General features: G+C 35.7%; 9 protein-coding genes and 1 long non-coding RNA gene across 11 annotated transcripts in view; 5 read left to right on the top strand and 5 right to left on the bottom strand.

The window, feature by feature from the left end:
- Positions 1-798: 798 nt before the first annotated feature.
- LOC114245079 (uncharacterized) lies at positions 799-2,268 on the bottom strand. The gene is made up of 2 exons (XR_003624752.2): positions 2,171-2,268; positions 799-1,086 (listed from the first exon to the last, which is right to left on the bottom strand). It is a non-coding gene; the product is annotated as an uncharacterized LOC114245079 (long non-coding RNA).
- On the top strand, positions 2,008-6,021 carry Ing3 (Inhibitor of growth family, member 3). The gene is made up of 11 exons (XM_028177082.2): positions 2,008-2,202; positions 2,448-2,519; positions 2,607-2,804; positions 3,025-3,166; positions 3,506-3,608; positions 3,762-3,851; positions 4,254-4,356; positions 4,866-4,974; positions 5,174-5,260; positions 5,330-5,465; positions 5,807-6,021. Exons 1-11 carry the CDS (start codon positions 2,175-2,177, stop codon positions 5,924-5,926), a joined length of 1,188 nt encoding a protein of 395 aa, XP_028032883.1. The 5' UTR covers positions 2,008-2,174; the 3' UTR covers positions 5,927-6,021.
- Positions 6,022-7,120: 1,099 nt separating this feature from the next.
- Positions 7,121-9,995, top strand: LOC114252124 (calcyclin-binding protein). The gene is made up of 5 exons (XM_028186631.2): positions 7,121-7,321; positions 7,414-7,630; positions 8,891-9,097; positions 9,269-9,431; positions 9,829-9,995. The coding sequence occupies exons 1-5, from the start codon at positions 7,298-7,300 to the stop codon at positions 9,920-9,922; spliced, it is 705 nt and encodes a 234-aa protein (XP_028042432.1). The 5' UTR covers positions 7,121-7,297; the 3' UTR covers positions 9,923-9,995.
- A 2,436-nt stretch (positions 9,996-12,431) lies between these two features.
- Positions 12,432-14,353, bottom strand: LOC149503276 (uncharacterized). Its single transcript, XM_089739905.1, has 2 exons — positions 12,756-14,353; positions 12,432-12,671 (listed from the first exon to the last, which is right to left on the bottom strand). The coding sequence occupies exons 1-2, from the start codon at positions 14,270-14,272 to the stop codon at positions 12,617-12,619; spliced, it is 1,572 nt and encodes a 523-aa protein (XP_089596031.1). The 5' UTR covers positions 14,273-14,353; the 3' UTR covers positions 12,432-12,616.
- A 747-nt stretch (positions 14,354-15,100) lies between these two features.
- Positions 15,101-15,619, bottom strand: LOC149503275 (uncharacterized). Its single transcript, XM_089738714.1, has one exon. It carries the CDS (start codon positions 15,617-15,619, stop codon positions 15,101-15,103), a length of 519 nt encoding a protein of 172 aa, XP_089594840.1.
- A 5,110-nt stretch (positions 15,620-20,729) lies between these two features.
- RpL13A (ribosomal protein L13A) lies at positions 20,730-23,555 on the bottom strand. Its single transcript, XM_028186632.2, has 6 exons — positions 23,406-23,555; positions 22,951-23,081; positions 22,615-22,724; positions 21,897-22,042; positions 21,283-21,405; positions 20,730-20,855 (listed from the first exon to the last, which is right to left on the bottom strand). The coding sequence occupies exons 1-6, from the start codon at positions 23,424-23,426 to the stop codon at positions 20,772-20,774; spliced, it is 615 nt and encodes a 204-aa protein (XP_028042433.2). The 5' UTR covers positions 23,427-23,555; the 3' UTR covers positions 20,730-20,771.
- A 5,285-nt stretch (positions 23,556-28,840) lies between these two features.
- GXIVsPLA2 (phospholipase A2 group XII) lies at positions 28,841-32,419 on the top strand. The gene is made up of 3 exons (XM_028186629.2): positions 28,841-29,140; positions 29,206-29,451; positions 29,526-32,419. The coding sequence occupies exons 1-3, from the start codon at positions 28,867-28,869 to the stop codon at positions 29,666-29,668; spliced, it is 663 nt and encodes a 220-aa protein (XP_028042430.1). The 5' UTR covers positions 28,841-28,866; the 3' UTR covers positions 29,669-32,419.
- LOC114252123 (myotrophin) lies at positions 30,845-33,172 on the bottom strand. The gene is made up of 4 exons (XM_028186630.2): positions 33,004-33,172; positions 32,627-32,737; positions 32,454-32,537; positions 30,845-31,033 (listed from the first exon to the last, which is right to left on the bottom strand). The coding sequence occupies exons 1-4, from the start codon at positions 33,070-33,072 to the stop codon at positions 30,947-30,949; spliced, it is 351 nt and encodes a 116-aa protein (XP_028042431.1). The 5' UTR covers positions 33,073-33,172; the 3' UTR covers positions 30,845-30,946.
- An 11,066-nt stretch (positions 33,173-44,238) lies between these two features.
- LOC114252121 (serendipity locus protein alpha) lies at positions 44,239-51,785 on the top strand. Its single transcript, XM_089739886.1, has 9 exons — positions 44,239-44,451; positions 44,530-44,721; positions 45,763-46,011; positions 46,478-46,597; positions 47,149-47,542; positions 47,827-48,008; positions 48,654-48,846; positions 50,112-50,783; positions 51,074-51,785. The coding sequence occupies exons 1-9, from the start codon at positions 44,338-44,340 to the stop codon at positions 51,391-51,393; spliced, it is 2,436 nt and encodes an 811-aa protein (XP_089596012.1). The 5' UTR covers positions 44,239-44,337; the 3' UTR covers positions 51,394-51,785.
- Positions 51,786-58,916: 7,131 nt separating this feature from the next.
- Positions 58,917-61,400, top strand: part of NPLP1 (neuropeptide-like precursor 1) — an 8,335-nt gene continuing 5,851 nt past the window's right edge. For both annotated transcript variants that reach the window (XM_089739878.1, XM_028169892.2), the window contains exon 1: positions 58,917-59,008. In XM_089739878.1, the coding sequence (XP_089596004.1) occupies positions 58,994-59,008 (15 nt within the window). In that variant the 5' untranslated portion in view covers positions 58,917-58,993. The remainder of the gene's footprint in view (positions 59,009-61,400) is intronic.

Below are 61,400 nucleotides of genomic sequence, written 5' to 3'. Positions count from 1 at the left end.
ATGATTTTCTAGAAGATTGCACAAAGTGGGAATGAGTTGCTCGCTCCGGGCATTTCAATATTATAATAATTGTTACGTTATAATACTCATTGTAAAAATTAATATTTAAAAAAAAAATAAAAAAAAAACTAATATTAAAAAAAAATTAATAATTAAAAAAAAAAGACATGCCCGCTGAGTTTCTTGCCAATTCTTCTCAGGACGGAGGCTAGTTCTTGTGAATTGGCGGTAGTTCTTTTGACGTTCAATAAATACTTATTGAACGTCAAAAGAACTACCGCCAATCAACATTACAACCAATACAAAAGCTACAAAATCATTTTATTTATACTTTCATTTATGTTGAATAAAAATTTTTTGATTTGATTTGATTTGAGTGAGGGTTACTTTCATATTAATAGTATTAATTACTGAACATCATAAATAATTTTTTAAATAAATTACAAAAATCGATAAATGGTGATAGTTTTTTGTGCCATTTTTTTGAAATCCTAATTCTCAAGCCTTAATTCTGCTCCAAATTAATTATTTACCTGTGAATATTACATGAAAATCCGTTCTTTAGTTCCGGACATGTGCGCGAACAAGCAGACAGACAGATAAAAACAATTCTAAAATCAGATCTAATCGCTGATTTCTGTTCTATTGCTCTTTTTAGGTACCTCCTTTCTATTCTAATTACTTTTCTTCAATGAACATACACGCCAGATTCTGTTAAAACTATAAAAATTGATTTAATTAATTACATGTGACACTTGAAAAACTTAATAAATAAATTATGAAATTGAATTAAAGTCGTTTCATTTGACACAAATTCACATTTATTACTACTTAATTATGAGTCAAGTACATATTTAAACAGTGCTAGGACCACTTGGCTTCTTTTTTGGAGCATAACCGATTCTATTGTGAATATCTTCACTAGTTTTTGTTCCCGCTCCTAGAGATTTTGGTGTGTCTTCTTGCATTTCCGCACCTGTAGACGAAGTATTACTCTTTTCCCTTCGATAAGCTTCATATTCTTGTAAATCATCTAGTTTAAGTGTAATTTCCGTCAGTGGTCTCCTTATCATTTTTGCAGACTACCTAAATGAAAAAGACGTGATTGTGAAAATAAGTTCACATACTTCGATAATTGTGAATCATTATTTTATGGTAACATTAGTAGGAACGTAATATTGCATTACAGCAACATTTTGTAGAAATATTTATGGGAACACAAAAAATTAAACAGAACAATACAGTTTAAGTACTTTATTTGTCTTGATCGTTAACATTCAAAGTGTTAATTATACTATGTAGTATATTAAATTAGTTGACTATTGGGGGCCGACGAAATATTAAAGAGGGTACACTGGATAAATTTTGATGGAGCTTAATGTAGAAATAGGCAATAGGCAAATAGTACCTAGCTGTGCAGACGGCCATACAATGCGGACTACCATCAGTAATTATACACACTTATAAATTTTGCGAATAAGACTTTTTTATACATTTTTTAGGTCCTACCTCTTTTTATACTGTAACTAACACCAATGTGCAAACAATGAGCGCAAATATTGTGTACCTACCTATTGATGTTGTGAAATCGCGTATTTTAATCGCGACTATTATAAGTCGATTGTCGAAATCGTCAAATACACGAAGTGTGTCTTTTAAATGAAATTGTGTCAAATTGATATTTCTTTTTATTTGTCTAAATATGCGATCTATGGAAATGTTTTTTCAAAATACACGATACAAATACACGAACTAGTACTTATACTTTGTATAGTATTATTAGTACTATGCCTATGGTATTAATTAGAATCAAAGGTTAGTAATTAACTTACCTTGGACTACTTGGACTATACACTTACAATATATATACAAACAGCTATTTACCACATAATTTTAAAGTTTAAGTTCAATCTAAGAAATACAATGAATCAAAAGCAATATTTCTTAGTTAGCTGGTATTTTAATCGATTTTGTGACCGACGTTAACAGTCTTTTTGTCACAGCACTACTTACCCACCATTTTGTAAAATCAATCAAGCTTTCCAGCTTTATGAAGTGTGACGTTTAAGTATACATCAACGTAGTATCTATTTAATAATTTATTTGAGTTTTAGTTTCAAAGTTAGCATTTCAACAGTAATTTAACAAACTTGAAGCACAAAACACTCACCAAAATGCTGTATCTTGAAGATTATTTGGAAAGTAAGTTATTTGTTAGACCAGTGACGTAACTAAAAATCCATTAAGACAGTTGGTAGCACTGTAGCGTCCTCAATAAATAAAGCGCAAAATTTAAAAATACCACAATTTGAATTGTTAAACAACATCGTTGACGCAGAATTTTGAATTAGTAAATTAAGTAATACAAATAATAATAACAGCTTGATTTAATTTTAAAGTTTATGTGAAAGCATAAAAGTGAATAAAATTTGAGATATTAATTGCAGTGATAGAACATCTACCGCAAGAACTGCGAGACAGATTTACTGAAATGAGAGAAATGGATTTGTCTGTCCAAAGTAAGCTATCTTGCCATAAAATTACATTCATACATACAATACAATTACACTATTATACCAGACTTACTATATTTTGGTCATTAATAGATAACATGGACACCCTTGAGAAAAGAGTCCGTACTCTTTTTGGTGGATGTCGTCGTGGTGAAATAAATACCGATCAAGCCAATACTGAGTTTTCGGATATTAAGCGGGGCTATGCCAAAACTTTAGAAGAGGCTGACGAAAAGACCACACTTGCCAACCAAATGTATGATTTGGTTGATAGGTATCTTCGACGATTAGGTACGTATCACTAAAAAATCCTGTTCACAAAATAATGTATGAAATATATTGCAACTTTTAAGTAAATTCAGTTAAATGAGTGATTCCATAATTAAAATTAATTAACACTCCGGTTTGCATACATAATTGTGTGCCACTATGAAAACATGGTATGATGTATAATTAAACAATTTATATATTCGAAATATTCAAATAATAAGTTAAACATGCTTAAAAACAGATACAGAGCTGCATAAATTCAAGTGTGAGCTTGAAGCAGACAACAAAGGGATAACAGAATTGCTTGAGAAGAGGTCACTTGAATTGGATGTTAATACTAATCACACTAGCACATCAAACAGCAGTCATTACAAGGAAAATAGGTAACTCAGCACAAATGTCAAATTAAAATTGTCTAATGAAAAATATCCTCAATCATGTTTTGACTAAATAGTTGGATATATACTATCTTTATACAATAATTTGCTCTCAAGAGTTAGTATTAAACTACAATTCATTGTAGCTTGAATCGCATCTTCTTTCCTACTGGAACAGTGAGTAACCAGTAGCTTGACTATGCCTGGCATTGCTGATGTCTGAGTCACAGTGACTATATACCATCAGGTAGGCTCTATATGCTGCTGCATGCCCACCTTTGATCTGTTTTGGAAAACAAAAAATGAAACATTAATAAAATAGGATAGTTCTTGGAAATTGTTCAGGTATCGCATAAGGCCAGAAAAGCGGCGAGATAGTTGGGGAAATCGTGATTCCCAACGTGGACATTCCTCAAGCAATATGTCGCGCACTGACTCCGCCATACAGGTTTGTTAGGAGATTTTAGGCAAACTCAAAAAAATATTGAAATAAAAACAATTAGTAAGAAACAATTTTCAGAATTTAAAATTTAACTTGCAAATAAGTTGTTTATTTCAAAGCACAGTGTAAAACTTATAATTTCTGTTCAAATACTTTCAGGCTGCACTTGGTCGTGAATCTTACTCTTTGGGACATGCTGGCAGTACCATAGCTGCAGCAGCAAGCCAAGCTATTGCTGCTACACAACAAGTAAATTAAGCATTAATATACATGATTAATAAAAAACATGTTTTTGGTTGTATAAAAATAACAGGTTCAGCCTAACTGATATCACTTTTTCTTGACCTCAAAACGGGATAACACATTATACACAGTCTTAAATCTACACTTTTTGGTCAATAAAATAAATTAACTACTATTCCAGCTAATTACTTATAGACTGACAAATACTCTGAATAATAATTAAAATGAAAAGTATTTATACGAATTAATAGAGTTTTCATGTGAAGGCAGTAGTTTATGCTCATTTCAGCTTCAGAATCTTGCTGCATTTAACAAATAGATATAATGTATCATTTAATATAATATTTTTTTGATAAAACCATCACTTTATTTCCGAATTATGTTAACATTAATTCTCTTAATGTACAGATGCAGCATGGTCGTCGTACAGCATCATTGAAAGCATCCTATGAAGCAGTTGCTGGTGGAGAGCTGGCTCATCATGCTTTACAAACTCATCATCACGATCATGGTAAAAAAAATATTTAAAATAAATTAATTGATCATTCTCAGTTGCTCTACAAAAGCTAGTTATAAGCTTTTTTCAGAATTTCCCTGGGTGAAAAGTTTGTCTACAATTGGTTATCTGTCCACTATACCAATTATAATAGAGCAGAAAATCTAGGCAAGCGCGAATTGATAATTTTTCAATATGAATTATGTTTGGGGAGCAGTAAATCTCTCTATCAAATTCACTTCAAAATAAAAATAAATAACAGATAATTGGTAAATAATGACAAAGTGTCATCTAGTCCCAAACTAGGACTTCCTGAATTATGGGAAACAAAGACTGATACACATGCATACTTAATATGTTTAAACATGTCTGGCTATTAAAGACAGGCAAACTAGTTTGTCGTACCAATATTTTCCACAAATTCGACTTGGGAATCGAACCTACATATCTCGGCTCTGCTAACAGGGGCGTTGTTTATTCTGCCACTGAGTCAATCAATAAATACCAAAAATCTTCCCACATAGGTCAAGGTGTATCTTCTGGGTCGAGTCAAATAAACAGTGTCCACGGGCACCATACAACATCACATGGACACAGCAGTTCCTCTTCCTCTACCAAGCGCAACAAACAAAAGTAATTATAAAATATTACCAATAAACTTTTCTAAAATGTTTATCATAGAAAATTATATTCATTGGAATCAGAAAAAGTCAGTTTCAAACAAATTCTAGAAATAACAAATGTCAGAAAATCTGTGCCCATGCAATGTATATTATAAGTGTTTTATTGTAGAGAATGATATTATTTATTTACATTTAATTGTTCTACCCAGGAAAGCCAGCTATAGTTCGTCAACTGTGTCATCTCACACACAACAAGTCACAGCAGCTGCCAGTCGCTCGTCCTCCCCCACAGTAACGTGAGTACAATTAAATCAAATTTACACAAATAAAAAAAATGTTTTAAAAAAAATTACGTTTGTCTTCAGGATTAATAATGTGGTGAACAATGTGCCCATAGAGGAACCAATGGAAGAAGAATGGACCTACGATCCTAACGAGCCTCGCTATTGTATTTGTAACCAAGTATCTTATGGTGACATGGTGGCTTGTGACAACCAAGATGTAAATATCATGTTTTTGTGTATTCATACATAATTTTAGGATTTCCAAAATAATGTTTTTAATGTAAACTAAGTTAAATGACTTGATTCAATTTCTTCATAGAATGCGTTAAAAACGTCATTGACTAAATTTTTTTAATTTTTTATGTTGTATGTCTGTAGATGTCTGTTAAATAGAAAAAATGTTTTGCAATAGAGTTTTCAATACTTTGTTTTTAGCGTTTCTAACTGTAGTAGCACTTGTATTTAAGAGATATAATCTTTTTAATCTGACTAATAAGTTATTTTGCATACATAACAGAGTCAGCAAAATTGTTATTAATAAAAATCGCCCTTTTTCAGTGTCCGTATGAATGGTTCCATTATCCGTGTGTCGGGATTACTGCTCCACCGAAAGGTAAATGGTACTGCCCGCAATGCCAGACCAACATGCGCCGTAACCGTGCCCACCGAAAGAATTAATTATAATCACACTGAAATCTCATATCATATTATTATAATTATTGTATTGTCATATTTCGCATTATCATAGTAAAGCATTGTGTTCAAAGATAAAAGGTTTTTTTTTTTCTCCATTTTGTCTAAGTCCAATCTGTAGTTAAATGATCTGTATTATCTGTAGTCCTGTGGTCACGAACCTACCGATTTTTCAGTATTTATACTGATATGTGGCGTCTGGGGGCCCTGGGATCTTATTCTATAGAGAGCGCCTACAAAATGAGATTATTAAGTTCAAATATCGTCTGACGAGGTGCCAACAAGCACAAGTGCGAGTGTAAGAAGAGAAAAATTTGTACAATATTAAAGGAAAGAATGAGAAGAAGAATTTCCAGGCTGGATACTAAATACTCGGTTTCCTTTGTTGTCTAATTTCATTTTTAATATTTTATCACTTCTCCATTCATCCGCTAACGTTGAACGCATATTTTCACATATTAATCTTTTGAAAACAAAACAGCAAAATAGGCTGCCTACTGAATCAATCACTGGTCTATTTAGTGCAAAACGACTTTGTTACAGCCAATTGTTATGATTTTGAAATTAAGTCGAAGAAGACCGTGCCTATGGCCGAAAAATATTGGTATAAAAAATAATTATACATAGTATGATTGTTATAAATTAGTCTAAGTTTTTTTTCAATAAATCAACGAATTTTATTGAATATTGTATTTTTTTAATAAATACCGATTTTGGGTACAAATATACCGATTTAGCTGGCAACTATACCGATTTCGCTCTATGAGGGACTTTTTGGCGGAAACGCGAGGAGTGAAGTTGTATGATTTGTTTTATTTTGTCTATTCAGTGTTTCTTCAGGTTTAAATGTGTAATATTGGTGGTTTATTAACTGTTTAATATCTGTGAAAGTGCACAAATGTGGAAGAATGAAAAGCCGCTGGTCGTAGCTTCTCGGGATCCCCCAAAAACTCCACTAAAAATCTCAGTAAATGACCACCATTTTACTAAAATTATATTTCATCCCATCTCATTTCATTTTATCCCAGTTGATTAATGTCTCAAATTAATCATTTTCATTTCATTTCGCTCCTCATTTTTTGATAAAATATATAAGAAAATAACTAAAAATAAGACATGACTTAAAGGTCTTCATTACCAGGTCATAAAATCCTTTAAAAAAATCGTTCTATGACGTTCGAGAGTAATCGAGAGCTCGAGATCACTGGCTTACTCTTCGCTAGAAGTAATAGTGTTCTGTGGGCTTACTGCTCTAGTATAATCAATGTTACTGGACTTCAAAATAGCTGATTAACGTGCTTATTTGTGATTTCAAAAGATTTGCACAGCATACAAACAAACTGTTCATTTATCAAAATGTCAGAAGCAAAAATACAAGAGGTAATAATCAACCATCACTACATTCAGTAAATCATTTGGCATTAAAGACAATGAATGGAAATTCAATGTAACCTTCATTGCAATTTTTTCAGATAAGAAGCGATATCGAAGAGTTCAATGATCTGTTAAAGCAAGCTAAACGTAAGAAAGTACAGGATTTACTCTCCTTGGAGATCAGAAAACTTGAGACAGAACTAATAACATTAAAAGAAAAGGAAACTTTGACGCCAATGGAAGTATCACCAATACCCACAACAAGTACATCAGCTCCAGTGCAAAAGAAGTATCAAGTCAAATTGAATGTATATGGTCAGTAATTTAGAATCATATTAATATATCTAGAAGTCTCTTTATATGAGACTTGTTATTTACAGCTCCTATAGCCAACCTTGTGCGAAAAGAGATAAGTTCCCTAAATCCTTAAATAAGTGAGTCTATAGTGTGTGTTTATCAGAATGTTCTGCATAAATGGTCTAACCTATTAATTCTTATAGCTTAAAAATATATATGTATATATTATATGTAAAACTAAGTAAGTATATGTTGCAAACTGATAACTTTGTCTGTACCTGAAAAAGGTCTCAAATATCTTACATAGAGAGACTATAAATAGACTCAATACAAGCTCAATAGTTTTATTCTATGAGAAGTAATAAAAAACCCAAATCGCCACTAGCTTGAATTACTTTGTAGAGCAACCTTTCCCAAAGTGGGCGATAACACCCCCTTGTGGGCACTACAGGCTTAAAGGGGGGCGGTAAGAGACCCAGAAAAAAATGGGGCATTGTGTAGGGGCTTGGGAGGCGATTTGTAATTTCATCTAGGAAGACTATTAAACACCAGCTGAGTTATAGGTTATAGTGGTTTTTAAGTAGGTGAAAAAATGGGAGCACTAAAAAATAATTTATTCTCAAACTGGGCAGTAGACAAAATGGGTTTGGGAACCCCTGTTATATCAGTGTAGAATAACACTACCCCATCCAGTTTTGTAAATGTTGTAAAAGGCAATTAAGAGCTGCGAATGAGCAAATGCTAGTAAGGTACATTATAAAACTTCTTATAAAAGTTTTTTTTATAGCTTACATTAATGAATGAGTTCATGCTTCATTGGTGTTATGTGGCTACCGGAGCCCATAAATATCAACAATATAAATGCAATTGAGACCTTGAATACCTACCTTGAGACATACTAATTTTTAGTGTTTATTGTACAATAGCTACCCAAGCTTTCAAACCAAAACGCATTACTTCTTCAAAGCAGAAATAGATAGGGTGGTGGTACTTACCTTACTATGCAAAGTACCAACATCTGGTCTATTTCTGTAGCAGACCAGTAATTCTTCCTGGCTTGAAGAGTGAGATAGTTTACAATACAGTTGAGAATTTGACCTCATGTTTCAAGATATATGCAGCATTCAAATTGCTGCCTCTGAACAGCAGCTACTGTTTCACCATCAGGTGGGACAAAAGATCATTCACTTCATATAATTAATTTATTTTTTCTCAAATTTACCTATTGAACTGTGGGTGTTACAATGAAATCGTAATGATTAAATTTTGTGTTTGTAGGTTGGGACCAGTCGGATAAATTTGTTAAGGTATTCGTTGAACTAAAGAATGTTCATACACTACCAAAGGAACAGGTATATTGTAAATTGACAGATAAATCAATGGAGCTGCATGTGGACAATCTGGAAAATAAAGATTACTTGCTTGTTATTAACAAGTTATTGGAACCTATAAATGTGGCAGACAGTCATTGGAAACAAAAAACAGGTAATAAATATAATTAATTAGTAAAAAATATACATATACTCTGGTTTTTCATTCACATTGTTGATGATTACCTTTTCAAACATGCTTCATTTGTTATTTAAAATGGCTCAAATAACAAAAGAATATCTATGCTAATAAGGCATTTGACAATAATAACATTTCTTTTCGCAGATAAGGTAGTCATATTCCTTGCAAAATCTAATCCAAACACAACATGGTCTCATATGACTGAAATTGAAAAAAAATTTGAAGACCAACGTAATAACCGCTTGAAACCTGCCGAAACTGACAAGAAAGATCCACAAGATTCCATCATGAGTCTCATGAAGAATATGTGAGTACTATTTATTTAACTAGAAATGAATGGATACTTAATTAATACTACATTAAGGGTATGTATGTATCTTTAACATCAATACTCTAAGAGGTTACTCAAAACTTTCTTGGTTCCTTTCCAATGAAGAATACTTTATGCTAACAGATGCCTGAGAATACCTCAAATCAGTATTTTAAGTATATGTTTTTGTTGTTTGAGATTGAAAAACATTTAACAATGTTTATATGACGACCAATATGGTTTTTATGTATTTCTCATTTAATTTTCAGGCTTAATGGGGACCATTTGTGTTGTTAATGTCATTCACATCTTAAACAAAAAAAATTTAGAACAACTATACTCTAACATCATTACTCTTATGTTCTAATACATGGGTAATTTATTTAATTTCCAGGTATGAAACTGGTGATGATGAAATGAAGAGAATGATCTCCAAGGCTTGGTATGAAGGACAGCAGCGTAAGAAAACTGATATAATGGATTTATAAACTAAACTCAGCATAAATTCTGAATTGTATTCTGTTAAGCAGTAAAGAAATCGTGTATTATTAAAAAGATTCAGTGTTTGTTTTATTTCTGCCCTCTTTGCAAACATTTTATCGCCCAACCTTCTCTAACTGCGACGCTTGATGGCTTCTATCTCTTTAACACTGCAGTACAGTGAAACAGTACCTCTTGATAAACATATCGACAACTAAAACAACTTTAAATTTTTCATTCAGTGTTCAAGAATATGTTTAAAGGTATGTGAAAAGGCTTAAAGGTCTATCCAATAGATCTCTGAATGTGTTTTTTCCCTACCTATTCGGTGGTAGCCTAAAGGGCAACTACGCTACTTATTCCAACTACGCTGTGACTGGTAGGTGAGCTCAAAGGGCTCGACCTGAATTTATGTTAATAGTGGACCTAACAAGAGTAATGCTTCCCACAATCTACTACAGGATCGGAATCGAGACCTGAATTTTCCGACATTTTCCTCGATAAAGTATGTCTGGAAGAGATCATTTTAGTGATAAGACCACCGTTGACTTACTTTCAATGTTAATTATGTGTTGATGTGCAATAAAGTATACTCTCTCTATTCACGAATTTCTTCCAAATAGATTCATGGAAAATTGGAAGAAATTTCCAATCGCTCTCTATGGAGCAGAAACATGAACCATAAAAGCAGCTGACCGAAACAGAGTTGATGCTTTTGAAATGTGGTGTTGGCGCCGCCTATTAAGGATTCCACGGACAGCCGGCCGCACGAACATCTCGGTCCTACAACAGCTTCAAATGGAGAACGCTCAACGCCTGTCTACCACCTGTCTGCAACGCATAATGCGCCACTTTGGCCACGTTGCCCGCAGATATGTAGACTACTTGGAACGTCTGATGGTCACTGGAAAAATAGAAGGAAAGCGTCCTAGAGGCCGGAGCCCCCAACGTTGGTCCGACCAGATCTCCGAGCAAACCAGTGGACCACTTAGCGCTGCACTGCACCAGGCAACTGACCGGAACCGATGGAGACTGGCAGTCGACAAGCTGAAACGGAGTCACGATCCTCAGCAATGAGGGAGCGATGGAGAAGAAGAAAGAAGAAAATTGTGAAACTTAATGCTTAACTATCACAATCGCTGATTATTTCTGTCGCAAAGCCATCATGCCATTTAGCTTGAAGAGTAATTAAAAAAGCTTACCTACTAATAATCAAATACTATTAAGATTTCGAACTCTCTGTCTCAACTAATGTCTGCAATCCGTACATTGTCTCGAGTTTCAAATTGTATAATACCCGAAAAACTTCTTGAGCAAATTACCTTGACTGCGCAGAAACGAATTTTAAATAACTTTGGTGGTGAGGGCCGGGCGCGACGGCAGAGGATATTGTATCGAGCGCGCTATTGGTAGATCAGTGGAACCTTGCGCCCCGCACCGCGCCCTCGTTCCGCTTGCTCCCAAAAGTACACTTCCGTACAGTGAAAAGTCTATCGTTATTAATCGTTGAAATTATTTGTTATAATTACTTGTTGACTTTGTTGTCATTGCTATTCGTTGAGTGTTTGTTGATTATTTGTAAAAAATAGACTATGCCGCAACAAACTGGTGTAGTATTAAAAAGACAAGCTAGAAAAATAGTATACGACGTATATTGCTTCATTATAAAACAGGGAAATAATTATATGGAAACAGTAAAACAGACTTTGGAAGCAACAAAAACAGTACTGTTAGGTGCATTATTAACGAAGCTAAGGGCTCTGGCTTGCTCGTCGTGTTTTGGATTCCGGATAAGAAAAGATCAGAGAAGAAGAAAATTACCGAAATGTATAGTTTTGATCAATCTGTAATTAAAAGATGTATTCATAATAGCCACATAACAAGCAGCGAAACTCCGTACCGTAGAAAGGCTTCGAAAAATTTAAAGAAGATATAAATTTTACTGGCTTGGAACGAAGTTTACGACGAATTATGAAAGAACTAGGCTTCAGTTGGAAAAAAATAGAAAATAATCGGAAACTGGTAATTGAAGAAAATAAGATTCGATTACTACGAATATAGACAAGAAAGAAGACCGATAGTTTACACCGATGAGTCCTATGTCGACTTATCACGACGATACCGACTCGGGTGATGAAAACAGTGATGATGATGATGGTCAAGATTATGATAACGAAGAAACAATGACAAGTACCAGCTCCACTTCTGCTGAACCAAGACCTAGCACCAGCTCTAGTTTTGACCTAATAGAAAGTAGGTACTTATATCTATTTTACCCCAAGATTAATTTATTACAATTATACAACCTATATTTTTTGTTGACGTTCTAATCAATATATAAATAAATACATCTGTTGTTTTTAATACCTTAATAGCATTATGACACCGAGTAAATAATGTTTTTACACGTGAACTTGTACCATTGCGCAAACTTTCACCCATCACGTCAACTAATGCTCAAGAAGTTTTCCGGCTATAAAACCTTAGGTTTCTTTTGTTTTTAAATTAAAAACGGAATAATTTAACTCGTTACATATATTTACTAGTATATATAATTATAAATATTTAACAGGAAAAGTCTACTTTGAATAAAGCAAATAGTTAAATAGAGACTATACAATAATTGAAATATCTAATGAAGAATACGTGACATTAAGCATAATATTTCAAATACTTTCATTTTATAACAAGTTACTAATAAGTTACTCCAATTTAATCAGTTTCGGCATAGAAGTAGAGGACCACCAACGCGTCTTCCTGTAATATGAAGAAAACAGAAATTTATTTATGTGTATTCAAAATTTAAAATAAATAAATTATTTAAAAACTTAATACACTTACATAATTTTTTTATTTTCCTGTCCATTATCGTTGAACATCTGCATGAAAATTCCGCACAAGTAAATTCCTTGCAAGGTGTATAATATAGTTTGCCAATTTATATAGGCGTTGGTTTCTATCAGAATTTCTTTTTGGATTGTTGACCTTTCCCGGGAATGAGTTTCGGAATCTCCACCGCTGAAGAAATAATTCCGACCGTTTCTGACCGCCATTCGATTACGTGATACGTCCCCGACACGGATACCTTCAGTAAGCTTATTTCTAATATCACGTCTCGAACTGCGATTATCAAAGAGAATTTCAGAATCGCTCCTACGATCGGCATAGTCTAAATGCCTAAATTCAATTCGACGGACCTTCATTTGTTGTCTTTCTTCACGGCTCAGTATTCGTGAAGGAATAAATTTCGAAATTGTTTCGTCGCTGTTAATTTCACGCCCCACCGAGAGAATTCGTGATCGTCGGCTTCCATCAGAATCTCTACGGACTAGTTTTTCTCGTATAAGTTCATTTCCTTTTCGCGTGGATTCAGTCCTACGTGTTACAGTGGTTTTGAAATCTCTGGTAAAAGCTCTTTCGCTATGTCTGTCTTGGCGTGCCATCCGTTTCTCTTCTAAAATTCTACGTGCTGATTGTGGTTCATTAGCAGGACGAGTTCTTCGAATGTCGGTCATTCTTCTTTCTAGTAAAGTCGAACGCCTGTTATCATCTCTATTAACTGTGGTAAATCTGAAAAACTCGAAGCGTTCCGAGATCATACCATCTAGAAGTCTGTTTTGTGATTCAGAAAGTTTTCTGCTTTCAGTATTTTTACGTTCAGTTGATTTTCGAACGCTTCGAAAATCTGATTGATCACGGGCTAAGTTGTCTCTATCTCTTTTATGGACGTCACGTCTTTCTTTGGCCAATGCCTGAGTTCGAATTTCCATTGAGTACCTTCGAGTGGAAATTGTTCTCTCATTAGGGATATAACGCCGGGACGTACGTGATGCAGCCACATTATCTGTTTCATATTGTTGTAAAGATTTAGAAACGGTTTCCCTGCGAACTTCAAGATTTTTGTTATTACGTTCAATACTTCTGTAAAATCTTACATCTCGTTCTGTGACTTCCCTTAATACGCGTCGATCATTAATTCCATTCGACCTTTGTCGATGTCTTTCAACCCTTAGCTCAGCCCTCACAAGAGAATCGACAGAAAACTGGCGAGTATTTTGTTTGCTTCTATTGTTTCTGAAGTCTTCAACAAGCTGTCGATTCAGTTGGTTTCTATTCTGTACGGTATAACGACGGATGTCACGTATGTGAGTTGTCGCTCGATCCTTTAATGAACGATTTTCCGATATTTCTGGAATGTTAGCGTGGGTACCATCTAAAGACCGCTTGCTTTGTTGAAGTAAAGCTGGTGGTTGCCGACCACAACACTCTTGTCGTCCATTAACAAGACTTCGTTCTGTGAACGACAAAATAGGCTGAAGTATCGCGACAAACGCCAGTAATAAACGCCAGTTATGCATAGTAACTGTATGCTCTGTGTTTTGGGGTTTTCCTTTGCGATGTGGTACTGGTGAAGGCTTCTTCTGAAGTGATGTATCATGCTGAGAGCTCGTATTTTTATACTCTTTCGAAGCTTCAGCGATCGAACCTTATTAAACGCTAGAACGCATTCAATTTCCAACAGCCCACACGACGATACTATTCGAGCTTTCTATAAATATCTAGATCCTTGAATTTTATAATTTAGTTTAATACATAGGTAATCTTAAACATAAATCTTAAGCATTGATTTGGTTAATACGTAATTTGAGTACCAATTACGATAAAATCACGATGCACAAAATTTACTTCTATAATACTAGAAGCTCTCAACAGAATCAAGTGATGGGTAGTTAAATTCTGTTCAAAGAATGCTTTAATAAACGCGGATTTATCCTTGATCCATTCTTTGATCTTTGTTCCCAGATCCATCATATTTACGCCATTATCCCAAACGCCAATTAGATTGCGTATATTTCATTTACTTCAGACTTTGCATCCATATTACATTCATTAACATTTCATTTATACCAGAATTAAATAAAAATAATAACTACAATCTTGGAATAAAACAAATGCAATAATAATAATAAAAAACAAAAAATCAAATAACAATAATAAAACAAAACTCAAAATTAACATCAAAACTACCTTAACCTAATATATAGGCTGGTTTGGATCCAGAGTGCTCAACATGCACACGTGTCCTGTGTTGCATTATTGGGCAGTCTAGATCCATCCGCGAGGGGAACAGCCGTAGGTATCTGTTGCGACTGACCCGCACGCGGCGAATCAGGAAAGCAATTCGTTTACGAATGATTGCTGCGAAGCTCTATTCGCGCATCCGCAAACATCCCCGACGCACCGCAATGACGCGGCAGCCACATCAGCGCCCTGAAAGCGTTATTATACTGGACACGCAGTGTGTTGTAGGATTTCTTGGTATACTTAATCCTTAAGCTGCTCGTGTAAAAAGACTGGCAGTATGCTCTGAAAAGAGTAGCTTTCACCTCTACAGTACACCGCGCGGACCTGCGGGCCAGCATATTACTCCTTATTGACAACGCCCTGCGCTCCCTGTCCATGTCTACATCGTCTGCAAGCGTCTCAGTGACCCAGTGACCCAGATACTTGAATTGCGATACTTGCTTAAAGACACTGCCGTTGAGTGTGACTGATGGAACAGTTTCGTAGGTTTTTCTGCCTGATTTAAATACCATCAGTTCGCTTTTAATGGCATTATATGTGAGCCCATGTTCCTCCGCATAACGCTCGCATATCCTAATTAGCTTTCTGAGAGCCCTGATCGATGGGCTCAGCAACACCATATCGTCTGCATAACTGATATTATTAACAAATACACCATCAATGGAAGAGCCGACATTTGAATTGCTGAGCCCACGAATCAGGCGGTCAATGTATAAGTTAAAAAGGCTTAGCGATGACAAGCCACCCTGTCTTACCCCACAATCCAGCCTATACATATCCGACTGCGACCCCGACCACTTCACAAAGTTGCTCTGATTACCATACCAGTATTTCAAGAAAGAAATAAACTCATGAGGCAAGTCTGTATCATTCGACAACTTATGCCACAACCTGTCATACGCCACCAAATCAAACGCTTTAAATAAGTCTAAAAAACAGACGTAGACAGGAGTGCCTCTGTCTGTGTAGTACTGGACGGTGTGCTTGAGATTCAGTATAGCCGTTTGAGTCGAGAGTCCAGGTCGAAAGCCGAACTGGGCATCATGCAGCTTTACGTGTCTTCGTAACTGAATATCAATTACACCATCCAGTACCTTAGCGATGACTGTTGTTGTTGTTATACTAATTCGATAAGCCAAGCCAATCATGGACCGCTTAAAATCTGTGTGGTGATCCTTTCATTCCATGGTAAGTATTCTAAAGAATATATCAAAATGCTTATGTTGTCTCGTTTCTGTCATCACACCAGAGCTTATGACGATTTTCTGGAACGATTGCAGTCACACACAACTTCTGGAAACCCTTAACACACACTATCAAGCTTTGTAAGTGCTCTACAAATGTGAACATTACAATCTGTTTGCGAATATAGTTTTGATTGTAACGTGCATCTGCTTAAAAAGTATTTTTCCGAAATCTACACGATGAACAAATTTTGTTTTTTGGATACCTATTGAACTTATAAGTTACGTGATAACAGTTTGGTTTTCGAAAGTATCAAAATGGTTCACGCGACTACTTAAGTAAGTCGAAGCGTTAACATTATCGGTGGTCACAGCTGCACAAGGAGATTTGTCTCATCGTTTAAATTATTATCTGATGAAATCCAGTGGAGCACAAAATGGAAACCGTAAATTTATTTCCCTTTATCTACGCTAAACTAGGATAATATAGTATCTATTTATATACTTATTTTGAGACATTTTTAATAATTATCTATACAGATGGGCAAAGGGCAAAGCTCTTTATTTTAGGCGGCTCATAGACATCACACCGTGAAAGACATCACCCACCTTGGTACATGAGGTCGAACTCTCAAGAGTGTGGTATAATGGTCACCCTTCTTTTAACAAAAAATCTTACGTTACGGACGTTTTTTCCCGGTTAAGGTACCCCTCCGCATCGTCCCATAAGGAACTTCGTTCCAAAATCGCCTGACTGTTTCACGGCAGAATTGGGCAGGGCAGTGGTATTTACCCATGCGAACTCGCAATACAGTAAATATCGATTGGCAATAGATTGGCATAATACTGGGTGTTAAGATACCGCTTCCGAAAACGAAGAAAGACGATAGACGAATAGAATAGAATAGACGATGACACCTTTGATGATGGAGTTACAAATGGTGTAAATAAGTGCTCTCCTCAATCCTTTACATCGTTCACTTAGGTACATGGGACGACTATTTGATAGCATTACTACACGTATCTATTGGAAGATGCCAACTAATTATCATTAGATATGCCGTGAGCTCGCTTGACTTCGACAGAAACAAAAAAAATAAGAATTCTCCCGAAAGCTAAAATATGACTGACCAGGACCGACTCAAAGACCCCATTGTTTGAAAAAATTGTAAGAGGACTGGCTCCTGAAGCTGGAACAACACTATCGTAAACGAAAACATACGCATGAAGGGAATGCCGATTTCAGGCCCAAAGTGGACAATACACTAGAGAAAAAATTCTTAGTACATTAATTTTGCATTTACTTTCTTTCAAATGAGCACCACTACAATATACAAATAATTTAAAAAAACTAAAAAAAATACGCTTTTATAGAAAATCCCACAAAAAAAATAGAAAATATGCATGGTATCAGTAGTTATAAATATTTTATGAACAGATCTGAGTAGAAGGGTTATTTTGATAATATCCTGAAAAGCACCCCACCCTTTTTTTTACAATAAAATCATTATTACACTAATTTTAATTCATATTTATTAAGATTTATTTTCTAATTTTTAGTGGGATTTTCTATAAAAGCGTATTTTTTTAGTTTTTTTAAACTATTATATATTTCATATATATATTCTTTTATATTGAATTGTCATCGGTCCTTAATAAGTACTTAAACCAAATTTCGAGTTAATCCGACGTTTTGAAGGGTGTCAAAATCATGTTCAAAGATTCCGTTACATACTAACATACAATCTGAAGCTAATAAAAGCGTATTAAAAAGTAACTATTGAAAAAATAAGGTTTTTGTTCTGATGCGGGCAAAATATTGCCAGCCAAATATAGGTGTCCAGACGGCTGGCTGATCCTTCGGCTGGTCGTAGGACCGTCGAGGCGATTCACCCGGTTCTTATGAATTGGGTGAATCGTGACAGAGGACGCCTCACTTTCCGGCTCACGCAGGTGCTCACTGGGCATGGTTGCTTCGGTGAGTTCCTGCACCGGATCGGAGCCGAGCCGACGGCAGAGTGCCACCTTTGTGGTTGCGACTTGGACACGGCGGAGCACACGCTCGTCGCCTGCCCCGCATGGGGGGGTGGCGCCGTGTCCTCATCGCAAAAATAGGAAACGACTTGTCGTTGCCGGGTGTTGTGGCATCGATGCTTGGCGACGACGAGTTGTGGAAGGCGATGCTCGACTTCTGTAAGTGCACCATCTCGCAGAAGGAGGCGGCGGGGCGCGTGAGAGACGCACAATCCCGCCACCGCCGAGCGGGGGCCAGGGAGGCGGATCTCGCCCAAGCCCTGGCCCTCTAAGTGTTTCGGGTCCCCCTCACATATCGGTCTGGGGACTGGCGAGGGGGGCCTAAGAAGACGACGTGCAAGCTGCTCTGCACGTGTTTTACGCAAGAGCATCCGGGTGATGGAAGGCCGGCTATCCTCGACCCACGCTGGTTCTGACCCAGCGGGGTATTGTAGGTACCACCACCCCGCCTATTTCTGCCGTGAAGCAGTGATGCGTTTCGGCTCTGTCTCTCTATCTCTCTCTTACAGTTGACTCATATCAATTAATTATTAATATTAAAAGAAAATCGTTAAAAATTAAATAATCAGGTAAATAATTAAAAATTAATTTGTAAATAACTGCTCATTTGACTACCATTATTCTTGAATTTTATCCTCCCGGGTAAAAAAATTATATTTAATTATGTATAGTTAAGCAGCGGCTTCGATAACCGTTGGGGTAGACGTGTTCTGGAGTGGAGACCGCGAACCGGCAAACGTAGTGTAGGACGCCCTCCTGCTAGATGGAGCGACGACCTGCGCAAGGCAGCTGGCAGTAACTGGATGCGTAGAACCGAAGATCGGGTTCAGTGGCGAGCTTTGGGGGAGGCCTATGTCCAGCAGTGGACTGCCGCAGGCTGATGATGAGGCAGCGGCTTGGCTCTGCCCCTGGCATTGCTAAAGTCCATGGGCGACGGTAACCACTCACCATCAGGTGGGCCGTGTACTCGTCTGCCTACTTGAGTAATAAAAAAATATATACGAAATCGAAAAAAATCATTACGTTACATATATAAAAATAGGGCCAATTCCCATATATAATTTGATTAATTATTTACCTGATTATTTAATTTTTAACTGATTTTCTTTTATATCTAATAATTAATTGATATGAGTCAACTGTAAGAGAGATAGAGAAGTAAATATATCCTAATACATGTCTCACTCAGTCTCATGCGCGTGGATAATGCCCTCGCGCTCTTACCCACAGAGGTATTAAATTGAATTTAGGGGATGATTGGCCCTTTAAAGCATCTGCAAAGCAATTCGGATAAACGGAAAATGTCTGGGAGTATTGGCGACTTATTTTTAAGGATATTGCCTAAAATATACGTAAAAATCAGCTTTCAGAAAATACGTGAAATAGGTCATGATTTTCTGTACCTTGAGTACCTAATACCTGAAAATTGGCCGTCTAAGCAAGGTAGCAGGCAGGCATGCGTTCTTAGTACATACTAACACTACGCAATCGGCCACATTTTGTTTGTCAGAAAATACGTGACATCTGAGGGCCCTGGGATCTTACTTTATTAGAACTTATATCTCAAGGTGGGTGGTGCATTTATTTTATTTTATTTTCGTTGTAAATGTCTATGGGCTCCAGTAACCATTTAACACCGAGTGGGCTGTGATCTCGTCCACCCATCTAAGCAATAAAAAAAGTCCTGCGCTATTTTTAAAGATGAAGAAAATATAGATATTTAAAGAAGCATGTGTGTTTTTATTCTTTTTTATACCCTAATAACTACAATTGGATAAAAATACATTAGGAACACCTCTATCATAAACAGGAGTTACTTATTGAGAAAAGAAATGTTCTTGAAGTTTCTCACAATTCGACACTTATTCATATAGAAAATTAACCTGAAATCAAACTTTATTTTTTTATTTTCTTTAATAGTGGCGCCAAATTCAATACATTTTTTAGATATCCACAATACATGTAAGAATTTGAAACACTAAATTTTTATAGTAATATTTGATGTTTATCTTGGGCCCAGCACATTAGGGAGAGTGGCCATTCCCCTTTGTCGGTTTAGTAAATACATATTTCATAGACCCGTAATGTAACGCAATAGGTGGTAATGAACTTCCCAGTGCATTTTTTCATTATAATATTATTAAGTGCAAAAGCAGTGCATTACTTTAGTGACTATAATCGGAAGCGTCAGCCCAGATCCGCCTGGGTGCTTTTGGGCACTTCAAGCAACGGGCATCGTCTTCGTCGAACTCATAATCGACAAACTAACCCATATACGACCCACAGTTTCTCGCCAACATTCTGGGGGTCAACACGATTCGGTGTTAGATACTGCCAAGCACTGGTCTTGCTGCTCTCAGCTGCAAGCGTATTATATCGCAGACCTTCACTTAGATTTATAAAAAAGTCGGGCTGCTTTTTCAATCAGTAGATGCAGTATTAATATGTTATGCTAATATCAGGATAAGTTTACGTAGTGAGTTTGGTCTGCTACCCATAGTAAAACAACAACTTTGGCAACCAAAAGGTTTATTTTTGTTATAATTTCTTAGTCCTAATTGTATCCATAGGATTGGATGATGGTAGTGAATGGTGTTGTCGCCTTCGACACCTTCTCACCAGCATCCTTGGTGATCCTCTGCAGAAAACAAACAATCAATTACAATCAAATTTATTACAAAACATTTTTAATGTTGTAGTTAATAAATCAGTTAAATTTTATTTTCATAGACCTCAAATAATGTAGGTAAGTTAAAATGATCATCACATTTAATAATTCTTACAGATATATTTTTTAATCAATTTATATAACTTCACATTTTTATGCTATAAGTGGAGTTTTCTTCACTTAAATTGATTTAATGTGTCTAGTTATAGACATAATTAAAAACAATGTTCCAGTTTAATCTTGTATTTATTATCTTTATTTTATTATTGTCTGGGAAATGTCAATAACAAGTAAACTGTAGTATTTGGAACGGCAGACATAATAAAATGAAAATAGCAAACACAATATTAGACAATAAAAGCAGTTTTAAATTTTATTGGGTGTATTATTCACTTACCTTAAGTTTCTTTTCATAGGCAACTCTCTTAACAGCCTTGCCCTTCCTCTTGTCTTCAAGCTTACGAACAACATCACGGTATTTCCATCCAATTTCATGGGACAGTCTGCCTACATGACAGTACTGAAATAAAATGTTCATATAAGATAAGTACATGTTTGATAATTGAATATATTAATGCTGAAACTTAATTTTCTCAGTTAATAAATTTTTGCAACACATATTATATTCAGTCGCAAATTACCCTTGTGCAAACATCATAGAAGTTTATCTATTGATTCAATATTATCCTATATCTTATCAAAAGACAGTCTGTGTATTGGCAAGAATTATAACTGAAAGTTCTTTGTTGAAGCGTGTATGGCTGACCTTTGATGTTTTAGTATCTCTCATAAAAAGCATGTAGGAAATCTTTAGTAGTGCCTTGGGAATGAAGCTAGAAAGAATTGAACTTGTATATAAGTAACCAAGCACAGTGAAAAAGTCAGCCTTGCACTTGTTGGCCTAAATCCTATTTACGACTAGTAAGTAAGGTACTTGATCAAGTACTCTCAATCAAATGACTACCCATTGACTGACTGACCATTGTGGGAATTGAAATAATGATTACTTACATTACGGCCAGGTTTCAGACAGAAGACACGTAGAGCAGCAGGCACTACAACACGTCGACGGTTATCAAAGGGAGGAGGGCACCCATCATATGCACGTAGCCTCCTAAGAGCATTCTTGCCACGCTCTGTTTTGTGTGGGATCATGCCTAGAACGAGACACTATGGTACATAAACTATTCTAGACAACAAAAATATTATTTAAAAAAATATTATTCATATTGTTTTCTTAGATCATTTTTATCATATAATGTAGGTAATGTAATAAATAATCATTAGTTCAGTTCTATTTAGTTACTAGAACCAAATTTAGTGTTTATGAGAAGAACAAGATGAAAAAAGGTTAATATAAGTACTATATTTGATGTATACATATGTTAACTGACTGTTGCACCATGGGGTCGTGTGTTCAATTCCCACATCAGTAGGTTTGTTATCTAGGTGTGTATTATCTATATATGTATATATTTAAATATATATAAGTAAATTTGTCAGTTTCTGGTACGCATAACATAGGGAATCCTAATTGGGGCCTGATGACCATGTTTTTATTCCCAGTTTCTATTATTATATTATTCACGTGTGATTTTTATAGGCCCCAATAACCACTTAATACTTGAAAGAGAATGGAATTTAATTCTGAAATGGAATCTAAATAGGGACTGAGTGACCGTGCGTGATTTGTTCGGCATTATTGTTATTATTTAACATGAAAATATACCTCTTACAGTCTTCCATAGAATCTTAGATGGAGCTCTAAAATGGAAAGGTCCACGAGCAGGATTCACGTTGCACCTCTTACGCAGGAATGACATAAGCTTGAGTTTGTTCCTGAAATTGTACTTATATTATTTACATTCAACCCAAAGTAAGTGTAATTGTTACTATTAAGATTCAGGAATTTTTTTATCAATTAGCAACACACGTTTAAATCATTCAGTCGCAAATTACCCTTTCAATCATCATTTTCTAGTTGTATGCAAAACACTAAGAATAAGGGATATAGTCTATTACAACACAACATCCCATGTTCTCTAACATTTTATGTATTGCTTACCTAAAGAAGTTGCCAGAGATGTTGATTTGTTCGCAGCGAACCACAACAACTTTGTTCCCTTCGAGAAGGACCTTGGCGATGACTGCCGCCAGACGGCCCAGCAGATGACCACGGCCATCGATCACTATGGCCTGAAATATGGCCCAAGTTTAAGAGTTGTCCACAATGTAACATATAACCTCAATTTTTTAAATCTTCTGTGGAGCTTCTTTATATCTGTTTGAACCTTTATTGCAAATTGAATCACTATTTAAAACAGACAAACAATAAAATTTTATTCGAGTCGGTGAAAATAACACGCACGTGTCTTGGTGGATGCGGTCGACTCTATTAAAACGTTTTTCAACGATGAACCATAACTAAAACATTTCATTCTACACATAAACGTTAATTAAATAATATTTCGGACTAATTGATGAGAATTTTTGTGTGGAAATCGCATTTTTTCTTCTCACCTTATTGCTAAAGCCCGTCATTTTCACAACGAAACGGAAAAGAATATCTTTTTAAAACAATATGGCTACCGGATCTTTTGTGTTGCCAGAGAGAGAAACGACGACAAAGGCATTGCAAGTGCACCATAATCTTAAACTCTGAGCTTGTAATACTCACTATTTTTTTTTTTTTTTTATTGCTTAGACGTGTGGACGAGCTCTCAGCCCACCTGGTGTTAAGTGGTTACTGGAGCCCATAGACATCTACTACGAAAATGCGCCACACACCTTGAGATATAAGTTCTAAGGTCTCAGTATAGTCACAACGGCTGCCCCACCCTTCAAACCGAAACGCATTACTGCTTCACGGCAGAAATAAGCGGGGCGGTGGTACCTACCCGTGCGGACTCACAAGAGGTCCTACCACCAGTAATTACGCAAATTATAATTTTGCGGGTTTGATTTTTATTACACGATGTTATTCCTTCACCGTGGAAGTCAATCGTGAACATTTGTTAAGTACGTATTTCATTAGAAAAATTGGTACCCGCCTGCGGGATTCGAACACCGGCGCATCGCTATATATGAATGCACCGGACGTCTGATCCTTTTAGGCCACTAGACAAAATAGGTAGATTGATCTATTTATTTAATAGCTTCGACATATGTAAATTTATGAAGGAAAAGTAGTCAAGGGTACCTACTAAGTAAAATGATTTATAGGGAGGATTAAAGCGTTAATCATTATCATTTGAATTTTGGGCGAATTATTATCAATCACTCATCTGTGACCACGAAAACTTTAAGCTATCCGTCACTTCAGAAAAGGTATTTGTAATAAGGCATGAGATTAAATTTTTTTTAAGTATCCACGTCTCTCTAAAATCGAAATAAATACTATTAGTTTGATATGAATTAAGTCAAGACATAGATTGTGATAGGTGTTGGTCACCTAGCTTTTATTAGGTCTGGTGATATCTTAATTGAAATGGTTTTGTATCCGCTATTTTTTGGGAAATATCTGGGGAGTTATCCTAGTGGAAAAATAAATTTGAAAACTATTGATTTACAATGAGTACATAGCTAAATTCAAACTCCACGCTGAGGCTCTGGATAAATAATAACCCACACCAAAATACTAATTAAAACTCAATTAATTACTACCACACTCAAGGTAGATACAATTCCCAATTCGCTTTCGTTTCGCATTAGGTGATTCATCGCTGTTTCGCTTTTGATAGAACTGATTAAGTTACTAACTCCCTTCATGACAACAGGGGTCGTCGTGCTTCTTTGCGGGGGTATGGAGTGGGCCTCGGGGCGAATCCCACTGCCTGGGAATGGGCTCCCTGCTCTAAGGGCAGCTTCATGTCGTCTTTGCAACTGTAGTCAACATGACATGCTTACAATTTTCCAGAACATTTCCAGTAGTACTAGTCGCTTCGATATCTGTTTCCACTATTTGATATTAGATGGCGTTACTCGGACCGACCTAACGCTTCTTGAGCATTCTCGATAGTACTAGTTATTTTGATATTCGACTGCCTGACTGATTCGGTGGCCCCTTCCGACTAGGCGCGTCAACACCTCCGCCCCCGCCATTCGCCCAATCACGATGTTCGACCAGCCCATACCGTGGGCCCCGAAGGTCAAATATTTAGGCGTCACCCTCGACAGTAGGATGACATTCCGCCCTCACATCAAGACGGTACGCGACCGTGCCGCCTTCATTCTAGGACGTCTCTACCCGATGATATGTAGGCGAAGTAAAATGTCCCTTAGAAATAAGGTGACACTCTACAAAACTTGCATACGCCCCGTCATGACCTATGCAAGTGTAGTGTTCGCTCACGCGGCCCGCACTCACTTAAAGTCATTCCAAATTATTCAATCCCGTTTTTGCAGGATAGCCGTCGGAGCCCCGTGGTTCGTCAGGAACATCGATCTCCATGACGACCTGGACTTAGAGTCCACCAGTAAGTATATGCAGTCGGCGTCGATGCGCCACTTCGATAAAGCGGCACGACACGAGAACCCTCTCATCGTGGCCGCCGGTAACTACATTCCCGATCCTGCGGACAGAATGGAAAGCAGTCGACGTCGCCCAAAACACGTCATCTCGGATCCTCCCGATCCACTAACGGTGCTTCTAGGTACTTCAAGCACCGGCCACCGTTCTGGTCGAACCCGTCGCTTGCGACGAAGGGCTCGACGAGTAAATTAACTCTCAGCCCACTGAGTTTCTCGCCGGATCTTCTCAGTGGGTCGCGTTTCCGATCCGGTGGTAGATTCTGCGAAGCACGGCTCTTGCTAGGGTTCGTGTTAGCAACGTCATCAGGTTTGAGCCCCGTGAGCTCACCTACAAAAGTTAGGGTTACGCTGATATAGCCTCTCAAGGCTCTCAGCTTAGGTAAAAAAAAAAAAAAAAATGATTCGGTGGTGCAGTAGTCAGCGCCCCTGACATGTATGCCGAGGGTTGTGGGTTCGATTTCTACTTTGGGCAAACATTTGTGCGAGTTTGTATACTCTTTGAATGGGTGTATAATTATGTAAATATGGACAAAACAAAAATAAAAAAGTATAGAGTATCTCTGAGAGGTATGTGGTACACAAAACACATTGTTTTGTTCCCAGTTGATATTTACTATTAAATCTGTTTCTACAATGACTGATATATTAAGTATTGCTAAGAAAACTTTATTCCGTGACTGGAGCATAGAATGGGAATCTTTTAAGTATAAGTATTCTATAATCCTACCAACAATACCCCGTTCCCCATGGTTTTTTAAGTACAGAAATCTTAACAAAAGTACCACTAGCATTCTTATCAGAATGCGACTGGGTCACGTTTGCTCTCCTGTCCAGCTGTTCAAATTCAAAGTAAGAAATACAGCAATATGCGACTGTGGATCCGAGGAAGGTACTGTGGATCATATATTCTTCAACTGCATTCTTAACAATAATTGTGATTCCCTATATACTTTATTAAAAAACATAATCCCCTTCCCCATCAACATGAACTTCCTATTAACTCTCCCCAGTAAAAAGGTAGTCTACTCGCTTGCATCTTTCATAGACACTAATAATATAAAATTGTAGTTCCTACTAACTGTTAAATACAAAAATTGTAAAACTAAATAGGTAACTCTATTTTCAGTTCATGCCTGTAAATGTTATGTAAATGTCCTAGCATAATTATGTTGATACCTCCACTACCTGACGTTGGCAAAATTGTACTTTAATCTAAGTAACAAAAGCCAGAAAGAAAGGAAAAAAAAAAAAAAACTGTTTCTGCCATTTGACGACACATGACATAACTAGAACGGTATAAAAAATTTAAGCGACCATTGGGTTTTTTGCCGGAACGTTAGGAATGAAGTTGTGTGAAATGTTTATATTGTGAATTTGATGTTGCTTCAGGATAAATGGTGGGTTATTAAACGTTTAAATCTGTAAAAGTGCACTACTGTGAGAAATTAAAGTAGCTGGATATAGTTTTTTGAGTTATTCCAAAAAACCAAACTGGTGGTAGGACCTCTTGTGAGTCCGCGCGGGTAGGTACCACCACCCTGCCTATTTCTGCCGTGAAGCAGTAATGCGTTTCGGTTTGAAGGGTGGAGCAGCCGTTGTAACTATACTGAGATCTTAGAACTTATATCTCAAGATGGGTGGCGCATTTACGTTGTAGATGTCGATGGGCTCTAGTAACCACTTAAGGTGGGCTGTGAGCTCGTCCACCAATCTAAGCAATAAAAAAAAAAAACCAGTGAAGAACCTAAATTTCCACCCATACCACAGATATTGCAACATTATTTTATTTCATCTTGTTTCATTCAATTTAATTCCAATGGATTTCGAATAAATGAACTTTATTTTATCTCTTTTCAGAGTATATGTGATTTATATTTGGTCAAATGTACCTGTTTAAAAATAAAATGAACTTTTATTTGAAATGATGAATAATGAAATTTTATTTTGATGTTAGCATTAACGCCGTCATTGAGGGACGTGAATAGTCACGTTATATAGATAGCCAGTCGAGACTTTATCACCACGATAACTGGATTGCGCTTTGGCCATAATACTGCACCGTCGTACTTTGCTAGACTTGGCATTAATACAAACAATCTATGTACACTCTATGGATCCAGAGAAGTATGGAGGGTAGATGTAAGGAGAACCGCCTCTCTGTGTGAAAAAGTATCCGTTAAAATCTGCTAAATAAGGGTAGCACTACAGTACCAAGCGGGTGAATTTTAAAAAAGGCGCTGAAAGTTATTGGAATAAGACAGAGAAAAAAAGGACGAAAGAACTGTAAGCACTAAAAAATCACAAAAAGTATATTATTTAAAGCTGATAAGAAAATGCAATCGATGTCTTCACGTTTTACCACAGCAATACATTTAGGTTATAAACAAAATTAGTTTGGATTACGTCAACATGTGAGGTCTTGTATATTACACTGTCACTAACTACTCTAGTCATTAAATATATTAAATTTCCTAACTCAGCATACTTCAATCGCTTAACAATTGCTCAATTCATATCATACCCTGTGCCTATGCTAGCGCCATTGTGGGGAATTTTTTAAATGTTTAGTGCTGAAAGAGGGACTCTTTTTCAAGCTTCTCCCTTAAGAGACGGTTTTCCTTACCCCTGCCCTCCATACAAAGAAGGCACCTTGGAGCATCTTATTTTTGACGGTCAAAACTTCTTGCTTGACAGATTAGTATTGGATAATAAACTCAGTGATGTGAAAATTGAGTCCGATTCTTCATTCCGCCCGCCGCCACTTGCAGAGTTATTAAAAGACATACATAATTACAAATCGATATAATAATATATATATACATACTGTTATACATACAAAACAGTAAATGATTAAATCACAGAGTTGAATTCTATAGTAGGTCTATATATTAAGTGTATAATCTATGGTCTATGTATATTGTATTATCTATGACCATAGATTTTGTTTTTGGTACAATTTTTCCTTATTAGGAAAAGCAAGGGGATCTAATCCCATACAGTCGAGACCATAGACAATACAATTACTATGACCACAGATTATAATTAAATTAAGTACATTTGCATAGGATTGAGGTATTTTTGGCGGGAGCGCGAGGAGTAAAATTGTGTAATTTGTTTTATTTTGTGTAATTAGTGTTTCTTCAGGTTTAAATGTGTTATAACGGTGGTTTATTAACTGTTTAATATCTGTGAAAGTGCACAAATGTGGGAAAATGAAACAAAGCCGCTGGTCGTAACTACTCGGGATCCTCCAAAAAGTCCACTGAAAAAGTCTCAGTTAATGACCACCTTTTACTGAGATTATATTTCATTCCATATTATCATTTTTCATAAAATCAAGAATATTAATTAAAATAAGATATGACCTAAAGGTCTTAATTACCAAGTCATAAAATTCTTTAGAAATATATATTAAAATGACATTAATAAATTTAAATACGGATAATCTTCGATGCAATATGTGATTTATGCGGATTTGTTGTTAAATTATACAATGGAGATACCATACAAGAAAATATGTATTTATTTATTGACGTTTGCAGCTTACGCGTATACTGGTATTGGATCTAATATGCTAAGAAATTTGAAAGATGCTGTTCTATCCGCAGAATCAGTCTTTGGAGATATGTTTCGTAATGTTATTACTGTTGCCGAGAAATTTAAATCTTTACATGATGTATTCGATGCAGCCGTAGAAGAAGAATGTATATTTACTTGTCCAGGAGGTAATTTTTGAATCCTTTGGCTTATTTATGTAAACAAAAAAAAGTTGACAGTGTAATTATTTCAGGCCAAAAGCCAGTTAGAAACCGAAATCATATACCAAAATCTGATGGATGTGGTTCATTAGGATTTGAAATATCATCGGAATATTTACCATTAAATGAGATGACAAAATGCTGTGATGCTCATGATATTTGTTATGACACATGCAACAGCGGAAAAGAAGTATGTGACCTAGAGTTTAAGAGATGTCTCTATAATTACTGCAATTCATATAAATCTGTGAACATTGCTGGTGAAACTATCACTAAAGGTATGTTGTGATCTGAAAAGTTGTGTGTGATTTCATTCTTTTAAAAATTAATCCAAGGAATTTAAAACTTTTAGGTTGTAAAGGTGCAGCTAAATTGCTATTTACAGGAACACTTACATTAGGATGTAAATCATATTTGGATGCACAGAAGAATGCTTGTTACTGTCCAGACAAGAATACAAAGTACAAGAAATATTCAGGAAATGGTGAATTGTAGTGTTTGTGATTATCGTTATTTAAAACTATTTATTTGTTGTCGTACTATCATGTTAAGCCAAAGAAGAAGAACTAGCACAGATGTTAGTGTTAGAATTCATTTCAAATTTTGGTGTGTTGTTTTATTATATTTTTAATATAGGTGGTGTCATCGGTATATATATATCCACCATATATATCCCTTGAATCACTTCATCTAGTCTACATCATTTACAAATCTTATATTATAATTTTTTTATTTAATAATCTAAAAGTCCTGAACAGATACATTTTAAAGTAAGACTTTGTTATTTTAGACAAGGATTATGGTGCTATGTAGCTGCCTTTTTCATTGGTTTGTTCGAAGAAAAGTATCTGTGCACCTTATGTAAAGTCTAATATCACTATACAGGGTGGGTATTAATTACTGCAACCACTTAACACCACATAGATAATAAACAAAATAAATGTGTAATTGATAAATATTAAGCTCTTAAAAATCATCATACTTCATCTATAACTTAATGAGTATACCCACTGCATATGTGGTCAGTTAATGGCTTATTTTAAATCTCCACTTACATATTCTAACACTTCTAATTCGCTGATTGCAAACCAAAGAACACTGAAATGTCACCGTCAGCAGTGTGATTGAAATCATGCTGTTACACTACTGGGAAACAACTAGATAGTATGGAGCAGACAGTAAAGCAGTAAAAAGAAATAAGTAGGTATGTCATAAAAAAATCACAAATTTCCTCTTCATGTCAATGAAATAAGAGCACATATCATTTTATGTTATCAGGTACATTATTGGTACAAACTGTTGATTATATTTCATAATGTAATTATATTGGTTTCACATTTGTACACACCCAAAGAGACCCCTAGAGATACAAAAGATTTTTAAATAAAATTAACTTTTGATTTTTTTCACTTTTTATTTGGTGAGTACACTACATCATAATTAGCTGGAATATTCCAATGAGTTTATTAAATAATTTAATTACTAAAAGTATAATACTTTTATGGGGCTTAAATTTTGTTAATAATAATTTTGCAGCTCTAACTTTAAGGGGTTGGCTCTATAATATATATAAGATACCAAAAACGACTTTATGGATGCATAATCAAAAATAAATTTCTTTCAAACCATCATAACTTTGAGCATACAAAAATAATTCATTTATTATAAATAGAAGCTTTAAAAAAATATTTTGTTGAATTTTTATATGAATCTATACCTTAGCATAACAAAGTAAGTTTATTAGCGAGATGATAAAAGTTCCAGTATAGTCATTCACGTCAAGAGTTCTTTGATTTCATCTTTTTCAGCAGCTTCAAGGTATGGGGTGCCATCTGGGGTTTTACCATTCTTAGAAGCTCCCTACAAGTAAGAAAACAATTAGTAATTAGTTAATTTTAGAGAATTTGGAGAATTTCTTTATGCTTTATATCCTCTTCTTCCTTCATCCATTTGTAGTAACAATTATCCTATCTTTATAGCCCTATCCAACTTTTCTTGTAATTATTTTTATTTACACAGTCTATGTTTGTTACAAATTTAAAAAGATTTCTAGATTTCTTTTTATTGCACAATATTTCCATGATCAAGAACTGCTGAGTGAATTTAGAGCACATCATAATATTGAGTAGCACAGCCAGAGACTCTTTCACTACAGTGCTCACTTTGATGATAATTATGCCTGTATCCCTAGAAGACTACTGGTCTGGATTCAGCAAAGTAGTTTCCGTGACCATCACATCTGGCTACATGATGGAATCCAGCAATTGAGTCCTCTTGGTGTTCGCCTTAAGTTAACTATGACTTAATTCAAAGTACAAATCATAATGACTCAAGATGATTTGTGAGCTTGTTTTATTAAACAAAGTTATTCCTTCATAATGGAAGTCATTTGTGAATATATGTTGAGTATGTAATTCATTATGCCAACAGTACATGCTTGTGGAGATGCCACGAGACAGGATAAGGACGAGTGTGTACATGGCACCCTTGTCTCGGCTCGTGGCTTTCAGAAACGTGTCAGTTTTTACGCTCGATTCCAAGGGTCTCAGGGAGTCTTGAGATGAAAACGAGAGCATGCCTGTACACGCTCATTCATTTAGTTGTCTGTCAACTGCATCAGTTTCTTCTAGGTCCATTCAAAAGAGAATCTGAAGTTCAATTGATACAACAAGTACATGGTGTGGTCTCGTGTCAAGCTTCTATGCAACGAGAGCAAACAAGCGACACATGAGACAATGAGATGAACGTGTACAGCACATTAGGAAAATTGTTACCCAGCTGCTGGATTCCAACAATGGTACAGTCACAATTCAACAATAATGCAATAGGAATCTTAAACCTTTATGTCACAATGGCCTTAAATTTTGTTTTTATTTCTAATTATAATTACATGATATTATTTACCCCTTTGACTGTTGTGTAGGTCACCAGTGCCTTCAGTGGCCACATTAAAGTAATTATGTCGATTTCTATTACTTAGCACCTAGATTGCCTAACTTTGCTTTCTTTTGTTTTTAATGAATGTGTCTTTTAGGTCTTTTAAAAATAGATTCATTCTCATTTTCTTCCGATTCATCTTTCCCAGAGTCTACTAGATATTATAGCGCTTAGTAAGAAGATCGAAGACAGAAATTGACATAATTACTTATCTGCCCCATGTAGGGTGCCAGTGATCTATGTGGCAGTAAAAGGGTAATTATTTTTAAAGCTCTGTAATTGTTATTTATTAAATTATTAATATCACAATTCTATGTATTATTTAAACTGCGAACATACTTACATTCTTGAGTAATGTTTTGACACAGTCAGTGTGGCCTTCCCATATTGCAGCTAATAGAACTGATATTCCATGTTTATCAACAACCTGTCAATTACCAAATTAAGTGTACAGGTAAAATAGTTATTTGTTTGTTACAAATCAATCATTCTGGTTTATGGTTAATGTATGCTTACATTTGGATCAGCCCCTTTGTTCAGTAAATAGTTCAAGACAGTTGTTTGTCCATAGTCTGCTGCATAGTGTAATGGAACTCTTCCATCTATAGAAGCATTCACGTCTATTTTCTAAAATAATATTGCATGACATTAAATCATTCATTAAGGCGTGATATTAGTATCATAATTGCATATTATCTAAATCTGTAAAAATGGTTGTACAATGGTAAGTACAAAGAAGTATAATGAAGCAAGGATAATTGTGGGACATTTTGTTGTTTGTAATTACACACTCGAGTGCAAGAATACTTTCTCTTGCCAACAATACAATGCTAGCGGTTTCGTATGTTTACGCAAATAATGATTAATGTAAAATTATGATGTACACTGCCTACCTTATTTTCAATAATGTCCTTTACTTGGTCTATATCCCCGTTTTTGATTCCCCAAACTAATTCGCTCATGATGATGTACTTTTTAATCCTTTTTAAGTTTATCACTTTTTTAAATCGAATACAATACAATGGAAGAAATGGCGTTTTTGTCAGATTTTGACATTTTTTTTTAAATTAGTGACATAGTAGTAATTTCATTTTTCCAACTGGAAAGCCGAAGCTATCACACCATACAGTCTAATCTTTTGTATTTTTTTTATGAAAAAATTGTTGAGCAGAATTAAATGAAGGTGAATAATTTGAGACATTAATTAATTTGAATGAAATGAGATGAAATAAAGTGTCAGTAAAATGGTGATTATTAATTGAGACAATTACTGGACTTTTTGGAAAATCCCGAGACGCTACGTCTAGCGACTTTGTTTTAGTATTACACACAATGAAACTTGAAAGCTGAAGGTATCAGACTACACACAAGAAATTAATTTTACCCAAAATAGAAATAGTGTGAAATTTAATAAAAGGCATTACATCATGAGACGAAATAATAAATGATGATTTAAGATGCAACCAAATGCAGTAGTCTCTCTGTAAAGTTATGGAAATTTATTGATTGTTTAAGGATTTTTACACAAATACGGACGAAGCAAGTATTTCGACGTAGCTATTTACGTCTACCGATTTGATTTCATTTGTTTAAACTTAGTTTTGTATTCTTTTATTGATACTAAATGGTCAATAAATTACAAATTTTATGTGTTTAAGCCAGAAGCAAACATTACATTGATAAAATAAATGTAGTGTCTTAAATAGCTTAACCTATAGCACCGCGCTTATTATATAAGATTAAATATCCAACACATCGAGTCATAAGTACAAGTCATTGAACTCTACACATTTCGAACAATAGTTTGTAACGGACGTAACGTCAGCTGTCATGCCCTACCGCCAGCCAAGCCAACAAGCCATGTTAACACGCCCCCTTCCGCCACCGCCACCGCCGCCGCCCACCAGCCAAAGCCAACGAAGGGGGGATAGTGTTAATAAAACAAGCCATGCCAGCCATTTCTACCTGCTTTCTGCATTCTCGCACAAATAAAAGAACTTGTCGTTACGCTGCTGGTTTTTATTGTCGCATCATTTGCAACAATCAGAAGTGGCATAAAGAAATGAAACAACGTCATATACACGCTCAGATCTCTCGGTCTTCCGACAAGTTTGAAGAAGAGAAGCTCCTATTCCACTGGCGAGGAGGTGTTGAAAAATTGCTTCAGAAGGAGGTCCACAAGGCGATACTTGAGCTACAGGATGAAGAACCTGGAACAATCAAATCAAAGGGACTTCGATGTCGTCGGACCAAGAGCGCCTACCGCCCTGTCCATCCTTCCATCATTCTGGTACACGTGGAGGGAAACTAGAAGAGCAGCAACGTGGTTACTCCACTGCGGCACTACAAGCTTCACGGCGCTTCATGAGATTCACGGCTATGAGCTTCCTTTTCCCTGCCTGCGACGCTGCTGCGCGGCGAAGACAGCTACATCAAAGTTATCAACGTGGGCTCGGAGACCATCATGTGGCCGCCGGGCGAGGTCCTGCTGAGGGCCAACAGCTGCGAGGAGCCACAGCCAAACAGCCAGGTGTGTTGCATTTCTACTTGCCCTAGCCATGCCATTACAAATATTTCGAGATTTGAGGGTAGAAATAAAAAAAATTAAAAGGAGCCATTAAATAATAAGGGTCATTCAGATTTAAAAAATACAGTATAAGCATTGCTTTGCTACGAATACACATGATTTAGGTATTGCCAATTTAGTTCAAATGCAAATTAAGCTTACTAGTAATCAGCCCGTGTATCGCCACCTTTAGACTTTCTCATAATGAACAAACGATAGCTAAATCTAAAGCTAATCAACTTTTAGATGCCGGCATTATAAATTAATCTGAATCTAGTCATGCTTCACCAGTGGTCTTATTAAGAAAAAGAACGGCGACAGTAGGCTATGCGTTGATTATCGTGCGTTAAACGCTATCGCGGTAAAATATAAGCATCGCCTATCAAACAGTACTTCACGAGCTTAGATTTTGTACAGGGCTACCATCAATTAAGCATTGTGCCAGACGCACAAAACTGCTTTCGTTACACCGCAAAGTCATTATTACGAGTACACTAAAATTCCTTTTGGTTTAGCAAATGCGTCATCTGTATTCATGCGTTTCTTCTTTTTCTCCACCTTATTCCACTAGGTGGGGCAGTTAAATGCGTTTAATAAATAAAATAATTGAGTCTGTGGGTAGAAAAGAAATGGGTAAAAATAATGAAAGTAATGTAGGTCAAATCGAGATACTAGCAATTGTAAACGATTTACCTCTACCCTCAGTTGGTAAAAAAATCAGGTTCAATAATTATTGAGAAAGTACTTGGTAAATTCGATAGTGGAAACTTAAAATTAAATAGGAGTAAATGCTCATTCTTGCCACATCATTTTTGAAACAAGTTACTTATTTAGGTCATGAAATATCTTCAGCCTGTATACAGTCGGGTGCAACAAAAATTGACGGCCGTTTCGCAGTTTCCTGTGCCAAATAATGCTCATAGTGTGCGACAGTTATTGGTTATGTAGTTACTTTAGAAAGCTTGTTCCCAAATTTGCCGTGATTGCGCATCCATTATAAAAAGATAAATCATGGGAGTGGGGCCGTGAACAACTGAAAAACCGTTAGTTTCAAACCTACGCTAGCTTTGTATGATCCTATGCTTCCTATGGAAATACATACCGATGCATGTTTATTAGGAATTGCTAATATGCTATTACAAAAACAAACTGACAACTCACTGCCGGCTCTTATGTATTTTAGCCGGGTAACTAGTAAGGAAGAGTGTGTATCATAGTTAAGAGCTCAAAACCTGGCAGACGTACAATCGCTTCGTAGGTTCTGTGTTTATAAAGTAGGTAAACATGATATAGTAGAAACTGATTGTACTGTGGTTTGTGTTACGCTTACCAAACGCGACATTATACAACGCATTGCGCGATGGTGAGTTTTGAAAGAAGATTATACATTAGTGTTGAGTATAGACCTGGTGAACGTATGGAACATGTAGACGCGCTTAATAGGCATCCTGTTGACATGATGAACGTGAATCGTCTTAAAGTTACTGATTGATTCTGTACTGTGCAATGTCAGGACGAAAAGCTTAATTCGATTATAAAGCAATATATGCTAACATTATAAAGCTGAAGAGTTTGTTTGTTTGAACGCGCTAATCTCAAGAACTGCTGGTCAGATTTGAAAAATTCTTTCAGTGTTAAATAAATAACCCATTTATTGAGAAAGGTTATAGGTTGTATAACGCTAAGACCGCTAAGACCATCACTGTGTCACGCTAAAACCAATACAAGCGAAGTACCAGTAAAGAAACACGGGTTATTTTCCCTTTTGAGAGCTTCCTGTGCGTGCGCTGCAGAAACGGTTAAAGTTTCGCTAAAATAATGACAGAATTGTTCCCCTTTAAAAGATCTAAAAAAAAATGTCCGCGATAGCATGTCTATATTTTAAGGTTAGCTCACTATAAGGTTTTTTTGATGCTAACCAAATTTGTTCTAAAATAAAGCATCATTTGTGAACTATATTCCACGCGGACGAAGTCGCGCTGATGTTAAAGATAATTAGGAACTAGTTCGAAAAACTTTTAACGGAAACAGACTCGCAGTCCCTTCGGCTAAATGGAAAATTGTACAAATGTACTATGACGACATTTGTCACGTGGATCTAAATCATCGTTTAGCTTTGATTAAAAGCCAATATTGGTTTCTTAAAATGACACGCTTTATTAGGAAATACGTGGCAGCATGTCTTTATTGTACACATGAGAAGGATAACTATGTTAAAAAAAAAAAAAGGCTGTCTATATCTGATCTCTAAACCATCTGATACTATGCGCATGGTACAAATAGATAACATGATGCTCTTCTGTAGGACATCTAAAGGGCACCAACCAGTACATGATCGTAATGAAAGATGCGTTGTCTAAATTTGTGATAGGTAGCTGAATTAACTCGTACTGTAAATTCAATCGGGACCATTCGTGCAATGAAAAATATATTGATAGGGTTTGTCCAGATACCCGAATCACGTGGTGACAGACTATGGGAAAACTTTTATGAGTAGGTATTTTAAAAAAAATATCAGAAGATAAACAGTTCAGGCATACGTTAAACGGTATTGCTTGTCCGCGCGCTAATTGGCCAGATTGAACAAACTAAACATACAATTTTATGTGTTGCGAGTAGCTAATCCTAGTGAAGCTTCAAATAATTTAGTGAACTCCGTCATTTGAGGCACAAACAACACAATTAAAAGTAGCAGCGGCTACAAGCCTTGTGATTTAATCTTTGCGCGCTCTGGTAGATCAATATGTGATGTTTCGATTCCTGGTCGCGAACCAGAAACTGTTGACGCACGGCGTAAGATAGCTACACAACATTAATATAAAAAAATGCTCATGTTTGTAAGAAAAGGGATTTTGTATCGTAGAGACAGGCTCCAACTAGATAGTAGCGCTGCTAGGATTAATACCAAATTAGAGGATTTGTACTCGGGTCCGTATGTAGTAACTAAAGTAGTAGGTAACAATCGGTATCGAATTAGAAGTATATCTAAAAGGTTTACGAAGTTACAAAAACTTCAACGGACGTGACGTCAGCTGTCATGCCCTGCCGCCAGCCAAGCTGCCAAGCCATGTTAACCATAGACCATAGACCTATATAGTAGGGACACGACATATTGTTCTATACGTACAATTGCTTATATAAATAGCACCCATTTTGAAGGCACATACATAAACATATATCTATCTCGTTCTTACTCAGCACTTTAACTCGCAGGAAAACAATATAGCAGTATTTCAGTGCGTACATAAAATGAAACATGAATAAACGTAAATATCTCCGTCTCCGTCTAATGAGGCCGAAAATCCGCCATGTTTAGCGCGCCAAATGTCATTGTCACGTCAGTTCGGCCGTCTGTTTTGGGTTGTACATTATTTATTGACTATGATATCGATTTAATATAATTGATTATATAAAATTTCATAATTTATCATGCTTAAAACATACAAAAATAATAATTAAAACGTATTTTATAGGATCTCAAGAAAGTCGATGTCCTAAAACTATTATCTATATGTATTTAAATTCATTATGGAGCCCTCATCCGAAAAATCCATTTTTCGGTCGGAATCTATTGATCATGACACTAATCATAAATACCACTTTAAAATATGTCATCAAAACATATTTAGACATTCTGTTTAGATATTTCGGGAAAAAGGCTACCGACAAAATCTCTTCGGAACTATTTAAATAAAATAGTTTTATTCCGCAGTGAGTAAAACACTATTGTAAATTTGTTAAATATTTAATAATTAAGTGATTTTAGAGAGGAAGTCACAAGGAATGACGTTTGTAATTAATGAATAAATGTTCTGTAGGTGTTTTTTTTTTCACGCGGTCCCTTGATAAGTTTAAAATTTGAAACACTCTCAAGCGAAAGTGATTCAAATGGTGCGGCGCACCTTCCTTGGGGTGCGCTGCGGTACTATGTTACGGACTTTAGAGTCAGCAAAACAATTAAAATAGATTGTAATAGTCTAAGAAAAACACGTACTCAAAATACGATAACATTTAGCATGCTAGAAATGGGCTGATGGCTTTGAACTACGCCATATCTTTATGTTTTGCGACAAACGACAACTTTATAAAATCAGTGTAGCAACTTTTAAAAATCATCATATCGTTTACTTGGCAAATTCGAAGGACGAACTTGTCTTAGATTTCACCCATCTAAATCATATCATATTTGCACATAACAATTTACCTACTTACTTCCCATTAAAGTATAAATTCTACAAATAAATAATACTCAACAATATTTAAAATAAAATGAGCCAAGAACGTTTATCGATAAAACCTGATAACATTGAAATCTTTTGTACAGCACTAAAGCCGCCATGTTTTGTGGCCAGATGACGTCACAGCGGCACGAAATTTTAGTTGACGTTTCATTTCCATAGGTTTCCTACTTCATTGCCATAGACCTATATAGTAGGGACACGACATATTGTTCTATACGTACAATTGCTTATATAAATAGCACCCATTTTGGAGGCACATACATAAACATATATCTATCTCGTTCTTACTCAGCACTTTAACTCGCAGGAAAACAATATAACAGTATTTCAGTGCGTACATAAAATGAAACATGAATATACGTAAATGTCTCCGTCTCCGTCTAATGAGGCCGAAAATCCGCCATGTTTAGCGCGCCAAATGTCATTGTCACGTCAGTTCGGCCGTCTGTTTTGGGTTGTACATTATTTATTGACTTTGATATCGATTTAATATGATTGCTTATATAAAATTTCTTATTTTACCATGCTTAAAACATACAAAAATAATAATTAAAACATATTTTATAGGATCTCAAGAAAGTCGATGCCCCAAAACTATTATCTATATATATTTAAATTCATTATGGAGCCCTCATCCGAAAAATCGGACACCATTTTTCGGTCGGAATCTATTGATCATGACACTAATCATAAATACCTCTTTAAAATATGTCATCAAAACATATTTATACATTCTGTTTACATATTTCAGGAAAAAGGCTACCGACAAAATCTCTTCGGAACTATTTAAATAAAATAGTTTTATTCCGCAGTGAGTAAAACACACTGAAGTAGGAAACCTATGGAAATGAAACGTCAACAAAAAATTCGTGCCACTGTGACGTCATCTGGCCACAAAACATGGCGGTTTTAGTGCTGCCCAGAAGATTTTAATGTTAGTAGGTATTATCGATAAACGTTCTTGGCTTATTTTATTTTAAATATTGTTGAGTATGAATGTATTTGTAGAATTTATACTTTAATAGGAATTAAGTATATTGTTATGTGCAAAGATGATGTGATTTAGATATTATGTGAAATCTAAGACGAGTTCGTGCTTCAAATTTTCCAAGTAAACGATATGACGATTTTTAAAATTTGCTACACTGATTTTATAAAGTTGTCGTTTGCCGCAAAACATAAAGATATGGCATAGTACAGTGCCATCAGCCCATTTCTAGCATGCTGAATGTTATCGTATTTTGAGTACGTGTTTTTCTTAGACTATTACAATCTATTTTAATTGTTTTGCTGACTCTAAAGTCCGTAACAGACTACCGCAGTGAAATTTTAAACTTATCAAGGGACCGCCTGATAAAAAAAAACACCTACAGAACATTTATTCGTTAATGAAATTACAAACGTCATTCCTTGTGACTTCCTCTCTAAAATCACTTAATTAATAAATATTTAACGAATTTACAATAGTGTTTTACTCACTGCGCTATAAAACTATTTTATTTAAATAGTTCCGAAGAGATTTTGTCGGTAGCCTTTTTCCCGAAATATCTAAACAGAATGTCTAAATATGTTTTGATGACATATTTTAAAGAGGTATTTATGATTAGTGTCATGATGAATAGACTCCGACCGAAAAATGGTGTCCGATATTTCGGATTCAAATATATTATTAAGTGTATAATCTATGTTTCAGATGAGGGCTCCATAATGCATTTAAATATATATAGATAATAGTTTTGGGGCATCGACTTTCTTGAAATCCTATAAAATACGTTTTAATTATTATTTTTGTATGTTTTAAGCATGATAAAATCAGAAATTTTATATAAGCAATCATATTAAATCGATATCAAAGTCAATAAATAATGTACAACCCAAAACAGACGGCCGAATTGACGTGATAATGACATTTGGCGCGCTAAACATGGCGGATTTTCGGCCTCATTAGACGGAGACGGAGACATTTACGTATATTCATCTTTCATTTTATGTACGCACTGAAATACTGTTATATTGTTTTCCTGCGAGTTAAAGTGCTGAGTAAGAACGAGATAAATATATGTTTATGTGTGTGCCTTCAAAATGGGTGCTATTTATATAAGCAATTGTACGTATAGAACAATATGTCGTGTCCCTACTATATAGGTCTAAGGTAAAACACTATTGTCAACTCGTTAAATATTTAATAATTAAGTGATTTTAGAGAGGAAGTCACAAGGAATGACGTTTTTAATTTTATTAACGAATAAATGTTCTGTAGGTGTTTTTTTTTATCAGGCGGACCCTTGATAAGTTTAAAATTTGAATCACTCTCACTTGAAAGTGATTCAAATGGTGCGGCGTACCTTCCTTGAGGTGCGTTGCGGTAGTGTGTTACGGACTTTAGGTCAGCAAAACAATTAAAATAGATTGTAATAGTCTAAGAAAAACACGTACTCAAAATACGATAACATTCAGCATGCTAGAAATGGGCAGATGGCACTGCACTACGCCATATCTTTATGTTTTGCGGCAAACGACAACTTTATAAAATCAGTGTAGCAAATTTTAAAAATCGTCATATCGTTTACTTGGCAAATTTGAAGCACGAACTCGTCTTAGATTTCACATAATATCTAAATCAAATCATCTTTGCACATTACAATATACTTACTTCCTATTAAAGTATAAATTCTACAAATACATTCACTCAACAATATTTAAAATAAAATGAGCCAAGAACGTTTGTCGATAAAACCTACTAACATTAAAATCTTCTGGGCAGCACTAAAACCGCCATGTTTTGTGGCCAGATGACGTCACAGTGGCACGAATTTTTTGTTGACGTTTCATTTCCATAGGTTTCCTACTTCAGTGATGTTAACACGCCCCCTTCCGCCACCGCCACCGCCGCCGCCCGCCAGCACAAGCCAACGAAGGGGGGATAGTGTTAATAAAACAAGCCATGCCAGCCATTTCTACCTGTTTTCTGCATTCTCGCACAAATAAAAGAACTTGTCGTTACGCTGCTGGTTTTTATTGTCTGTCACATCATTTGCAACAAGTTTGAAACGATGCTACCTAAACTTGGAGAAAATTTTGAGTTTGTAATGGAAATGCATCATATCATTCAAAGCGTCTTGAAAATAATTCTACTACTGCCTGGAAAAAAGGACATATGTATACAAAACTAGCCAGCAGAAAGGTGGAAGCGTTGTGGGGCACGTCACCAAGGAAGAAAACAACTTTTATGGCAAAATTGATGAAATTATAGATAGACACTTTTGTTATTTAAGTTACTGATTCAGAAATAGAACACCCGGAATCGTCGGGCGACATTAATAATTAGTGTGTTAAGAAATTTATTGTAGGTATCTATAAAAATCAATATTATTTCTTTATTTGATCTACAGGTTGTGAACCCCAGAATGTGTGTTTATAAAATTTATAGCTTCTCGTGACCGGGGACTACAGTAATAGGGGTTAAAGTATAAATTTTTGAATATGAGTTCCGACGCCGAACTAACGCTGCAGAAACAGCTTGCAATATCAATGTTGCGTATGAAGAGGGGACTTTTACTTTTTTCTTTTTTCCTAGCTATGCTGATAGCCTCGAGAGGCTATTTCAGCTTCTCCTTGACGCGTAGGTGAGCTCACGGGGCTCAAACCGGGAGTGTTGCTAACACTGACCCTAGTAAGAGCAGTGCTTCGGAGAATCTACCACCGGATTGGAAACGCGACTCACTGAGAAGATCCGGCGAGAAACTCAGTGGGCTAAGAGGGGACTGCTAATAAACAAAACACAGAGTGATTTTGGTTTAAGCGCTTTCGTGTTGGAAATTTTGATTTGAAGAACGAACCACGTGAAAGACGCCCACACATGTGAATAACAATGAATTGAAAGAGATGGTGGAAACCGATCCGAGCCAAACTACCGAGGAATTAGCGACATGGTTTAACTACCTACCTTACCAATAGACTCATTTGTGTCAAATCAATATGAAAAGATAAGGAAATGAAGGAATATTGGATCGAATTGTGACGTGTGTTGAAAAGTGGATTCTTTACGATAACCGTAAGCGAAAAATGCAATGGCTGACCCTAGGTTAAACGCCGCAACAGTGTCCTAAACTCTAAAGCAAACTTTACTAATAAAAAGGTAATGATAACTGTTTGGTGGTCTCAGCATGGTGTTTTAAACTGATCTGTGGCTCAAATTATGTATTGAGCACTGTCTGTGGACTTTTTGGCGGGAACGCGAGGAGTGAAGTTGTGTGATTTGTTTTATTTTGTCTATTTAGTGTTTCTTCAGGTTTAAATATGTAACAATGGTGGTTTACTAACTGTTTAACGTCTGTGAAAGTGCACAAATGTGGGAAAATGAAACAAAGCCGCTAAAAGTAACTTCTCGGGGTTCTCCAAAAAGTCCACTGAGAAAGTCTCAGTAAGAGCCCGCGCCCACAGAGCGGTCAGAGTTCTGCGTTCTGGTGACCGTCGACCGCCCAAGGGTTCCAACGCACACAAGCGGCGTGCAAATTCTCGCGTTCTAGTTTCGTTTGGGTCTTTGCACATGCAACATGTCACTAGAAAGTTCGTCATCCGATGAAGAATTATTGCTCTTGTGGAGCTCAGCAGCTTCTAAGAAAAGGAAGTATTGGGTGCACCCAATTAACACAACGCGAGAAGAACAAGGCGAATTCAGTAATATTTTTCAGGATTTACTTAAAGATGAAAAACGATTCTATATATATTTTCGAATGTCGATTAATAGTTTTCATGAATTGTATAACATCATAAAACCTGATATCGAAAAACAAAATACTAACTGGAGGATATAATAATATATATCATCAAAAGAAAGGCTGGCTATATTTTTAAGGTATGTATTTATTGATTAAGGACAAGAAAATACATAGTAAGAGTATTTAGAAATAATAACAAAATGTACGAAAGGTTCATTTGTGTTCCGGCGTCTCTGTCTTAGCGGGAAAAGAACTCTTGGAAAGCGACGTTCCGCTTTGACCGCCGCGGTCAGACCGCCCGCTGTGTGCGTTGTTGTTAGAGACTCAGTATATTCTAATGAATGCCGAACGTGGAACTCGGAACTCTGAACTCCTGACCGCTCTCTGTGTGCACGGGCTCTAAATAACCACCATTTTATCGAGATTATATTTCATCCCATATCATCTCATCTCATTTCATTTAGTTATATCATTCTAGTTGATTAACGTCTCAAATTAATCATCTTCATTTCATTTTATAGTATAATTTTTCATAAAAATAAGAATATAAATTAAAATAAGACATGACTTAAAGATCTTAGTTACCATGTCATAATATCCAATAAAAAAATATGCACTGTCTATGATCTAAACGGTCAAAAAATCAAATTTGATAAAATTTGAAAGATTTATTTCTCAATTAAATTAAGTGTTTAATCTATGGATTTATTGTTTAAAAATTATAGAAAGGAATTTAGAAACAATGAACATAAAATGCATAAAATAAAATTTGAGCTTCCTGATAACTCTGGAGAATCTACAAAGTATTTAATTGTACGTAAATTGACTTTTATTTACCTATTTTCTTAATAAAATTGATCGAATGATTGCTGATCATTTACAATTTTTCAGACGCTTTTGATTAAGGAAATACATCCTAGTATTGGAGAAATTCGGAAGAAATTACAAGTCAAACACATAGAGGAGCAGGAATTAATTAAAATTCGGGAAGTAATAGCACTGTGTTGTAATCAAATAAAAAAATGTGTGGTAAACCTTCTTGGAATATTCAAGTTAGAGTACAATCAAGGAATATTTCTTCAGGTATAAAAGAATATCGTAACTATGTTAGCAAACTTATTCACAGGTATAACTTAATCATAATTTTGTAATTCTTGATTTTTTTTTATATTATTCTTGTAGGCAAACCAGCATGCGTCCCACCTGATGGTGAGTGGTTTCCGTCCCCATGGGTTCCAGCAATGCCAGGGGCAGAGCCAAGCTGCTGCCTACCAAAATTTTCATTGTAATCAATCTCCTGAAATTACCCTCATTTATATTGTTGAAAACGAATGCAAATTGATTCTGTTTCAGTAACTAATATGTAAATGGTCGAAACCACATAGGAATAAACTTTCAACTTTTTAGCAAATAACTAAAAAATAGTAAAATTATTTTTTAGGAAAAATTTTTACAACCCAACCCATAATTTAAATTGAAATCAGACTGCCTTTTAAATAGTTAACTTTGCTCACTCGCTTTACTGATTTGAAATTTTTACCAGATACCATAAACATCACAACATGAGTGCTGCTGACCACCTATAGATGTGAGTTTGAAGTTTCAATTGTATTGCTTGACGGCTGTCCTGTCCTTCAAACAGGAATGCATTCTTAAATTAATATTCTTATTATTATTAATGTTAATTTTAATTCAGAGTAAGTAATTATGGTCTAAAGTATAGACTGGATTATCTTGCACCAAGGAACTAAGACAATTTAGTTGTAAATTTATGAAGTAAAAATATTTTGTCATTATTATACGTACTAGTAGTTTAATAAGCTGATGTGTGTATATAATCCCTCAGGTCGTTTCAAGCAGTTCAATGTTGTTGCTAATACAATATCTCGTAACCTATTCTGTGCTGTATAATTCCATATTGACGTTTCATGAGTGCTTTGTGGTGCAGCAAAATAAAACTAAAACAAATACTAAATAATGAATACAAAAAGCTGTCATCATACGGTTTGGTAAAGTGCTATGAAATACTGCCTAATGTAAATGAAAGCCTAGTAGATTAATTCTACAATCTTTTAAATTTAAAGAGTTATTGTAGATCGAAATATAAATAACGTTTTTTTACAGGAAAGCCGCCAATGTCACGTAGAGAGATTGGAATGGTGCATAGACAGATTAAATACAATAGACCAACATCTTGAAAAAAGAAACAGTAATTTGTCTAATGACAATACAGATGATTCAATTAATGTGACCACAATGTATTTTGTGAACTGGATTGATCACACATTTGAGGTTTTGTCAAAATTATCCGAAGCTGTCTACAAAAATAATTATAAAGAAAATTATGAGATTTGTGAGCTCTGGAAATCTCAAGTGAGTGATACTTGACTAGACTAGAATAAACTAAAATTATATTCCATTTTCATATTAATCTATGGTCCTCCATGTTGAAGGGATAACATAGTGTAATAAAAATCAAACCTGCAAAATTATAATTTCCATCATTACTGGTGGTAGGATGTCTTGTACAGGTAGGTACCGCCACCCTGCCTATTTCTGTCGTAATGCCTTTGGATTTGAAGGTTGGGGCAGCCGTTTTACTGTTAAAAGTGAGACCTTAGAACTCATGTCTCAAGGTGGATGGTGGCATTTCTAGACGTTGTCCATGTCTATGGACTCCGGTAATCACTTTTTTTTTTTTTTTCCTACCTAAGCTGGTAGCCTAGAGCGGCTATTCCAGCGTAACCGTGGCTAGAACGGTAATCACTTAACACCATGCCGTGAGCTTGTCCACTCATTCAAGAAAAAAAATATAAAAAGAATTGTAATCATTTTCCAGTTGCTGCAGATACTGAGCGATCTTCATATTGCAATTGATGAGTTACTACTATCTGCTATGACGCTTTGCAAATATTGTCTACCAAGTGATCAGCATATAGTCAAAGCTAGATGCCAAGTTGTAAGATATTCCTAATAATTATTAGTAGTTGAATAGTATTGCTGTGTACATTTATGCTCTGAACATTTCTTCATTTAAATCTCATTAATCAATGTTCAGGTTCTGTTAAAGATAAAATAAAATTCATATAAAACATAACATTTATTAGAGCTACAAGTAGATTTTTGTCTCTTTTGAATATTTTGGTTCATTTGATCACATTTAACAAGCTGATAAAGCATTTATTTTATTAACCTTTACAAGTAAGGTGCAACAGGTAAGGTGAACAGGTAAGTGCTAATGTGACAAGCCTCATGATAGAAAACATCATTAGCAGTGGTGTAGTGTCTAGAGACTGCACTAACTGAGAACATTTTGAGGGCTGTGAGGTTCACTTATCATCTTTGATAAAAAACAAAAAGTTAAGAATGTAAGCTGTTTTTAACTCTGCCACCGCCATTAATTCTGCAGATGACATGATAATATTATTAGAATCTAGAGGAGGCCAAGCTCACATACTAATGTCTCCTGAACAATAATTTTAATTAAGCATAATATTTTTAACTTTTCAGGTATTACGGGAAACAAAAGCACTTATGACTGAGTTAATTAGTGGAGATGTGTCTTCAACAATTAAATTATCACCAGCAACTTTGAGATTACCTATAATGCCTTCTAATATCAATGTCCTTATTGATGTATTAAAGGATGTTCTGTATGTTCTTGAAACTAACACCAATACTGCTTTACTTGCATTATTAATACACTGTTTCAGTTACATTATGTCTCCTATTGATATATTTAAAGAACATTTTAGTAGCAGCTCAAGAGGGGTCTGTGACTGTTTGGTGAAAACTGAAATTGATGATACTGAAGATTGTGTCTTTGTGAAAGAATTTGATTTGTATAATGAGAGGTTGTTGCAAATTGGTTCATTTGCAATATCATGTTCTTCAGATCAAAGCCGTAAGTATTGAAATTTTTGAGATAGAGTAGTTCAAACATTTGTATAGAATATAAGGTGTCCCCAATAAATATCTGAATCTGAAGCCAATTTGATACATATTCATGTATAATTAATTAATCGATAATTGAAATAAATGATTTACTAGCCTCAGTATGTATTGAACACACACAACACAACTTTGATTAATGATAATTACTAATTCAGATTAAAATATGTATTTCACATATCTGAAATATAAACAATATATTGTTAATATTTAAAACAGCTGCTTGTCCCCTTTAAGGTATACTATCTGTACGAAGCGGTATAGCAAGTCTCGAAGCATTGGATCCTCACCTAGTACCGGCGCTAATGATGTCACCTGAAAGTTATCATTCGATGTTGCTGATGAATTCATGGCTACAAGAAGTTCGGGAAATACGAGACAGCGTGTTTTTGATTGTGGAACCCACTGCTTTTTCGGAGGTGTGTTAAATGATGAGCAGAATATGTTTTTATCCTACCTATCTTATGGACCGACCGCCTTATGGAAGCCTACCGGCGCTTTTCGGTTGGCAATAATCTGATCTACCACAGTCTACTACTGTTTAATCTTTTGGGGAATATCTGTTGTCTATCTGTCAGTTTTCTCTTAATACTTTACTTAAACTAACCTAAATCGTTGAACGAGTCCGTGGCCCACACGTTCTTAAACAGTTGCCGTAGCCCATAGACTGGAATTCGTTGTTGTGCACACAAATCATGTGAGGTCTCAGTTTTAATTGTAAATTTTATTGGCTAACTCACCCTTCAAATCAATATACGATACCGTTTCGCGGCATTAATAGACAGGTTGGTGGTACTAATCGTGCCGCCTAACCACAGTTGACTGTACCACCAGTAATCACGCAAATTAAAATTTAGCGGGTTTGATTTTTTTCATTCTTTTATTGTGGAAGTCAGTCGTCAAGCAGTCGTAAGTACGTGTTTCTTTAGAAAATTTGGTGACTGTCTCTGGGATTTCAACAACGAATCATATATTTTGTAAATCTATAACAAATTCTACGTTTCAGAACTATAATTATTCAATGAAAGCCATGTTTCGTAACTATACATTCATTGCATTTTCAGAAATCAAAACAAATGATGCACGAAAAATTACTGGAATTAGTAAAATCAAATTGTTACAACAATAGTGATGTGTGTGTTGTGATTAACATTGGAAGTATTGTTTATGATTTTTTTGAAGCTTACAATAAGAATGAGCCAACTGCTCTGAATGATTATGACAAAATAAAGCCATTACTAATTGATTTGAAGAAAGGTTAGTAAATTTATATACATACAGGGTCCCACAATGCGTAGGTATATTAAGCCGAAACGTGGTTATAGTAACAACGTTGTTACGTTAAAAAAAAAAAAAAAATCCAAGTCGTAATTAGTAGTTTTGTACAGAAACTAATTTATTAATTGTTGAATTGTTCATTTTTTTTTTCCTACCTAAGCTGATGTTCTAGAGAGACCATGTCAGCGTCGCCGGGCTAGTAGGTGAGCTCACGGAGCTCAAACCTGACGATGTTGCTAACACGAACCCTAGCAAGAGACGTGCTTTGCAGAATCTACCACCGGATCGGAAACGCGACCCACTGAGAAAATCCGGCGAGAAACTCAGTGGACTGTCTCTGTGGGTTTAATTACTCGCTGAGCCCTTCATCGCAAACGACGGGTTCGACGAGAACAATCCGGTGCTTGGGGTACCTAAAAGCACTGCATTGCGGCGCCCTCGTCGCGGTCATAAGAGAGGACATGTTGCTACCGACATGGCTACGATGCTCTGCAGTGGTCTGTCCTGGAAGGCCATGTTCGACTTCTGCAAGTCTTGCATGAGGCGGCGGAACGAGAGAGGGACAGCTCTTCACTGATCATTCACCGTCGAGCCGGGGGCCGGAGGGGATGGTACGAGCGTACGTCCCGGCCCCTGAAGGATGCGGCTTATTGCCAGTGAAGGTCACGGGGCGATCTGAGGAAGTCGAGTACGCATGGCATGCTACCAGCACTAGCGCGCCGCTAAGGAGTCACATAAGAGCGACCGGCTGGAGGTGTATCGCGTCCCGACCTGACAGACTGCTTCCGACCCAGCGGGGTATCTCGGGGCACTAACGGCACCCCTTGGGCGACCTGACTTACGCAGTATTGAGACGGCAGACGTTCAAAAAAAAAAACCTCATTGTCAGAATAATTATTCAAAAACTATTCACTTCGATAACTCTTAAAGATAATCTACAGTTTTCGGCTTGATATACTCGTCATGAGACACCCTGTGTATACAATATGTATTTAATCATTTTACTTATTTATCAAGACAGTTCAATCAGATGGTAAGTGGTTAGCGCCTAGCGTGAATGCTGAAATCGAGAACCTTAACTTTCGCAAACGGATACTATTTGAGCTCATGGTCAGCACCGGAACTTTCTTACATTAACACGCGTGAATGCGAGTTGGCCCTCTGTTATAAATCCCTTGGTTGAGGGATACATCCACTGCATAATGCTATTCAAGACGTCATAGTAATTTAATTTATCATTTCAGCGGTAAAAGAATGCAAGACAGTATCAAATTTACTTGCCTCCGAAAATGATTTTATGTACGATATAAAAACCCATACTAATAAAAAGGCGTCGAATGAGCAGTTATTGAAGCGACTCAAACTATTATACACCGTAATAAACAAAATAAATATGATTTTACATCCGAAGCAAAACGAGGAACAGTTGTTCGAAGATGATGACGTTCGTGTGTGTAAAAATGAAACACATACAGTTTATAAAAATAAAAATTCGGACGTCGATAGTCCAAAAAAGACCGATGACATTATGTCTAAGAGTGTATTTGCCAGGACCAGTAATGTAAGATCGTCGACACGAAACTTCCCCCTAATTAAATTAACAAAGCATCTGAAACTAAGACAATGTGAAGAATTGAGTTTTTCCATAGAATTGGACAATTTGTTGAATGGTTCTAAGCCCAACGCTGGTCGCGACGAAACTTTCAACTTGAATAAGAATCTGCAAAGAGTACGAGAAAGATCAGTTTTGTACAATTTTTCGCCTATTAAAAATAGGTCGTCATTGAGAAAAGCTGTCTTGAATAGACATTGCAAATCTCAAGAGAAGATTTTAGAAAGAAAACTTGATGATGTCCGTTCCATAACAGACAAATACATTGATGTTACCGAAGAAAACTTTACCTTACAATTGACTGGTGAGTTACATTAAATGTAAATTTTGGTTTAATGGTAAGAATTTGTTTATTGCTAATATCCTGAATTAACAAAACGATTTAAGTTGATATTTTAGTACATAAGAGACAGTGTTTTCAATGATAGTACAGCTCCAGTGATTATGGTGATGGTACGTCAGTGTGTACGTCTGTGTGATGATTGAAGTTTCAATAAACTTTTACTTTTAAAGTTACAATAAACTTTTTTTAAATCATATTTTAATTATAGACTGCCATAACTTTTCACTCTATTCAACGTCAATATATTTCAGATGTCCTTAACGAAATGAACGATATGACAAGTATTGTATCTAATACGAAGGCCTGGTTTCCATCAAATGAATCGAGAACAAATAAGGCGAGCTGTTCCAATAAAAGCCATCAGAATACAATATCTAAATATTCCACAAGTTTTCATTCAAACATTTCCACAAGTTCCAGAGCTTTTCAATCCTGTGATGAAACTGCAGTGTCTTGTTCATCGAATATGTCACAACCATCTAACGTCACGACATTAGAACGCATTAATGATTTGGATTTTATCGATATTAAGTTAAATAATCTTAAAACTGAGTTTGAAACATCAGTATAAAACTAAAATCAATACAATTAAGTTACATTACCGATAGAAATAGAGAAAATACGCTCCATTATATGTATGTTTTGGAAAATTTTCAGTATCTTCTGGAAATTGAAAGCATTGAGTGGTAAACCTAGAGAACATCTTAAATCAAGAACAATTAAAGTGAGACTCTAAATTCCTTAATTACACAATTCTTGATACAAGATTTTATGATTTAATTTTGAAGAAATGCGTCTGTTTGGGAAAACATGTAAACGGTGTTGTATGTAGCAGACAACAAAGGGGTTTGACTAAAATAAAACATTAAAATATAAACAATTTTGTAATGGAAAGTTCCGTTCAATAGTATATAATTTTGTATGGATCTGATATATTATAATAATAAATCTTTTTTTTGTAGATTTCTTGTTTCATCACACAATATTTTCTGCTGATTTCTGTTTTTGTTATAAATATAAAATATTATATATTATAAAAAAAATATTTATATTAAATATAAAATCATGTTAATAAAAATAGAAGTGGCAAAATCTAGAAATTTACTAATACGTAGAGCGTATTGTAGTAACCTTCCCTTGTCTTCATAAAAATAAACAAAACAACGATGGAAAGACGACGTCATAGGATTATTATATATTTGGGTATTAATGATAAGATACCACAACAGTCTGTTCGTATTACTAATAATATTCAGGCATCTGCTCGTAGTAGAAACATCCTAATCAAATTTCTTTCTTAATTCGCAAATTCGGTCTTATTAGGGGTGATAGAATGATACGGATATGTTCGCATGGGCGAGTCCTGTATATCATAGTATTGTCGCGAAGGGGAAGGAAGGATCAACTTACAATTCAATCATGTCCGATCCGGTGGTAGATTCTGCGAAGCACTGCTTTTGCTAGGGTTAGTGTCAGTAACGTCAGGTTTGAGGCCCGTGAGCTTTATATACTTACATTGTAAGAGGTCCGCCAGTATTTGCCTTCTAAAAAAACTAAAATCTTACATTATTAATAGCATATAGGATAGCAGAACAATCTTGAACTCTGGAGGAAATGTAGTACTTTTAAAATTTACTCAACGCTCGATAGATAGCGGTATACCGATTTATTTGATAGGAGCATTGCACACTAATATTGTAGACTATTTCATTTGCATTTTTTTTTAATTACCATTGTAGGCAGACGAGCATACGGCCCACCTGATGGTGAGTGGTTACTGTCGCCCATGGACTTCAGCAATGCCATTGGCAGAGCCAAGCCGCTATCTACCGCTTAATACTCTCCACAAGCCTCGTTTGAAGACGGACATGTCATAGCGCTCGGGAAACACCGTGGATGAGCTCCCCTCATTCCATAGCCGGATGGTACGTGGCAAAAAAGACCTCTGGAAACGCACTGTGGATGACCGCAGTTGCTCCAGGTAGTATGGATGAACTCTACTCCGGCGGCGGGCGGTGCGATGGTAAAAACGAGATGCCGGTTAGTTTTAGAATGGAGATAACGATAAATCTCGGTGACCGTTACAAATTTTTTGCATGCACATCCAGTCCGGCTTAGGCAGCAGAGGTGGGATATCAAGTGATCATCTCCAAAGGAGGATTGTTTTAGGGACTCCAAATTATCATAGCGCTTAGAGCAAGCCGTACTCTCTAAAACTGACCATAAATCATAATCCAGCGGATTAAGATCGGGTCTAGACGACGGCCAGTCTTCAGCTCTGATGAAGTCCGAAACGTTCGTTTCGAACCAAGACTGCGTAGACCGAGCTTTCTGACCTGGCGCTGAGTCTTGCTGGAAGGACCATTCGTGATTATTGAACATAGTGTTGTTAAGGGGCTTCACTACCTTCTCAAGAATGGTATCTTGATACACTTGTGCCGATGTTTTGATACCTTTTTCACAAAAGTATGGCTCAGTCACTCCTTCATAGCTAATACCCCACCAAACCATCACTGAAGTCGGATAGTGCCCACGTTGCACTCTGTCGACTAATTGGGAAGCTTCCTTAGAGCTTTGAGCATAAATATGGTCATTTTGTTTGTTAAAATGTTACTCAATTGTAAAAAAAATCTCATTCGTAAACAAAAATTTTCTATGACCTCCCTTTGCGTACCGCTTCAGTAGTTGTTTCGATTTTATCACCTTATTCTCTTTTAAATTATCAGTTAAGAAATGACCAGTACGTCTCTTATAGGCTGTAAGTCCTAAGTCATCTTTTAAAATACGCGACATAGTTCTAGGTGCTATCTTCATCTCCCGAGATAAAATGTTTTGCTTTCGGACAGGATTTCTTCGAATTCTTTCCTTTACTGCTTTGACCACCTTTTTCGTACAAACACTACCTGGACGGCCAGATCTTTTTCTGTTACAAACATAGGAGGTCTCATTGCATCTATTAATAGCCCGGTACACAAACATTTTACTAATACCAAGCGTATGGACAGTTTTAAAAATTGCATTTGGCTCCATACCTACTTTGTGTAATGCAATCACAGCGATTCGGTTCTCTTTATCACCCCACTCCATTTTAATATCGCAAAATATTGTACAATGTATTGGCGCCAAAATGAGAAAACTCAATGAGCAATCATATAAAAATGACAGTTTCCAAATTCAAATGTAATATTTTGTTTATTTTTAATTGTAATAGTATTTAAGACTAAGTATTCATGGGGATGGAAAGACGTCCAGAAGTCCGACATCCAGAGGTTGCACGTCGGAAATTACCAATACAATAGGAGAATGCTTTCACTGGGAACTCCTGGGAATATCCTCATGACACATTGAGTGGGTCTACAATGTGGCTGGCGCTAATTATAGACCTATACGCGCACTTGAGATCCTTATCCTTAAAAAAAAAACAGATTTTTTATAACTTTATTTTGTTGGTGTCATACATAATCATACATATAATTCAGTGTGAAACTTGGGTGTCCATATTTTCAGCTAAGTTCTTATAATTGGGGATATATTTAGAGTTACAGGTCCTTAAACAATAATCTAAATGTGAGTCATCAAGCTTTGTTCGGTATTGAAAGAAAATAATTATTTCAAATATATCTGTAGATAATTCTACAGATATATTCGAAATAATTCTTACTCGTGGCCTAAAGGATGAGGTCTGGTACATTTGTGTTGAGCGATGCATCGGTGTTCGAATCCCGCAGGCGGGTGCCAATTTCTCTAATGAAATACCTACTCGTACGTGCTTTTGACAAATGTTCACATTTGACTTCCACGATGAAGGAATAACGTCGTGTAATAAAAATCAAACTCGCAAAATTATAATTTACGTAATTACTTCCTTATTGAAAAACCGCCAAAAACCACTAAAAATAATAAAAACGCTATATAATGAAAAAATACCACTAAAGGCCTCGAAAAATCACCAGTTCTGGTGGGAAAACCTCCAAGGTGGCAACATTGTGCAAAAATAGGCAGGGTGGTGGTACCTACCCGCGCGGACTCACAAGAGGTCCTACCACCAGTAATTATGTTATGTAGCAAAACCATTAATGTGGTTTTATTTTACTGCCTATAGAATACTAGGAGCCAGTTTTACAGTTTCCAGATGAGTTCCCGTAGTCTATAGCTAAGAATCGTTCATTAAAAACTGTCATTTAACCAATAGTAGATATCTCTTATTACGGAACTGCTGAAACTGACCCTCAACATAATCGACTTAGGGTTTCCTTGGTCTTTATTTTTTTTTTTTTGGTTGGCGGCTTGCTTTTGCGTCTCTCACGCGCCCCGCTGCCTCCTTCTGCGAGATGGTGCACTCGCAGAAGTCGAAGCGGGTCTTTAGTCTGATTCAAGTTCAAAAATTTAGCGGAAGTTGAGGTTTTCTTATTAGCAAAATTTCCGAAATCTGGCGACATTTTTCTCTTGACCTAGGGCCCTTAGCAAATCTGAGGTGGCAACACTGTTTTTGTCGTGAAGCAGTAATGCGTTTCGGTTTGAAGGATGGGGCGGCCGTTGTAACTATACAAGAGACCTTAAAACTCAAGGTGGGTGGTGGCATTTTCATTGTAGATGTCTATGGGCTCCGGTAACCACTAAACACTAGGTGGGCTGTGAGAAAGTCCACACATATATGAGTCGTCTATTATCAAAGGTGGCAATCTGTGCATTTGGACAAAAAAATGTTATTGATATGTCAATACAGATTGATTTGAATATAATCGTTTCTTTCAAAGAATACGGTTCAAAACCTGCATTAAATAAAGGTTAATACTTAACCTGTTATTTATCTAAGATGTCGTTCAGAAGAGTTTTGTGACTGCCAATGGAATACAAAGTCAATAATTCGTTTTTCTGATTTACCAATAATTGTCCAAAAGTCACATTGCCGGCTTTGATAATAGTCGACTCATATGCAATAAAAAAATACAATACACAAAGGAAAGGAAAGAATAGTTAAAATTAATATTTTCAAACATTAATTGTTTTCAGAAGATACACTTTTAAGTAGCACTTTCAGCATGTTAGCAGCGTGTTAGCATATCATTGTCTTTGTCCACGAAAACAGTGTTTTTTTTTGCTTAGATGGGTGGACGAGCTCACAGCCCACTTGATGTTAAGTGCTTACTAGAGCCCATAGACATCTTCAACCTAAAAGCGCCAACCACCTTGAGATATAAGTTCCAAGGTCTCTGTATAGTTACAACGGCTACCCCACCCTTCAAACCGAAACGCATTACTGCTTCACGACAGAAATAGGCAGGGTGGTGGTACCTACCCGTGCGGACTCACAAGAGTTCCTACCACCAGTGTGCTTAGTGCGAGATTTTTAACGTTCCCGATAGCGTAAAAGTTATCTCAAAATTGTATGCAGTTGGAACAGCGCTCCTAGCGATAAACGTAGGCAATCGTTCTAGCTCCATACAAATTTGAGTAAACTTTTACCTACGCTATCGAGAACATTAAAAAACTCGCACTAAGCACACAGTAAGCTAATCGAAACGTAGTAAATAATATAATGACAATAAGAAACGCGAGATTAAACCGTAAAAGAAGTTTTAATTAAGTCTACGGCTCGCGAAAACCGATGTCAAATTTATTTCGTATTTTTCTCTAATTTATTCTAACGTAATATAAAGTGGTACATGCAACCAAAGAAAATACTTGTTATTTTATTATTCGAACTGTTTACGTGCACCGGGATTGCGGGGCGGCATTTATTCTTGGAAAAGCTTATAAAACTCGTCCTTGTTACAAACGTGGAGTTTCAAGGTAGAACTCGGTGCGGAGGTTGGAGGTCGTTATAGTCCGTAGATACACGTGGAGAGCTCGCTTAAAGAGAAAATCAATTATTGTGCATCTATATTTAATTGTTAAAGTACTTTTGTTGTTTTTCTTTTTTTTTTTTTCATTAGCATTGATGGATTTTGTGCTTGTTATATAGTCTATTTGTTGCCTGCTAGGTGCCTAAACTAGATATCTATATATTAATACGTGAAGCAAAAACTTTGTAGTCCTTTTTACGAAAATTGCGCGGACGGAGGAGTATGAAATTTTCCACAATATAGAGAATATCGAGAAGGAGTGCACAGTGCTAATTTTTTTTTAAATATGCATAAAGAGTACATTAAATCAATAAAATAAACATTAGACAGACTACCATGTATTTGACATACACGCACACTCATATATACTCTTTTGTTTATTGTTTAAAGTCTGTGATCAAATTGAGAATAGATTAATATTGTTTGTCTTTAATATTATTTGTCTATAGTGTAGTTTTGGCGAAATCTGTGATTATAGAAGTATAATAATAATCTTTGACAATAGGACCATATTATTGTTCAAAATTATAATTTCAATTAATTATAGTTGAATTTCTACTACTGCGGGACCACTAATTTTATTTAATGAGTTCATATGGGTGAAGAGTAGGTTAACGTAGCTGAAGAAAATAATAAAACCATAGAACAGTATTTAAGACTTTCTTATTCGTTATCTTTGGATAATTTAAGGTGACAACGTTTTGTCCAGCTATTAACCAGGACGTATACGAATGCCAATCTTTTTTTTTATGGGCCGGTTTCCGAAACTCATGCGTCCGCGAGTTTAGGAGGCGCGCTGGGTATGTGTGACGACCCGCAGATGTTGGGAGTGGAGTTCAAGGGTCGTAATTAAGGCCCTACCCACTAAACAACTCGCTTGTACTCTCGCCCAAGCGTCTAGTCAATTCTAGTAACTTAAAACCAACTTGATTTGAAACTTAATACTGTAATATGAACCGAAAAGTCTCAGCGCTGCCAATCAGTAGTGATTTATATGAACACAGAAACCCACGGGGCTAGTTGAGTCTAACGAATAGCTGGAAAATTGACTAACGTAGATAAGATTTCAGTTTCATTTGCAACGTAAATCCCTATAGATTAATAATACCCGTACGCACGCCGGATACGATTTCAGTACAAAATTAAACAGGATCAAACGTTAAAAATAATAAATTAATAATAATCGAGTAATGTCTTCCATCTGTTTTTTATGTAGTTTATCTTAAAAAAAAGTTTTTTAAATTAGTAGAAAGCCAATTGTAAACTTTAGTCAAATTAATAATGTAATTGTATGTAATACAATTCGGTTTGAAGGGTGGGGCAGCCGTTGTAACTTTACTGGTGGTAGGACCTCTTGTGAGTCCGCGCGGGTGGGTACCACCGCCCTGCCTATTTCTGCCGTGAAGCAGTAATGCGTTTCGGTTTCAAGGGTGGGACAGCCGTTGTAACTATACTGAGATCATAGAACTTATATATCAAGGTGGGTGGCGCATTTGCGTTGTAGATGTCTATGGGCTCCAGTAACCACTTAACACCAGGTGGGCTGTGAGCTCGTCCCCTTATGTAAGCAATAAAAAAAAAATACATATGATATGATAAAAGTCATATAAAATGTAAATATGGTCCATGTCGTTATTGGACTTTCTACCTATTTAAGCTAGCGGAAGCTTATTTATCAAAAATAGCCCTAATTGCACACACCAATCTGAAGTTCAGCGTCGCCTTCCTGCCGTAGGATCTGCAGAAGGTCAGCATCTGTGCGACTAGCAGTTTCTAATAAGCTATGTAAATGAAGGAAAGGGAAATAACGTTTAGGAAAATAACGTATAATAGATCAAGTGTCCATAAATTTACTGAAAGATATACTTATTTCAATTATTTGACAAATTAAAGCATTAGCGCTCAACAATTATATATTTTGAGACATTATTTGTTTTATTTTATGCACGTGACTATCGTTATGATTCATTCTAACAGCACTGGAATATTAATTAATGAGTACAAAAATGCATTTATTCAAGAAGTATTTGATCTTTGAGCGTCAGTTATACCATTATGAATTAATTTTAAAATCCCGCTCAACATCTTTTCTTGCGTTTATCTAGAGATTAAATGATGCCCATGAACTTCGACTTGCTAATTAAAGTGCATAGGAACAGTGTTCAGTGCTTTAAGTTCGTATGGAGTTCATGCGCATGCGTGCTTCTAGTTTATCCCGTATAAAAGGCTCACGTCCCAAACTGAAAATCATTCCCGCCAAGAACAGTAAACGAATAAGAAATAGAGTGTTTTAAAAGTATTTCAAGTTGCAGTGCAATCTGGTTAATGCTGGGCATAAACGTAAGTATATAATATATTATAAAATGAAATGTAATCATTTTGAGAAACGATTTTGGTTCTAAAAAAGGACTTTTAAACTATAGCCACGTTTTAAAGTCATATGATTTTTTATTTATTTTATTTACATGATTTTTATTTACATGAAATTTAATTATTTCTTCTGTATTTAACATGAGAAAAATTCTAATTTTGAGAAAAAAAAACTTTTATGGAAAGTAAAGTAAAAGTATTTGATCATTCATTAACGAATAATACAGTAAAAACAAATAGATTTGAATTTGAGTTTCTACAGTTGGAATAAATAAATGTTTTTAGATAGCCTAACAAAAGGCGTCTTGTTAAAAAAATCTCACAATAATACAAAGTGATATTAGCACCAAAATACATATTTAAAATGAACAGGTTAGCAAAGGTGCTAATATCAAACTGTTACTCCTGTTTAAAAGACCGAATGTCTTGAAATTGAAATGGGACGTATTGAAAGTTTAAGTTAAAAAAAGTTGTCGTGAGTTTTTCCTCTAAATACCCTTTACAATATAGTACACATATTTAGCCGAACCATACAAACCATATATTATTGAAACACATTCTGGCTGAATATATTGCCCAATTTAAATTGGCAATTTATCATTCACATTTAAATAGAGAATCAAATTGCTGTGAGGCATGGAGTCAAATGCATTTCTAGAAGGAATAGGAATTTTTAGAAATTATTAGGAATTTTTAGAAATTATTAGGAATTTTTAGAACGAATATTAGTTGAATATTTGTTTTTTTGTTAACGACGGCTTGTTATGCACAAACGATTGAAAGAAAAATATCATACTATTCACGTACTGTTCCTATTGAAGGGCGATAAATGAAGTAAAAATTCAATAGCAAAATATTCTATATTTAAAATATAATATATCTATATAATATTTTAAAAGATAACTTAGGACCAGCGGTTTCTAAGAGATGGACTAATGAAGTGGTTATTAATTAATTAATAAGTTCAAAATGAAAAACAAAGTGGTAAAAACAAAGTAACTTTTTAAGCGATATGCAAAGGGAAGTTGTGTAAACATTGTTACTGGTAATAATTCTGTTGTAATATTGTGCAACGTTTTAATAAGCAATTTGGCCAAGTTAATCCTCAAAGCAATACAGAAGCTTATCAATTAGCGTAGGTACAACGCTTGCTTTATCTGGATTTAGTGATGGTTTGGTACGGGAAAGCGCAAAACATGTCATGGCCAATTCTGTAAATTCATTAATTTCGTCGTGTATCATGAATTTCGGTAATCGAGTAAAATCTTCTGGATGTATGTAATAACGAAAGTCGAATATTTTTCGATTAAAATGTCGAAACATATTACGCGAACATTTTACGCTGCAAAAACACAGAAATACTACATACGATAGAGTTTATTTAATTGATTTCAAGTACAGAATTGCAAAGGTTTTAGTTTTTTTAATTCTTAGTTTTAAACTTATAAACTTAAAATTAGGTTTATTTTGTAAGAAATTAAATTACTCCATTATTACCTTTTTAGAAATACTAAGTAGAATTTAACTGAACTGATAAAAAGGAAATACGTACCTATACGTAATTTTCTAGAATTAAAATTTTCTACAAGATAATAACCGTTTATTCTCACATCCTCTACAGCGCATATTAAGCCCAGCCTTCCTAACTAGTAGGTATTAAAACTTTTATCTATTATCTTAAAGCAAGTTACATACAATAAACGAAAAAAAATCGGTTATATAATTTGATTTACCTGAAATTTACAAAATGATGGATATTTATTCTGAAACTTTAGTTTAGACGAAGAACAAACGAAATCTACTAAATAAAAATAGTACTAAATACAAACATACATATATCAAGAATAAATGAGATTTAGCAGAGGTTCTGTAGTTTCGAAAATTGACTATTAAATTACGTCGGGTACGTCTATAAAGTCCGTTTATTAAAACGGTTCAGTTGTACGTCTGGATTTAAGTAAGTCAACAGGTGCGGATTTGTAATTAATTGAATGAATTGCTATTGGATTAATTCAGAGCGTTAGATTAAACACGAGTACCTGACTTGAATAATTTAATGGCAATACAACAAAGACATTATGCAACGTCACGACTATATTGTAAATTTAGTTGCAACCGTACGTGGTCAAGGCGATTAGAAGTGGGGTATATTTGTGCCTATCGATGGGACTATACCTAGGTTCTAATTTGTGCGGCTAAGTACCAATTGATGTTATACCAATTGCGCCTCTCGCGCCTATCTCAAGGCGTAGTCTCCTGGGAGGAATTAGAAGACGAGGAGGACCTCGATTTCCTCTTCTCTCTCTTCTCCCTCTTCTCTTTCTTCCCCCTCTTCTCCCTCTTCGCTCTGGAGGCGCCGGAG

This window comes from Bombyx mandarina, chromosome 03 (genome assembly GCF_030267445.1).
Source record: "Bombyx mandarina strain Sakado chromosome 03, ASM3026744v2".
In the NCBI taxonomy this organism is placed as follows: domain Eukaryota; kingdom Metazoa; phylum Arthropoda; class Insecta; order Lepidoptera; family Bombycidae; genus Bombyx; species Bombyx mandarina.
This window is presented reverse-complemented; position numbering and strand designations above follow the sequence as displayed.

Bases quoted from the DNA above. Each gene is read 5' to 3' on its own strand.
- Ing3 (XM_028177082.2), top strand. From the start codon at position 2,175: ATGCTGTATCTTGAAGATTATTTGGAAA. The intron at 2,203-2,447 runs GTAAGTTATTTG...TATTAATTGCAG, and splicing joins TCTTGAAGATTATTTGGAAA to TGATAGAACATCTACCGCAA. The intron at 3,167-3,505 runs GTAACTCAGCAC...GAAATTGTTCAG, and splicing joins AGTCATTACAAGGAAAATAG to GTATCGCATAAGGCCAGAAA.
- LOC114252124 (XM_028186631.2), top strand. From the start codon at position 7,298: ATGTCAGAAGCAAAAATACAAGAG. The intron at 7,322-7,413 runs GTAATAATCAAC...CAATTTTTTCAG, and splicing joins CAGAAGCAAAAATACAAGAG to ATAAGAAGCGATATCGAAGA. The intron at 7,631-8,890 runs GTCAGTAATTTA...TTGTGTTTGTAG, and splicing joins AGTCAAATTGAATGTATATG to GTTGGGACCAGTCGGATAAA.
- LOC149503276 (XM_089739905.1), bottom strand. From the start codon at position 14,272: ATGCATAACTGGCGTTTATTACTGGCGTTTGTCGCGATACTTCAGCCT. The intron at 12,672-12,755 runs GTAAGTGTATTA...TTCATATTACAG, and splicing joins CAGGAAAATAAAAAAATTAT to GAAGACGCGTTGGTGGTCCT.
- LOC149503275 (XM_089738714.1), bottom strand. From the start codon at position 15,619: ATGGTGTTGCTGAGCCCATCGATCAGGGCTCTCAGAAAGCTAATTAGG.
- RpL13A (XM_028186632.2), bottom strand. From the start codon at position 23,426: ATGACGGGCTTTAGCAATAAG. The intron at 22,725-22,950 runs GTAAGCAATACA...GTACAATTTCAG, and splicing joins ATCTCTGGCAACTTCTTTAG to GAACAAACTCAAGCTTATGT. The intron at 22,043-22,614 runs GTATATTTTCAT...GTCTCGTTCTAG, and splicing joins TCTATGGAAGACTGTAAGAG to GCATGATCCCACACAAAACA.
- GXIVsPLA2 (XM_028186629.2), top strand. From the start codon at position 28,867: ATGCAATATGTGATTTATGCGGATTTGTTGTTAAATTATACAATGGAG. The intron at 29,141-29,205 runs GTAATTTTTGAA...TAATTATTTCAG, and splicing joins TATATTTACTTGTCCAGGAG to GCCAAAAGCCAGTTAGAAAC. The intron at 29,452-29,525 runs GTATGTTGTGAT...TAAAACTTTTAG, and splicing joins TGGTGAAACTATCACTAAAG to GTTGTAAAGGTGCAGCTAAA.
- LOC114252123 (XM_028186630.2), bottom strand. From the start codon at position 33,072: ATGAGCGAATTAGTTTGGGGAATCAAAAACGGGGATATAGACCAAGTA. The intron at 32,738-33,003 runs GTAGGCAGTGTA...ATATTATTTTAG, and splicing joins AGGACATTATTGAAAATAAG to AAAATAGACGTGAATGCTTC. The intron at 32,538-32,626 runs GTAAGCATACAT...GGTAATTGACAG, and splicing joins ACAAAGGGGCTGATCCAAAT to GTTGTTGATAAACATGGAAT.
- LOC114252121 (XM_089739886.1), top strand. From the start codon at position 44,338: ATGGATTTATTGTTTAAAAATTATAGAAAGGAATTTAGAAACAATGAA. The intron at 44,722-45,762 runs GTATAAAAGAAT...GTTTTTTTACAG, and splicing joins ATCAAGGAATATTTCTTCAG to GAAAGCCGCCAATGTCACGT. The intron at 46,012-46,477 runs GTGAGTGATACT...ATCATTTTCCAG, and splicing joins GTGAGCTCTGGAAATCTCAA to TTGCTGCAGATACTGAGCGA.